Source organism: Vulpes vulpes, chromosome X, assembly GCF_048418805.1.
Source record: "Vulpes vulpes isolate BD-2025 chromosome X, VulVul3, whole genome shotgun sequence".
NCBI lineage: Eukaryota > Metazoa > Chordata > Mammalia > Carnivora > Canidae > Vulpes > Vulpes vulpes.
Window position 1 is genome coordinate 97,898,862 of NC_132796.1, and position 58,197 is coordinate 97,957,058.

At 43.4% G+C, this 58,197-nt stretch overlaps 1 protein-coding gene and 1 long non-coding RNA gene across 4 annotated transcripts; both read left to right on the forward strand.

Annotated features, from left to right (window-relative positions):
- The first annotated feature begins 29,333 nt into the window (after positions 1–29,333).
- UTP14A (UTP14A small subunit processome component) lies at positions 29,334–47,618 on the forward strand. Of its 3 annotated transcripts, none has more exons than XM_026018123.2 (15): positions 29,334–29,545; positions 30,547–30,622; positions 31,824–31,894; positions 32,862–32,926; positions 34,314–34,456; positions 34,754–34,909; positions 39,085–39,204; positions 39,299–39,393; positions 39,993–40,116; positions 40,199–40,276; positions 40,750–41,140; positions 43,325–43,731; positions 44,494–44,687; positions 44,813–44,912; positions 47,177–47,618. In XM_026018123.2, the coding sequence occupies exons 1-15, from the start codon at positions 29,520–29,522 to the stop codon at positions 47,447–47,449; spliced, it is 2,319 nt and encodes a 772-aa protein (XP_025873908.1). In that variant the 5' UTR covers positions 29,334–29,519; the 3' UTR covers positions 47,450–47,618. The 3 variants fall into 3 exon arrangements, 2 of the variants coding, with proteins under 2 accessions (XP_025873908.1, XP_072600914.1); XR_011998298.1 differs by having other exon boundaries at positions 29,418–29,545; positions 44,494–44,595; XM_072744813.1 differs by having other exon boundaries at positions 29,418–29,545; positions 44,494–44,599.
- A 3,025-nt stretch (positions 47,619–50,643) lies between these two features.
- On the forward strand, positions 50,644–55,637 carry LOC140596196 (uncharacterized). The gene is made up of 3 exons (XR_011998221.1): positions 50,644–50,725; positions 53,856–54,017; positions 54,551–55,637. It is a non-coding gene; the product is annotated as an uncharacterized lncRNA (long non-coding RNA).
- Positions 55,638–58,197: the final 2,560 nt, after the last annotated feature.

The following is a 58,197-nucleotide window of genomic DNA, read 5'->3' on the forward strand; positions in this document are numbered from 1 at the left end:
CTGAAGATTGTCATCATTATACCTGCTTTAAATAATCTCTCTATGATATGCTTTGATAAGTAACATTGCTATTTCATTTGGTTTCTGGTCAGCTGTAATCTAAAAATGTGAACTTGGGGTGCCTGGGTGGCTCAGTCAGTTAGGCATCTGACTCTTGATCTCAGCTCAGGTCTTTTTTTAAAAATATTTTTTAATATTTTTTATTTATTTATGATAGTCAGAGAGAGAGGCAGAGACATAGGCAGAGGGAGAAGCAGGCTCCATGCACCGGGAGCCCGACGTGGGACTCGATCCCGGGTCTCCAGGATCACGCCCTGGGCTAAAGGCAAGTGCCAAACCGTTGCGCCACCCAGGGATCCCTCAGCTCAGGTCTTGATCTCAGAGTTGGGAGCTCAAGCCCGGCTTGGAGCCAACTTAAAATAAATAAATAAATAAAAATAAAAATGTGAGTCCAAAAAATAAATAATAACTTTCAAAACCTGAGTTCACCAAAATTTTTTCTATTTTAGTCTATATCATGCTCATTTTTTAGCCCAAAGTTTAAACAAAGTGGTAAATCAATGGCATTTAAAATCTGACTTGATAAAAATAAAGAAGTAAAAATTAAAAAGAATAAATTTTGACTTGAAGTATCACAGTATTGAGGAAATAGACTTCAATCAGGAATCAGCTTGGTTATAGTCCCTACTTTGCCATGAACTTGGGAGATATGGGGAAAGTCCCTTTACCTCATCAATTTCCTGCATCTGTAAAATGACTGAGGCAAACTATGTTACTTCTAAGGTTTCTTACCATTCTAGAAAATCAATATGTATTCAACTACAAGGTACTGCCACTTAGCACATGGTGAATTAAGTCATGTTTGTGACGTTTATTAGTTTATAGAAATGACCTTATTTTTTTAACCAAACTTGGCAAATGTCCACAATACTCAAGTCTAGAAGTGGAGATAGAATGAGGATAGGAGAGAGTTCTTTTTTTTTTTTTTAGGAGAGAGTTCTTTTAGAAAATTGATTAAGTTCTCGGGGCACCTGGGTGGCTCAGTACGTTAAGCTTCTGCCTTCGGCTCAAAGTCATGATCCCGGAGTCCTGGGATTGAGCCTCACATTGGGCTCTCTACTCAATGGGAGCCTGCTTCCTTCTCTACCTCTCACCCCACTCATGCTCTCTCTCTCTCTCTCTCCTCGCTCTCTCTCTCTCCTCGCTCTCTCAAATAAATAAATATAAATTGAAAAAATTAAAGAATAAAATAGGGAGGAGGGGCAAGATGGCGGAAGAGTAGGGTCTCCAGGGATCCCTGGGTGGTGCAGCGGTTTGGCTCCTGCCTTTGGCCCAGGGCGCGATCCTGGAGACCCGGGATCGAATCCCACGTCGGGCTCCCGGTGCATGGAGCCTGCTTCTCCCTCTGCCTGTGTCTCTGCCTCTCTCTCTCTCTCTCTGTGACTATCATAAATAAATTTAAAAAAAAAGAGTAGGGTCCCCAAATCACCTGTCCCCACCAAATTACCTAGATAACCTTCAAATCATCCTGAAAATCTACGAATTCGGCCTGAGATTTAAAGAGAGAACAGCTGGAATGCTACAGTGAGAAGAGTTCGCACTTCTATCAAGGTAGGAAGACGGGGAAAAAAGAAATAAAGACACAAAAGGCCTCCAAGGGGGAGGGGCCCCGCGAGGAGCCGGGCTGAGGCCGGGGCGAGTGTCCCCAGGACAGGAGACCTCCGTCCCAGAGAAGCAGGAGCTGCACCAACCTTCCCGGGCCGGAAAGGCCTCGCGGGGACTTAGAGCAGGACCCCAGGAGGGCGGGGATGCCCTCGGGCTCCCTGGGACCTAACAGGCACCTGCCCCCGGGGGAGAGCGCGCGGAGCTCCCTAAGGGCTGCAGCGCACACGGCTGGACCGGGGAACAGCTCGGAGGGGCTCGGGCGGCGGCTCCGCGGAGGGGGCTGCGCGGCCCGAGAGCAGCTCGGAGGGCTCGGGCAGAGGAAGAGGCTCCGTGCGGAGGGGGCTGGGCGGCTCCGGGAGCAGCTCGGAGGGGCTCGGGGGGCGGCTCCGTGGAGGGGGCTGTGTGGCCCCGAGCGCGAATCCAACAGCGCAGGCCCTGGAGCACAGGGCACCGGGACACAGCCCAGGATCCGGCCTCCCCCCGGGACAGGCAGAGACCAGGAGGGCCCAGGACCGCAAGGACGCTCCTGCCCCGAGCTGAGCAGATCAGCGGCCCCGCCCCCGGAACCCCCAGGCCCCTGAGACAGAGAGCTCCGTAGTTACTGCGGGAGCTGAATCCAGGGCTCCAGACCTGGCTGCCGCCACTGCGGTTGTTCTTCCTGGGGCCTCACGGGGTAAACACCCCCCACTGAGCCCTGCACCAGGCAGGGGGCAGAGCAGCTCCCCCAAGTGCTAACACCTGAAAATCAGCACAACAGGCAGACAAGTTCCAGGGGAAGTCAAGGGACTTAAAGTACACAGAATCAGAAGATACTCCCCCGTGTTTTTTTTTTTTTTTTTTGCTTTTTGATTTGTTTGCTTCCCCCACCCCTTTTTATTCCCTTTCTTTTTCTTTCTCTTTTTCTTCTCTTTTTTTCTTCCTTTTCTCTTTTTTCTTTTTCTCTTTTCTTTCCTTCTTTCTCTCCTCTCTTTTTCTCCTTTTCCCAATACAACTTGTTTTTGGCCACCCTGTACTGAGCAAAATGACTAGAAGGAAAACCTCACCTCAAAAGAAAGAATCAGAAACAGTCCTCTCTCCCACAGAGTTACAAAATCTGGATTACAATTCAATGTCAGAAAGCCAATTCAGAAGCACTATTATACAGCTACTGGTGGCTCTAGAAAAAAGCAAAAAGGACTCAAGAGACTTCATGACTGCAGAATTTAGATCCAATCAGGCAGAAATTAAAAATCAATTGAATGAGATGCAATCCAAACTAGAAGTCCTAACGATGAGGGTTAACGGGGTGGAAGAACGAGTGAGTGACATAGAAAACAAGTTGATGGCAAAGAGGGAAACTGAGGAAAAAAAGAGACAAGCAATTAAAAGACCATGAAGATAGATTAAGGGAAATAAACGACAGCCTGAGGAAGAAAAACCTACGTTTAATTGGGGTTCCCGAGGGTGCCTAAAGGGCCAGAGGGCCAGAATATGTATTTGAACATATCATAGCTGAAAACTTTCCTAATCTGGGAAGGGAAACAGGCATTCAGATCCAGGAAATAGAGAGATCCCCCCCTAAAATCAATAAAAACCATTCAACACCTCGACATCTAATAGTTAAGGTTGCAAATTCCAAAGATAAAGAGAAGATCCTTAAAGCAGCAAGAGACAAGAAATCCCTGACCTTTATGGGGAGGAGTATTAGGGGAACAGCAGACCTCTCCACAGAGACCTGGCAGGCCAGAAAGGGCTGGCAGGATATATTCAGGGTCCTAAATGAGAAGAACATGCAACCAAGAATACTTTATCCAGCAAGGCTCTCATTCAGAATGGAAGGAGAGATAAAGAGCTTCCAATACAGGCAGGAACCGAAAGAACATGTGACCTCCAAACCAGCTCTGCAAGAAATTTTAAGGGGGACTCTTAAAATTCCCCTTTAAGAAGAAGTTCAGTGGAACAATCCACAAAAACAAGGACTGAATAGATATCATGATGACATTAAATTCATATCTTTCAATAGTAACTCTGAACGTGAACGGGCTTAATGACCCCATCAAAAGGCGCAGGGTTTCAGACTGGATAAAAAAGCAGGACCCATCTATTTGCTGTCTACAAGAGACTCATTTTAGACAGAAGGACACCTACAGCCTGAAAATAAAAGGTTGGAGAACCATTTACCATTCGAATGGTCCTCAAAAGAAAGCAGAGGTAGCCATCCTCATATCAGATAAACTAAAATTTACCCCGAAGACTGTAGTGAGAGATGAAGAGGGACACTATATCATACTTAAAGGATCTATCCAACAAGAGGACTTAACAATCCTCAATATATATGCCCTGAATGTGGGAGCTCCCAAATATTTAAATTAATTAACAACCAAAGTGAAGAAATACTTAGATAATAATACACTTATACTTGGTGACTTCAATCTAGCTCTTTCTATACTAGATAGGTCTTCTAAGCACAACATCTCCAAAGAAATGAGAGCTTTAAATGATACACTGGACCAGATGGATTTCACAGATATCTACAGAACTTTACATCCAAACTCAACTGAATACACATTCTTCTCAAGTGCACATGGAACTTTCTCCAGAATAGACCACATACTGGGTCACAAATCGGGTCTGAACAGATACCAAAAGATTGGGATCGTCCCCTGCATATTCTCAGACAATAATGCCTTGAAATTAGAACTAAATCACAACAAGAAGTTTGGAAGGACCTCAAACACGTGGAGGTTAAGGACCATCCTGCTAAAAGATGAAAGGGTCAACCAGGAAATTAAGGAAGAATTAAAAAGATTCATGGAAACTAATGAGAATGAAGATACAACCGTTCAAAATCTTTGGGATGCAGCAAAAGCAGTCCTAAGGGGGAAATACATCGCAATACAAGCATCCATTCAAAAACTGGAAAGAACTCAAATACAAAAGCTAACCTTACACATAAAGGAGCTAGAGAAAAAACAGCAAATAGATCCTACACCCAGCAGAAGAAGAGAGTTAATAAAGATTCGAGCAGAACTCAATGAAATCGAGACCAGAAGAACTGTGTAACAGATCAACAAAACCAGGAGTTGGTTCTTTGAAAGAATTAATAAGATAGATAAACCATTAGCCAGCCTTATTAAAAAGAAGAGAGAGAAGACTCAAATTAATAAAATCATGAATGAGAAAGGAGAGATCACTACCAACACCAAGGAAATACAAACGATTTTAAAAACATACTATAAACAGCTATACACCAATAAATTAGACAATCTAGAAGAAATTGACACATTCCTGGAAAGCCACAAACTACCAAAACTGGAACAGGAAGAAATAGAAAACTGAACAGGCCAATACCAGGGAGGAAATTGAAGCAGTCATCAAAAACCTCCCAAGACACAAAAGTCCAGGGCCAGATGGCTTCCCAGGGGAATTCTATCAAACGTTTAAAGAACAAACCATACCTATTCTACTAAAGCTGTTTGGAAAGATAGAAAGAGATGGAGTACTTCCAAATTCGTTCTATGAGGCCAGCATCACCTTAATTCCAAAACCAGACAAAGACCCCACCAAAAAGGAGAATTACAGATCAATATCCCTGATGAACATGGATGCAAAAATTCTCAACAAGATACTAGCCAATAGGATCCAACAATACATTAAGAAGATTATTCACCATGACCAAGTAGGATTTATCCCCGGGACACAAGGCTGGTTCAACCCTCGTAAAACAATCAATGTGATTCATTATATCAGCAAGAGAGAAACCAAGAACCATATGATCCTCTCATTAGATGCAGAGAAAGCATTTCACAAAATACAGCATCCATTCCTGATCAAAACTCTTCAGAGTGTAGGGATAGAGGGAACGTTCCTCAACATCTTAAAAGCCATCTACGAAAAGCCCACAGCAAATATCATTCTCAATGGGGAAGCACTGGGAGCCTTTCCCCTAAGATCAGGAACAAGACAGGGATCCACTCTCACCACTGTTATTCAACATAGTACTGGAAGTCCTAGCCTCAGCAATCAGACAACAAAAAGACATTAAAGGCATTCGAATTGGGAAAGAAGTCAAACTCTCCCTCTTCACCGATGACATGATACTCTACATAGAAAACCCAAAAGCCTCCACCCCACGATTGCTAGAACTCATACAGCAATTTGGTAGCGTGGCAGGATACAAAATCAATGCCCAGAAATCAGTGGCATTTCTATACACTAACAATGAGACTGAAGAAAGAGAAATTAAGGAGTCAATCCCATTTACAATTGCACCCAAAAGCATAAGATACCTAGGAATAAGCCTAACCAAAGAGGTAAAGGCTCTATACCCTATAAACTCTAGAACACTTCTGAAAGAAATTGAGGAAGACACAAAGAGATGGAAAAATATTCCATGCTCATGGATTGGCAGAATTAATATTGTGAAAATGTCAATGTTCAGGGCAATTTACACGTTTAATGCAATCCCTATCAAAATACCATGGACTTTCTTCAGAGAGTTACAACAAATTATTTTAAGGTTTGTGTGGAATCAGAAAAGACCCCAAATAGCCAGGGGAATTTTAAAAAAGAAAACCATAGCTGGGGGCATCACAATGCCATATTTCAGGTTGTACTACAAAGCTGTGGTCATCAAGACAGTGTGGTACTGGCACAAAAACAGACAAATAGATCAATGGAACAGAATAGAGAACCCAGAAGTGGACCCTGAAATGTATGGTCAACTAATATTCGATAAAGGAGGAAAGACTATCCATTGGAAGAAAGACAGTCTCTTCAATAAATGGTGCTGGGAAAATTGGACATCCATATGCAGAAGAATGAAACTAGACCACTCTCTTTCACCATACACAAAGATAAAGTCAAAATGGATGAAAGATCTAAATGTGAGACAAGATTCCATCAAAATCCTAGAGGAGAACACAGGCAACACCCTTTTTGAACTCGGCCACAGTAACTTCTTGCAAGATACATCCACGTTGGCAAAAGAAACAAAAGCAAAAATGAACTATTGGGACTTCATCAAGATAAGAAGCTTTTGCACAGCAAAGGATACAGTCAACAAAACTAAAAGATAACCTACAGAATGGGAGAAGATATTTGCAAATGACGTATCAGATAAAGGGCTAGTTTCCAAGATCTATAAAGAACTTCTTAAACTCAACACCAATGAAACAAACAATCCAATCATGAAATGGGCAAAAGACATGAAGAGAAATCTCACAGAGGAAGACATGGACATGGCCAACATGCACATGAGAACATGCTCTGCATCACTTGCCATCAGGGAAATACAAATCAAAACCACAATGAGATACCACCTCACACCAGTGAGAATGGGGAACATTAACAAGGCAGGAAACCACAAATGTTGGAGAGGATGCGGAGAAAAGGGAACCCTCTTACACTGTTGGTGGGAATGTGAACTGGTGCAGCCACTCTGGAAAACTGTGTGGAAGTTCCTCAAAGAGTGAAAAATAGACCTGCCCTACGACCCAGCAATTGCACTGTTGGGGATTTACCCCAAAGATACAGATGCAATGAAACACCGGGAGACCTGCACCCCAATGTTTATAGCAGCAATGTCCACAATAGCCAAACTGTGGAAGGAGCCTCGGTGTCCATCGAAAGATGAATGGATAAAGAAGATGTGGTTTATGTATACAATGGAATATTACTCAGCCATTAGAAACGACAAATACCCACCATTTGCTTCAACGTGGATGGAACTGGAGGGTATTATGCTGAGTGAAGTAAGTCAATTGGAGAAGGACAAACATTATATGTTCTCATTCATTTGGGGAATATAAATAATAGTGAAAGGGAATATAAGGGAAGGGAGAAGAAGTGTGTGGGAAATATCAGAAAGGGAGACAGAACATCAAGACTCCTAATCCTGGGAAATGAACTAGGGGTGGTGGAAGGGGAGGAGGGTGGAGGGTGGGGGTAAATGGGTGACAGGCACTGAGGGGGGCACTTGACGGGATGAGCACTGGGTGTTATTCTGTATGTTGGTAAATTGGACACCAATAAAAAATAAATTTATTAAAAAAGAGAATAAAATAACTTCCCCTTAAAAAAGGAAAATTTATTAAACTCTCCTATTCATTCATATTTCGACTATTTTTGTAACCATCACATAGGTCTTCAATACACACATAATTTATTTGCTCAACTTCATAAGTGCATTTAAATTCCCAGAAATCATCCAATAGTACAGTTTTTAGTTAATGGTGTTCTCACCTTGTATCTGTCACTAAAACCTAAAATCTATTCAGTATCACCAGTAATGAATACCAAATGCATTTCTAAAGCTATCTCTATAGTTATTCACTTTCTTTAAGGAGAATGCATAAATTCCATATAGCCAAATAATTCTTTTATAGGACTACAAAATGTAGTGCAGTGAAATATAAAGTCACTTCCTATAAATCACTCTACATTGGAGCTGTTTGGAAATATTTTCTCATATTCTTAATTAAGCTAACTATAGATATTGGATACTATGGCCCATATTATCAAATATTAGATTTTAATGTTTTACACTACCTTTCTTAGTATTAGCAACAAATTGATAATCTTAATATTAGTAATAAATATAATCAGAGATCATCACTGAAGAATAACATAAGGTTTTTTTCTATCTTATAGAGGTAGGCCATTGCAGGGATTGAATTGAAGAACATTTAAAATTATCTCAATTATTGTGATGGCCTATTAATTACCACGGGGATCTCTCACATTTAAGTGTTAGTTCTGCAGGGGCTTCTTTAGAATACTTTCCAGATATCAAAATATGTCTGTCTTAAACACAGTGATAGAATGTTGATAGGGTAGTGAAACGGGAGACTTTTGAAGATCTGTGTTCTTATATCAGTTTTGCCACTTCTAAGCTTCTGACTCTAAGTAAATCACCTTTTATTGCCTCACTTTCATTATATAGAGAGCTGGGAATATTTACCCTAACTACCACCTTGAGATTGCTGTACAGATCAAGGGTTATTTACAAAACATTTATTTATTTACTTCTTTATACTTTATTTCCCTCTGAAGGGGTGCAACTGAATTTAGAGGCATAAAAGCAGCATCCACAACATAGAAAATGAAAATAAAAGTTAAATAGTTTTGCAAGGATTTGTGACTAAGAAAAACTCTAGCTTTAAGCTTTCTAACAGCCAGCACAAAGAAGGAATGAGTTACAGAGCTCTCATTATTTTTGCAGATGGAATACACAAGTAGTGAAAAGGTTTTCCCTTGTTCCCTATTTCTAAGGTCTGAATATAATTTGTCATGCAAGGTTTTAAAAGAAAGTGCAATTATTTATTGCAATATTCAGAGCAAAGATGAGAGTTTGGGATCCTTCTTTGTTTAATATTGAAATACTAATATTGAAATATTAATATCAGTAATTTTTAAGTTTAGAATTTGTAAAACAAAAAAGTGATAAAATAATATTTAGTATATTTCAAATTTTTAAATGTCTAAATGCATTACAAAATATCAAGAAATACCATTTCAAACACAGATGTTGCTATAATCAAAAAGACAGGTAACAAGTATTAAGGATGTGGAGAAATAGGAACCCTCACACACCACTGATAAGGATGTACAATGGCACAGACGTTTTGGAAAACAGTTTGGCAGTTCCTCAAAAGATTAAACACAGAGTTATCATATGACTCAGAATTCCACCCCTACGGATATACCCAAGAGAAATTAAAGCCTATGTCCACATAAAACCTTGTACATGAATGATTATATCAACATTATTCATAATAGCCAAAAAGTGGAGGCAACCCAAATGTCCATCAACTGATAAATGGATAAACAAAGCGTAGTATATCCAAACAATGGCATATTATTCATCCATAAAAAGAAATGAAGTACTGGGCAGCCCTGGTGGCGCAGTGGTTTAGCACCGCCTCCAGCCCAGGGCGTGATCCTGGAGACGCTAGATCGAGTCCCGCATCAGGCTGTCTGCATGGAGCCTGCTTCTCCCTCTGCCTATGTCTCTGCCTCTCTCTCTCTCTCTGTGTCTCTATGAATAAATAAATAAAATCTTTTTTAAAAATGAAGTACTGATATATACTCTGACATGGATGAACTTTGAATATAAGTGAGAAGGCAGTCACAAAATACCATATATGGCATAATTCCATTTATATAAAATGTCCAGAGGAGACAAATCCATAGAGTCAGAAAATAGATTAGTAGTGCCTGGGGCTGGTGGAGCCAGAGGGAGTGTAGGTGATGGGGATGTGACTGCAAAGGGTACAGGGTTTCTTTTGGGGGTGATAAAAATGTTCTAAAGTTGATGGCACAATTCTGTAAGTATACTAAAAACCATTTAACACTTTAAGTGAGTTAATCGTATATGATTTATATCTCAATAATGCTGTTATTAAAAAATTATCTTATACCCACCAAAATAACCTTTAAAAAGAATGAAGGCGGGATCCCTGGGTGGCTCAGCGGTTTAGCGCCTGCCTTCCACCCCTGGCGTGATCCTGGAGTCCCGGGATCCAGTCCCGCGTCGGGCTCCCTGCATGGAGCCTGCTTCTCCCTCTGCCTGTGTCTCTGCTTCTGCGTGTATGTGTGTGTGTGTGTGTGTGTGTGTGTGTGTGTGTGTGTGTGTGTCTCATGAATAAATAAATAAAATCTTTAAAAAAAATAAAGAATGAAGGCCCCACAGAAAAAGACATTCCCAGTGCAGGGGGAGAAGCCCAGGAGAACTAATTACTATCAGATCTGCCTTACAAGAAATTAAAAAAAAAAAAAAAAGGAGTTCATCAGGCTGAAGAGAAATTGTAACTTGAATCCACACAAAGAAATAGAGCATCAATAAAGGTAATTACATAGGAAAACATAAAATACAATGTAAACATATTTTTCTTACTTCTCACAACTGATTTAAAAGCCATCTGCATAAAACAATAATTATTAAAATATTGGCAGGTTTAGAATATATAAAGGTGTAACAAATATGATAATAGCACAAAGGAAGAGAGAGGAAAGGGAGCAATATTAAAGCATTTCTGTACGCTACCGGAAATAAGTTAGGATTAATGTGAAGTATATTGTTTTTGGTTTAAAATGTATATTGTAATCCCCAGATCGACCACTAAGAAAATAATTCAACAAATAGAGTCAATAAAGGGAAATAAGATGGCACACTAGAAAACATCTATTTAATGCAAAAGTAGGCAGTAAGGAAGAAATCAAGAAGAAAAAGTACATGAGACATAGGAAATAGCAAAATGGCAGTTAAAATTACATTTATATTATAATCAATAATTATATGAAATATAAATGAAATAAGCATTAAAATAAAAATAGATGATCAGATAGATTTAAAAAGGGGACCTGGGGTGCCCGGGTGGCTCAATCAGTTAAGCATTCGACTCTCAATTTCAGCTCAGTTCTTGATCTTAGGGTCATGAGTTCAGGCCCCACACTGGGCTCCATGCTGGGCTGGGAATTCACTTTAAAAAGGGACCTAACTGTATGCTGTCTAGAAGAGACACTTTAGATTCAAGGCACAGATAGTTTGAAAGGATGGAAAATGATATACTGTGCAAACTGTAAGTAACCATAAGAGAGCTGGAACAGCTATCCCAACCCATTAGTCTGCTATTGCTGTGTAACAAATGGTCACAAATTTAGCAGCTTGGAAGAATAACCATTTATTAGTTTACAGTTCTGCAGGTCATAAGACCAGGCAAGTTCTCTGCTTAAGGACTCAAAAAGCAAAAATCAAGGTATTGGACAGGCTGGCTTCTTATCTAGAATCCCTAGGGAATAATCTGCTTCTAAACTAACTAACTAAAGCATCTGTTTCCAAGTTCAAAGACTCTGTTTCCAAGTTCATGTTGTTAGCAGAAATTCCATTCCTGGCAGCCATAAAATTAAGGTCCCCATTTCCTTGATACGTTGTCCCTACTATCTTTAAGCAAGCAATAGAATTTCAAATTCTTCTTGTGCATTGAATCTTTGTCAACTTAATTCAGCACCAGCCAGGAAAAAAAAAGTCTTAAAGGGTTCGCCTGATTAGGTCAGGCCTACCTAGACAATCTTTGTATAAGATTAACTGACTTGGGGCTTTTCAAATATTTTTTTTATGTTTTAAGCAACCTCTATGTCTGATGTGGGGCTTTAATTCACTACCCCAAGATCAAGAGTTGCATGCTCTACTGAATGAGCCAGCCAGACACCCCTGACTTGGGGCTTTGATTACATTTGGAAAATTGATCATTTCTTAACAATATACAGATTAGTATCTCAATGAATAAGAAGGGAACAAGAATCTTGTGGGGTCATCTTTAGAATACTGCCTACCACAAGTAATAAATAACAGATAAAATAGACTTTAACACAAATAATGTTAAAGGAAAAAATTACAGTTTATTGTGATAAAGAGACTTAGCAATTATAAATACACACCTAACAAAGGAGTTCCAACATAAATGATACAAAAACTGACAGAACTGAAGGGAGAAGTCTCTAATATCTTACTCTCAATAATTAATAGAACAAGCAGCAATGTCCACAATAGCCAAAGTACAGAAAGATCCCAGATGTCCATTGACAGATGAATGGATAAAGAAGATGATGTAGTGTAGGGACGCCTGGGGTTGAGTGTCTGCCTTTGGCTTAGGGTGTGATCCCAGAGTTCCAGGATCAAGTCCCAATCGGGCTTCCTGCATGGAGCCTGCTTCTCTCTCTGCCTGTCTCTGCCTCTCTCTGTGTGTCTCTCATGAATAAATAAATAAAATCTTAAAAAAAAAAGATGTGGTATACACGCACACACACACACACACACTGGAATATTACTTAGCCCTCAAAAATGAAATCTTACCATTTGCAACTATGTAGATGGAACTAGAGAGTATTGTGCTAAGCAAAATAAGTCAATCAGAGAAAGAATTATCATAGGATTTCACTCATACGTGAAATTTAAGAAACAAAACAGATGATCATAGGGGAAAGGAGGGAAAAATGAAATAAGACAAAACCAGAGAGGGAAACAAACCATAAGAGACTCTTAACTCTAGGAAACAAATTGAGGGTTGCTAGAAGGAGGTGGCTGGGGGAAACTGAGTGATGGGCACTAAGGAGGGCTCTTGATGTAATAAGCACTAGGTGTTATATGCAATTGATGAATCACTAAACTCTACCTCTGAAACCAATAATATACTATATGTTAATTAATTGAATTTAAATTAAAAATGTAAAAATAATTAATAGGACAATTAGAGAAAAAAATCAGCAAGGATAAAGAAGACCTGAATAACACTGCAAAAAAATTTAATCTAAATGATATCTATAGGACATTCCACCACCACCAACAGAATACACAATTTTTTTTTCAAATATACATTGAACATCCCACATTGTTTATGTTTGTGCCCTATGATAGGCCATTAGATAAGCTACAATAGATTTAAAAGGATTGAAATTTTAAAAAATAATTGAAATCATGCAATGTATATATCTGACCACAATGGCATTAGAAATCAACAATAGAAGGAAATTTAGGAAATCCAGAAATATTTATAAATTAAACAATATATTTCTTTTCTTAATATTTTTATTTTATTTTTATTTATTCATGACAGACACACAGAGAGAGAGAGAGGCAGAGACACAGGCAGAGGGAGAAGCAGGCCCCATGCAGGGAGCCCGACGTGGGACTCGATCCTAGGTCTCCAGGATCACACCCCAGGCCGAAGGTGGCACTAAACCACTGGGCCACTGGGGCTGCCCTAAACAATATATTTCTAATAACCCATAGGTAAAAGAATAAATCACAAGGGTAATTAAAACGAAATTTGAGGGACACCTAGGTTGCTCAGTGGTTGAGCATCTATCTGCCTTTGGCTCAGGTCTTGATCTCGGGGGTCCTGGGATCAAGTGCTGCAACAGGCTCCCTGCATCTTCTCCCTCTGTCTATGTCTCTGCCTCTGTGCCTCTGTCTCTGCCTCTGTGTGTGTGTGTGTGTGTGTCTCTCATGAATAAATAAAATCTTTAAAAATAATTTTAAAATAAAAATAAATTTGAACTGAATGAAAACCAAATCACAATGTGTTACAATGTGTAAGATAGAGCTAAAGCAGTGCTTGGAGGGAAAACTATAGCTTGAAATTATAGGAGAAAAGAAGGAAGATCTCAAATAAATAACCTCAGTTTTTGCCTTAAGAATCTAGAGAAAGTAGAGCAAACTGAGCCCAAGGCAAACATTAGATGGAAATAATAGAATTTACAAAGTAAATGTAAGAAGAAATAGAAAGAGAAAAAATACATGAGATACAGAAAACAGCAAAATGGCAGTTATAAATAAATTTATGTTATCAATAATTATATTAAATGTAAATGAAATAAGCAGTACAATAAAAATAGATGATCAGACTAAATTTATTTTTTTAAAGATTTTGTTTATTCATGAGAGACATAGAGAGAGAGGCAGAGACAGGGAGAGGGAGAAGCAGGCTCTCTACAGGGAGCCCGATGTGACACTGGATCCCAGGACCAAGATCATACCCTGAAAAAAAAAAAAAAGGATCACACCCTGAGCCAAAGGCAGACGCTCAACCACTGAGCCACCCAGGCCTCCCTGATCAGACTAAATTTAAAAACGGGATGGGGCGGGGGGGGGGGGCTGGATGGCTCAAATGGTTAAGCATCCAACTCTTGATTTCAACTCAGGTCATGATCTTGGGGTCATGCTCATGACCCCGCTCAGCAGGTAGTTTGCTGGAGCTTCTATCTCTTCCTCTCCTTCTTCCCTTCCCCCTGCTCTCTCTTCCTGTCTAGAAAAAATAAATCTGTTTTAAAAAATAAATCATATTGGGATGCCTGGATGGCTCAGTGGTGGAGTGTCTGCCTTCCACTCAGGGCATGATCCCCGGGTCCTGGGATCGAGTCCTACATTGGGCTCCCTATGAGGAGTCTGCTTCTCCCTCTGCCTATGTCTCTGCCTCTCTGTGTCTCTCATGAATAAATAAAATATTTAAAAATAAAAAAAAATAGGGGATCCCTGGGTTGCTCAGCGGTTTGGCGCTTGCCTTTGGCCCAGGGCGCGATCCTGGAGTCCCAGGATCGGGTCCCGCCTTGGGCTCCCAGCATGGAGCCTGCTTCTCCCTCTGCCTGTGTCTCTGCCTCTCACTCTCTCTCTCTATCATGGATAAATAAATAAATCTTTTAAAAAAATTTTTAAAGATCATATTAAGAAAACTTTAAGGTGCCGATAATAGAGGTTTTCAGGAGAAGGGCTTAAGTTGTCCCAAATAAGCATAGACATTTTATTATGGGAGTAAGAAGGAGGAACACAAGTAAAGGCATGAATCCTTATAGGTCAGCCCATAATTAGGTTTCTTATTTATATGCTAACATCTAAGAGAATGGATTTGAAACTTTGGAGGTCTTTAACAATATCTTGGTGGAGTTGTAAAGTGTGTTAGAAATAGGCTCGCGTTAAGGTGGCAGGTCTGGCAATTATGTCGTTGGAGGGTATGAACTGGAAAGTCTATGTAAAGATTAGTCGTATTTGTGTGTAATTAAAGGGAAGGAGTGGTTGTGGTGGTCATGGTCAGAGATACAAGGCAGGAGATTGTGATGGATAGCTGGAAGAGAGTAGTAGAAGGCACTTTGGAGTGAGTAGTCCTCTCCCTAGGAGGTCGAGGGGTTGACTCATATGAGGCAGGTGTTTCCTGGGGAAAGCAATGATCTCCATTACTTTTTAGAACAATGCAGACAGTAGTAACCTCTACCAGATTTCCCTTTAGACATGGGAGTATAGGAGTGTATTTTTTTTAGCAAAGGACAAAAAGTATGGCAGGATCATGAGCTCTGCAGACAATGAGCTTAGGAACATAATAGGATCCCTAGTATCAGAGGAAGAAAAGCAAAAATGTTCTGTGTCCATTTTGTGCATTAGGAGAGACAGTTCATGTGCACTGTTTGAGTGGAGGTCTTGGCACCTAGGGTGAAGTTATCTCCAGCACAGGGAGTGAAGTCATCTGCAGTGGTGATGTCTTGCACTAAGGTGGTGTTGTCTGAGGTGCTGTCAACTCCAGTGGTAAGTTCCTGAGCCAGGGCAACGTCATCTAGGGAATTTGGGTATCCTTTTTAAGGCGATACCTACTCAGGTTGATGTGGGTCTTAGCATTTGCCATGTTTGGTTGAAACAATGGCTTACTTGGAGAGTTGGGCCTCCAGATTATAAACAAGTGAAAAAGTATTCAGACTTGTGATAAGACTACAATCACCAGAACGGCGTGTAGCTACAATTAAATAATTTGAGGTAAAAGTTTAGGTTCAAGTAGGTCATAGATCACATGAGCAGCTGCCCTGCCTATGGGAAAATCTATATTTAACAGGTCCTAGGAGAATATGCATGTTTGATCTGGCTTCCAGCTCTTATGGGATGGAGCAAGAGCAAAAATCTATAAAGATTGGTTAAGGCCCAGGGTAAGATAGAAACTCATAGAGACTGAAATTTGAAAAGAAGTTTCTTGAGAAGACCATTATGTCTCTTAAACAGGCTACTTGGAACCTACTAGGGACATGGAAGTTCTATTGAGAGTCTTTTCCAAGAGCCAAGAATTGTATATTTTGAGGAATTAAATGTATACCTTTGTTACTATTATTATTTCTAACCCCCAAAGTAATGAGTGTCTTGGCAAGGCCTTACATTTAGAGGACAAGTCCTTCCATATTTTGGGTATCCATGAGGCAAGAGATTCCCAGAGTTCTTTAACCTGAAAGAGACCATTTTAAGGCAATGGTCATCAGTTGACAATAAATGTAAAGATGGTACCATTTGTTGGCTAGGGAATCCTGTGTTAAGATGACTACCTGAAGTTTGGCTAAGTGTGTTGTTTTTTTTGGATCCCATCCTTTATATAGAATATCCCGGCTAAAGGATGGGAAGCAGCAACATTTCACTTAACTCAATCATGTATGACAGCAGTGCCACTGGCATAGTCTATGAACTCTATTGTTGATCACTCAGTTAATCCCTGGGGGTTTCTGAGGTATCCAAGTGTCCAGAGGAGAACTGACTTCTAGAACCTTGGCATCTGGCAAAGGACTGAAGACAGGAAAAGCTATCCCTCTTGCGAGTAGAATATGTCAGAGGGCTCAGATGTGGTTGCATCTTATTTTGTTTTTTGTTTTTGTTTTGTTTTTTAGATTTTATTTATTTATTTGAGAGAGAGAGAGCAAGAAAGCACGCAGGGAGGAAAGGCAGGGGAAAGAGAGAGAGGGGAAGAGGGAGAAGCAGGCCCCCCACTGAGCCAGGAGCCCAATGTGGGGGTGATCCCAGGACCCTGGGATCATGATTTGAGCCAAAGGCAGATGCTTACTCAACTGAGCCACCCAGGCACCCCTGTTGCATCCTATTTTAAGAAGGCCTCTGTAGCTGTGCCCAGTTTGTGGAGTGCTGTTTCCATGACTCGAAGGACACTGGGCAGCGGAGTATGTAGGATCAAGGCTCAGAATCTATGAAAGCCTCTATTTTCAGGAAAGCCCAGTAAATAGCAAGTCATTTTTGTTGTTGTTTGTTTTAATGGTGTATAGTGTAAGATTTGAGGGAGGCAGTTTCTTGCACCTGAAGCCCTTGGTCAACTCACAGCCAGCCATCAGAAGCAGCCCAGACTCCAGCAGGTATGAAAAGTCACCGCCAAAGTGCTTTTGGTGAAGGAGCTGGGTTGTGGTCGGGGTGGGGGGGGGATGGTGTGGAAAAGTAACTGACAAGAAGGTTGGTGGATTTTAATTTGGGAACAAAATTTGTAAATGAGGAATAATTGTCATCAGAACCCAAGATGGACAAAAAGATCTTGGATTGGTATGCCTTTAGTGAGTATGTTTAATGAATCTCCTTGGAGGAGAGTTATCAATGTAATGTCATACCTGTGTTCCTATAGGAAGGTGGATGTAGTTAAGATCTTGTCTGTAAAGACTGCATAATGGTGTATCGGTTGAGGTGCACCATAGGTAGCTTGGAGGTAGATTGTGTCCCTTCAGAGGTAAATGAAAACTGCAGTTGAGAGGCTGCTGAAATAGATACTGAACAGAAAATGGTAGCCAAATCTATAAAAGCAAAATATTTACCAGTTGCTCACTGAACAAAATCAGTAATTTAATAATATTGGATGTCTGATGTGGGGGGCCTTGATGGATGGGACCACAGCATAAAGATCATAGCGATCTACCATGAGGACTACCTGCAAACACACAAGTTTTTTTTTTTTAATTTTCTTTATATATAGGAACAGGCAAAATTGGACTGTCAAGAAGAGGCAGTGAAGATAATCACCTCTTTATTAATTAGGTTTTATATAGTGAGTTTTAATCCTCGATTCCCCCCGTTTTAACTTATATTGGGCTAGGTTAACTATTTTAACTGGGAGGTCTATGGAGTCCCATTTCATTAAGCCAATTTGTAAGTCTCAAAGACCTACTTTATTTTTTTAAGATTTTATTTATTTATTTGAGAGAGAGAGAGAGAGAGAGAGAGAGAGAGAGGTAGCAAGAGAGACACAAGCAGGGGGGAGGGGAAGAAGGAGAGGGAGAAACAGGCTCCTGGAAGAACAGGAAGCCCTATGTGGGGCTCAATTCCAGGACCCTGGAATCACAACCTGAGCTGAAGGTAGCCACTTAACTGAGCCACCTTTAAAGACCTACTTTAATTTTAATTTACTACTTATTGTGTCAGAGCATGTATGTTCAAATGGAATATTTTAGGTCAATGGGTATTATAATTTTGATAACTTAGGCAAGGCTGTAATTAGAGTGAGGCAAACCAATTTTTTTCTTCACTTTATATTTAGTTATCTTCTTAAGATTATAGTGGACACAATGCTTAAGTTTAGTGGGATTCCAAGACACAGCTATAATTTGAGCCCCATCTTGATTCAGTCCATAAAAGTCTTATCAATTGATGTATTTCAGCAAATGTTAAAGTTAAATTAGAACAAAGGTTGTAGAGGCACAATAGCCAATCAGCAGTCTTTCTATCATTTAGTTATATAAATTCTTTAGTATATAAATTTTGGATTTCCAACTGGATCAATTTGGGGCTTTGTTTTAATTTAGTTATATATATATTTCATATATGCATATATATAATTAATCTATTATATATTAATATTAAAATCTTATATATGTACACATAATTACTTAATTACATTTAATTTTCTCCCCTTATATCTTGAAGTTTGTTTTAAAATCAGTAGGTAATTTAGGGCTGGGGCGATTGGGAGGCTCAGTCGGTTTAAACACCCAACTCATGATTTCAGCCCAGATCATGATCTCAGGGTTGTAAGACTGAGTCTCACATCTGGTTCCCTGCTGGGCATGGAGTCTGCTTGAGAGTCTCTCTCTCCCTCTCCCTCTGCCTCGCACCCCTGCCTTTTCTCTTTCAATAAATAAATACATCTTTAAAATAAAATAGGGGCACCTGGGTGGCTCAGCAGTTGAGCATCTGTCTTCGACTCAGGTCGTGATCTTGGAGTCCTGGGATCGAGTCCCACATCAGGCTCTCTGCAGGGAGCCTGCTTCTCCCTCTGCCTCTGTCTCTTCCTTTCTCCTCTCTCTGTGTGTCTCTCATGAATAAATAAATAAGACAGAGAGCCTGATGTGGGACTCGATCCCAGGACCATGGGATCACACCCTGAGCTGAATGCAGATGCTCAACAGCTGAGCCACTTAGGTGCCCAAATAAAAATATTTTTAAATTAAATTAAATTAATAAGTAATCTAGGGCTAGCATTATGTTTGTTAGACCTGCATTTGCTTAGTACATAAGGTTTAAAGTTCCTCCTTTCCCCCTTGAGCTTATATCTGCCTAAAACTGCAGTCTTTTCCCCCCTCTGTTTTAGGCTTGCAGCCACCTGAATCCATAGTCTTTAGTTTTTGTCTCCAGTTGATAAGAGGGAAAGAGGGGAGAGAAAAGGGACCTCAAGCCCATAAGCAACCTCTTATTGGCACCATCCTTGTCCCCATTAAGCTTTTTCCTTTTAAAATGGCCTGTGTGCCTAGGTAGCTAAACTCCCTCCCCCCTTTTTTCTTTTGGAACCTAGGTATGTCAAACCAGGGAAATCAGATTTGGCCCAGTGGACCAAGCTGTCCAAGGTAAGTTGATAACTAGTGAATTGGCAACCACCAACCAAGACTTCAGCATCTGAGACTAAATGAGGAATGCCATGAAATGCTCATGCCTTCAAGGTCCTCTTTGTTTTAGCTGGAAGGTCATGGCAGTATTCAGCAGATATATCATGAAGCAGTGGCATCCAGAGTGCCAGCATGCCAAAAGCTAGCCATGCCTTTGCCAGTAGTGCTCAATGTTTGGTAAAGCTAGTCAGTAAGCCAAGAGCAGTCTGGAACCAAGCCCCCTACATAGCTTACTGTACCAAATTGTTCTATGTCCAGGTCTTAATTTATAAAGATGACTGTGTGATAAAGGAGGGATAGGTTTAGGCCACTGACTTAATTGGGATTTCTGTGGGAAAGGTGAGACAGGGTAGCATAAACAGTTTAGGATTGGCTAGTGTGAATAATTTTGGCAGGCTCTAAACTACAGGGATGGTCTCTAGTTGCCTGATACTTGACCCCAGGATGACAAAGGCAAAGGAATATTGCCTCTTGTTTCTAGAGGAACTGCAAGTAACATTAAACTTTTCTTTCAATGGCATTTATCTCTCCATGTTGCCACTAAGTAACATTTATCAATTAAGACCCGGGCATAGAACAACTTCACACCCATTAGGATAGCTATTAGGAAGGAAGGAAGGGGGATCCCTGGGTGGTGCAGCGGTTTAGCACCTGCCTTTGGCCCAGGGCGCGATCCTGGAGACCCGGGATTGAATCCCACGTCGGGCTCCCGGTGCATGGAGCCTGCTTCTCCATCTGCCTATGTCCCTGCCTCTCCCTCTCTCTCTCTCTCTGTGACTATCATAAATAAATAAATAAATAAATAAATAAATAAATAAATAAATAAATAAATAAAAAGAAGGAAGGAAGGAAGGAAGGAAGGACAAAGAGTATTAGAAAGGATGTAGGGAAATTGGAATGCTTGTGCATTGCTGCTGAGAATGTAAACTGGTGCAGCTGCCGCAGAAAATGATACAGCAATTCCTCAAAAAATTAAAAATTAAAGGTAGAATTACCGTATAATCCACCAATTCCACTTCTGTGTATATGCCAAAAAGAATTGAAAGCAGGGACTCCAACAGATACTTGTACACCAATGTTCACAGCAGCATTATTCACAATAGTCAAAAGGTGGTGCAGTGGCCTGAATGTCTGTTTATAGGCTACTAAGTCTGTGCCATTTTGTTACAGCAGCCCAAATGGACTAAGACAGGTGGCAACAACCCAAGTGCCCAATAACAGATGAATGGATAAACAAAATATGGTATATATATACGCAATGGAACATTATTCAGTCATATAAAGAAGGAAATTTTGACACATGCTACAATATAGATAAACCATGAAAGACATTCTGCTAAGTGGAAATAAACCAGTCACAAAGAGACAAGTATATGAGTCCACTTATATGAGGTACCTAGAGTAGTCAAAATTAGAGACAGCAACTATAATAGTGGTTGTCAGGGGCTGGGAGGAGGAAAAGCAGGGAGTTATTGTTTAACAGATAAAGAGTTTCAGTTTGGGAAAATGATACAGTTCTGGAGGTTGCCGCAGGTAATGAATGTGCAGCAATGTAAATGTATTTTATGCCACTGAAATGTACACTTAAAAATGGCTTAAATGATAAATTTTATGTTGTGTATATTTTAACATAATTTAAAAATTCTCAACGAAGTCAGAATAGAGGGTAAATTTCTCAAACTGATAACAGACATGAGAAGTCCATAGCTCACATCATAGCATTATCATAGTATCAACGGTGAGAGAGTGAATGCTCCCCCCTTTGATTGGAAACAAATCAAGGATGCCCACTCTTGCCACTTGAATTAAGCACAAAACTGGAGATTATTAAACCAGTGCAATCAGGAAAGGAAAAGAAATGAAAAGCATCCAGATTGGGAAGGAGAAAGTAAAACTGGCTTTTTTGAGAGATGACAATCACCAGTATAAAAAGTCAGATGAAATCCACAAAAAAACTACTAGTCTGATAAGTGAGTTTGGCAAGAATGTGAGATAGAAGATCAATATAAAAATAAATTGTATTTCTATATACTAGCAATGAAAAACTGAAAATGAAATGAAAATAATTCTATTCACAATAGCATCAAAGAGAATAAAACACTTAAAAATAAGTTTAGCCAAAAAGTGTAAAACATACACAAAAGACTATAAAAATTGCTGAGGGGAATTAAAGATCTATATAAATGGAGAAAAATTCCATATCATGAACTGATTCTATAAATTAAATGAGATCCCTATAAAAATTCTAGCATTTTTTTTGTAGAAATTAACAAGCTGAAAAAAAAGAAATTAACCAGCTAATCCTAAAATGTATATGGAGGGCAGCCCTGGTGGCGCAGCAGTTTGGCGCTGCCTGCAGCCTGGGGTGTGATCCTAGAGACCCGGGATTGGGTCCCGCGTCGGGCTCCCTGCATGGAGCCTGCTTCTCCCTCTGCCTGTGTCTCTGCCTCTCTCCCTGTGTGTGTCTATGAATAAATAAATAAAATCTTTAAAAATAATAATAATAATAAAATGTATATGGAAATGCAAAGGATCCAAAATAACAGAATAACTTTGAAAGAGAGTCAATAGGAGAATTTTAGCCTCCATATTTCAAAACTCCCTATAAAGTCAGTTATTGAGACAGTGTGATACTAATAGGAAGATAGAAATATAGATCAATGCAACAGAATGGAGATTCCAAAATGAACCCTTAGGGTCAACGGATTTCTGACAAGGTGCCAAACCATTCAATTTGGAAATGACAGTTCTTTCAACAAATACTGCTAGGACAATTGGATATCCATAAGCAAAAGATACATTTAGACCTTTATCTCACACCACACACAAAAAGTGAACTCGAAATGGATCAGAGTCGAAGTAATAGTTAAAACTACAAAACTTTTAGAATTAAACACAAAAAAAAAATCTTTGTAACTTTGAGATTTATTTCCTTGTGGTCATATGACTGAGTGCCATGCCAGTTTGACCTATCAACCAACTAAACAATTGACATTTCTACAACACTCCAACCAACAATAGAATACACATATAGGGGTGCCTGGATGGTTCAGTCAGTTAAGCCTCTGCCTTCAGCTCAGGTCATGATCCCAGGATCCTGGGATGGAGCTCCACATCGAGCCCCCTGTTCAGCAGTAAATTTGCTTCTCTCCCTCCATCACACTCTCCCTCTGTATGCTGATTTGCTCTCGATCTCTCTCTCAAATAAATTAATAAATAAATCTTTAAAAAAGAATATACATGTATTTCAAATGCACATAGAACATTTACCTGTATATACTTTATTTTGAGCCATAAAACAAATCTCAATGTATTTATTGTAAGAAATTTACATTATAAAAAGTATGTTCTCTAATTACAATTAAACTAGAAGCCAATAACAGAAAGAATATTTGGAAACCAAACAGCACATTGCTAAATAACCCAGGAAAGCAAAGAAGAAATCAAATGGAAAATTATAAAAATTTTTGAACTGGAAGATAATTTTAAAACAGAATATGAAAATTTGTGAGATGTTGAGAAAGCAGCACTTGAAGGAGATTTATAACACTAAATGTCTATATTAGAAAAAGAAGAAAGATTTCCAATCAGTAAACTCTGGTCTCCAGCCCCTCTCCCCTCCTTGATGTAAGGGCAGGGGCCTGACATTAATCATGGTTGGTTCCCTGGCAACTAGCCCCCACCCTTAGGGTACTTAGGGGCTTTGAGAAGTCACCTCATTAATATAAACTCAGGTGTGATGAAAAGGGCTCCTTAAGAATGATAAAAACCACTTCTATCACTCAGAAAATTCCAAGGGTGTTGGGAGCTTTTGGCCAAGATCCAGGGGCAAAGCCAAATATATTTCCTATTATATCACAGAGGGTGATTGCTAAAGATGGTACAAGGTTTGTTTTTGGGGTGACAAAACTTCTAAAATTTATTGTGGCGGTGTTGGCACAACTATGTGAGTATACTAAGAACTACCAAATTGTACACTTAAAAAAACAAAAAAAGAAGAAACTATTGATATACACAATAATCTGAATGAATTTCCAGTGCAAAAATCCAATCCCAAGAAGTTGCATCCTGTATGATTCTACTTATAGAACATTCTTGAAATGACAGAATTATAGAAATGGAGAGATTAGTGGTTGCCAAGGGTTAAGGAGGCTGTGATGGGAGGGAAGCGGATGTGCTAAAAAAGGGCAATATGACTGATCCTTGCCCTGAAGGAATTTTTCTGTGTCTTGACTGTATCTCAGTATTAATATCCTGGTTGTAATATTGTATTAGAGTTTTGTAAGATGTTACCAATAGGGTAAACTAGGTAAAAGATACATAGCATCTCTGTATTTTTTCTTACAATTTGTATGCAAACCTACAATTATCTCAAAATTAAAAGTTTAATAAAATGCTTAATTAAAATGGCACAATGAAGGTAAAAGCACTTCATCTGTTCAGGCCACTATAATGAAAATACCACAGATTGGATGGCTTATAAACAATAGAAATTTATTTCTCACAGTTTTGGAGGCTAGTAGTGCAAGATCAAGTTGCCAGCCTGACTGGATGAAAGCCCTCTTCCTGATTCATAGCCAGTGCCTTCTTGCTGTAGCCTCACATGGCAGAAGGGGCAAAGGAACTCTCTAAGTCTCTTATAAAGTCATTTAACTCATTCATGAAAGCCCTACCCTCAAGACCTAATTACCTCTAAACTGCCCCACTTCTTAATACCATCACCTTGGAGATGAGAATTTCAACATACAAACTCACACCATAGCAAGCATCCTACAAATTCTAAAATTATGTACAGGCACACTTTGTTTTTATTGTGCTTCACTTTATCGCACTTGGCATATATTATATTCTTACAGATTGAAAGTTTGAGGCATCCCTGTGTTGGGCAAGTCTATTGGCATTGTTTTTCCAATAGCATCTGCTCACTTAATATCTCTGTGTCACATTTTGGAAATTCATGGCAGTATTTCAAACTTTTTCATTATTGTTATTTGTTATGGTGATCAGTGACTGATGGTTTCTTGAGATGGAAACTATTCCTGAGGAAGACGCTGTGAAGATTGTTGATATTACAACAAATGATTTAGAACATTACATCAACTTAACTGATAAAGCAGGGGCAGAGTTTGAGAGGATTGACTCCAATTTTGAAAGTTCTGCTGTGAATAAAATGCTATCAAACAGCATCATATGCTACAGAGAAATCATTTATGAAAGTCAATCGATGCAGAAAATTTCACTGTTCTCTTATTTTGGGAAACCACCATAGCCACCCCAACCTTCATCAACCACCACCCTGATCAATTAGCAACCATCAACATCAAGGCAAGACCCTTAACCAGCAAAAAGCTTATGACTCACTGAAAGCTCAGATGATGTTTTAGCACAAAGTGGTTTTTTTTTTAAAGATTTTATTTATTTATTCATGAGAGACACAGAGAGAGAGAGAGAGGCAGAGACACAGGCAGAGGGAGAAGCAGGCTCCATGCAGGGAGCCTGACATGGGACTCGATCCCGGATCTCCAGGATCACGCCCTAGACTGAAGGTGGCACTAAACCACTGAGCCACCGGGGCTGCCCATGGCACAAAGTGTTTTTTAATTAAGGCATTTACATTTTTAGATATAATGCTATCTGTATGCTTAATAAACTAAAGTATAGTGTGAAAACTTATATGCACTGAGAAACCAAAAAATTCATTTGATTCACTTTGTTGCAGTATTCAGCTTATTGCAGTGGTCAGGAACCGGATCCACAATATCTCTGCCTGTACAAATAATTATTACTATACATCTTTTATGAGAATGAATAGCATGGAACTATTATGGCTTTATTTAATCATGAATTTAAAAAACACTGAATCCCTTATTATTGTTCAAGGACTAGGTTCGATGCTGCAGAGTATGCAACATCATAAATTTATAGTAAAATCACAGTTGTTACTATTTGCAAGTTTTGGCTGAGCCTGGGTCTTCTTTGTGAAATGTTTAATCAGTTAATATATAAACATTAGGGATAAAACTATATTTACTGATAATCACTAATGGCTATAGTTGAAATCAAAGGCCCTTAGCTAATTATCTTTCACAACTCTTATAGCCAATTACATACTTACTATCTGTACTTAGGTACCTTGCTTTCAAACCACAAAAGTACTCAAATGAACTTTGGGTCTCACTCCCCAGATCTGTTTCCTTCATCGTTATTAGTCTTCTACATATTTTTTAAGATTTTATTTATTTATTTGAGAGAGAGACAGAGACAGAGACAGGGATAGTGACAGAGAGCATGAGCAAGGAGAGGAAGAAGCAGGCTCCCCACCGAGCCAAGAGCCAGACTCAGGGCTTGATTCCAGGACTCTGGGATCATGACCTGAGCCAAAGGCAGATGCTTAACAGACGGAGCCACCCAGGCACCCATAGATTCTACATCTTAACAAACAGCCTACTGTACTTGCAAACCAGTAATGTAAGCATAATCTTTCTCTTTCCCTTACCCCCCACATTCCTCTGGTGGGTCCATCAATGACTCTATCTCCAAAGCCACCACCCTATTGCAAGCCATCACCATCTCCTGCTGTACTACACAATAGCAGCTTCCCGACTGGCCTCTCTGCTTCCACTTGTGCCCCCACCCCTGCCAATGCATTCTCTGCACAACAGTCCAAGTGATTTTAGTAAAATCTCTACTATGTCACTCTCCTATATAACCTCTACATAACAAATTGTGAAGTAAAATCCAAATTCTATTATGGCCTATAAGACCCTACAAGACCTGAATCCTGCCCATCTCTCCATCCATCTGTTATATTTACCTTCTCGCTCACCACCATTCAGCCACACAGGCCTTTCAGTTGCTAGAATATAGCAAACTCTTCCTAGACCAGAGCGTCCAAGTATACACCATTTCCGTTGCCCAGAACACTTCCCCTTTCTCCGCAGTGCTGTTTCCTTCTCCTTTAGGTCTCAGCTGAAACGGCTGCTGTTTCATAATTCTATGTAAGAGAGAAATGGGGCATCAATCTGGTTAGAGCTGGAGAAGGGGAGTACCTAGGGAACTTGCCTCAAAGCTGCATTTGCATAGCAAACACACTGTCTTTACTTAGATTAAGTATAGATCAATAAAAAATGTCAATGTTTTCTTATAATGCTTTTATTCGTACTTTTTATAAGATTAAGAGAACATCATCTGTCCACAAAAATATAATTTGGAGTGTCTTGGGGGAAGCAGCAAGCAATTCCAAAGAGGTTGGAGAGGTAGGCAAAGACTAGAGATTTTTTAAATTTTATCTTGAAGGTGATGAGGGTCTATTTGCATCTTTCTGGTAGGGGTATGACATGATCAGACTTACAGGATTGGATGAGGAGAGACTAAAGACTGAAAAGACAGTACAAAATTCTTATTATAGCTAACATTTATTGAGCATTTAATGTGTGACAGATATCATTCTAAGAGCTTTCCATTTATTTTGGTGCTTTATGTATATGAATTCATTTAGTCCTTGTAACTACCCAATGTACTATCATACCCATTTTAAAGGTGAGGAAATAAAGGCACAGGGAAATGATTCACTCAATACAAAGCTAGTAAGTAGCAGAGATAAGATTCAAACCCAGAGAGTCCAGTTCACAAGTCATGCTGTTTATCGATATTCTATAATGCTCCCCTTCACTATAACAGTTTATGGCAATACGACAAGCTTGAAATTGCAAGGGTCTGATGGATGATGATGGAAAGCTGGGGAGATGCTCAAGAGAGATTTGGGAAGTAAAACCAACAATGTGAAGACGAAAGGTAACTGGGTGACTCAGTTGGTTAAGGGGCCTACTATTTCAGCTCAGGTCATGATCTCAAGAGTTGTGAAATTGAGCCCCATGTCATGCTCCACACTTGGCAGGGAGTCACTTGAGATTCTCCCCCTCTCCTTCTCCCTCTGCTCCTCCCCCTGCTTGTGTGCTCTCTCTAAAATATGTAAATCTTAAAAAAAAAAAAAAACGAGGAGCAACTCTGAAGCATAAGGTAGAGAAGAATCAAGGATAATTCTCAGACTTCTGACTTGCCTAACTAGTAATTTGGTGTCAGTCATAGAGATGAAAAATACAGAACTCTGGTAGAAAAGATAGAAGTTATTGGACAAATCATGTTTGATGTGCCTGTAGAACAAAAAAGACTGCCAAGAGGCAATCAGAAATACTAGTCTGGAACTCTTGAAAAAGATCGGAGTTAAATATAGCAGAGTTTGGATTTCTCATGCAAGTGTTAAAGGCCTAAGAAGACCATGTGGAAGGGCACCTGGCTGGTTCAGTCAATGGAGCACATGAGTCTTTATCTCCAGGTGGTGAGTTCAAGCCCCATGTTGGATTTAGAGATCACTAAAAATAAATAAATAAATAAATAAATAAATAAATAAATAAATAAATAAATAAATAAATAATAAATAAATAAAAGAAAGAAAAAGAAAGAAAGAAAGAAAGAAAGAAAGAAAGAAAGAAAGAAAGAAAGAAAGAAAGAAAAGAGAAGAGCTTGTGGAGTAGACAAACAGGCTGCGAACAGAGCCTGGGGAACATCATCATTTAGAGAGTACAGAAAAAGTATCCAGCAGAGAGGACTGAAAAAGATGGCCATAAAGCTAAGATGCCAGGAGAGAGTGGTGTCATGCAAGCCCAGAATGGAGTTCCGACAATGAAAAAATCATCTGTAATCCCACTAGAAAGTCAATCTATAAGCCATGGAACGTGTCTGTTTTGCGCACTAATGTCCCCATATGTCTAGAGGCCTGGCACACAGTAAATGGTCAAAAACATTTCCTGAATATGAATAAGAAAACAAACTAACCGTACCAAATACCACACAAAGTTCTGGAAAGACAGAGTGAGAAATAACCATTTTATTTTAGCAACTGAGGGTGTCACTGAGGATCTTGTTTGGAGCAGTTTCAGTGGAACAGTGGGGCAAAAGCAAAACGGAAATAGCTTAAAACAGATGGCACGAACGTTTTCGTACTTTTCTACTTTTTAATTTAAAAAAACATTCTTAACAGTTGATGGGAGGTGAGGAAGTTGCAGCCACCAACAGAGGCCCATTCTTGGATGAACCTTTGTTCCCTAGGGAAGGAGGAACTTGGTGCTGCAATTACAAGGGGGCACAAGACGCAAGGAGATTTTTCCTTTGGAGCGGGGGAAACTTGCTTTGTTCACTGCCACATCTCGGGGGCCTAGCACAACGCTGGCCACTTCTCCGGTATTCAAAAAAACCTTGAGCTGGCCCTGGCCGGCGGCAGACTCGCAGGACGCTGTGGAACACGGACGGTCGCCGGAGCCTCTCCTTTCGGATCAGGCAGGGACAACGAAAGCTCGGCCACTCCGGGACAGCGCGGTGCCCTCGCCCTAAGCTCAACCCACCTCGGGCCGCGCGGAAACCACGAGCCGGGAGCGCGAACACCGACGCTCCGCAGAGAAGATGGGAGTAGGGGCGGGGTGGGAGGACAAAGCTCCGCCCGCCGACAGGCTTTAAATTCCAGTCTCCCAGTGTCCCACAGGCCCCTCCAGAGGAGTCTCCAGTTTCTCGCACGCCCTGGGGCGGAGCGGAAGTGACGCGACACGCAGCGCGTGATTGGCGGAAGCAGAAATTGCTTTGCGGCCGGCACGGAAATTGCTTTCCTTTCGGCTTCCGCTCCTGGCCCATGTGTGAGACAGGCTGCTGAGATGAGCGCGGTCCGGGCTGCGGAAAGGTGAGGGATAAAGATCGGAGCGGGAGGTCTGGGTCTCGTTTGGGGCCGGGTCTGGAAGCTGCCTTTTAACAGACGACAGTTGTTCCTCCTCCAAGACCTCATCATTCATTACAATTTCCGCGATAACATCCTCGAAAAGTCCTTTTCATTTAATTTCATTCACTTTCTCCTTTCCCCAGCTTTTTGGCCTCATCCCTGTTGGTTCTGATGTGGCCTCACCCTTTTCCAGCTAATTTGTTGCACTTTCCTCATCACGTGACTCCTTTTTCTGCTGCTGCCGAGGCACGTTGCCACTCTGCGCAGGGAGTGCCTGCGTTATAAATTCCCCTTATCTTGATTGGAGTCATTCGTGACATTTTCTCCTCTGAAGTTTCATCCCCGCCCCCCAACAAGCGAGCTAAATATAATCCGTTTAGTAATGGTTGCCTTGTAAAGATTGGTACATACTGTTGTGTAATAGCAGAGTCTATAATTTGGTTCAGGGTACCAGTTAGGCATCCACTTTGCTGAGGAAACCCCAGGAAAAATGGTGTACTTAGCTGCTTTCATCCAATTAACCCTTTCCCCATTGTTGGGAACAAGTAATCAACATGTCACTTTTGAGTAAGCTGCACCTATAAAGGTGTCTTCCTTTATAAGGTGGAGGATGCTTAGAAATATTAATGGCTAAACTGCTTTGCCTCAAGGGCCAGCAACAGTGCCTTCTTGTCACCTTAACCCAGAGTCTGACATGTTTACAGCCTCCCGGAGGTCAGTGGAAAATGCAGTACCAATCACTGAAGGTTAGCTCTTTTTCACTCCATACAGTTGTATAGGGGTGTCACCACCCACTTCCCACCCCTTGGGGTTGATGCCTGACTTAAGTCTAAATTTAACATCTTGACAAATTTCTAAAATACCCATTCTGCTTGGTTCGTACCTCTTCCAGGGAAAAGGGCCATTCTTTGCTATAATAGAAGTTATTCCAATTGATAATAATTCTCTTTTGCCTCCTTTAACAGCCTTCTGGCTTTAAGCCGACAGGAAGAATTAGAGGATTTACCCAAAGACTACCCCTTGAGTCCCAGTGAAGACGAGGTGGGTGACAACTGCTAAACTGCCTTCTCCATTTCCCCTTAGGTTAGACAGCTCGTGGCTAGACAGAAAAATGGTGGCAACATTGTTTATATTTGCTCAGATCTTGCAAAGAGATTACAAATAGTTATATAATGTTTCATGTATAAGATACTGCATTAAGTGCTATGGAAATTTGAAGACTGTATAAGATACATTGTTTTCAAGTTGCCCAAGTATAGCTGAGTATGTAAGACCAAAACATGGGGTCTTCATTTTATGATTTCCCTGTTTCCCAAGTTTGGATTTTTGTAGCATTATTTAATTACAAATCTTCTTCAATTTAAGATGGCATTACATCCTGATAAACCCATCATAAATTGAAAATATTTTAAGTTAAAAATGCATTTAATGCACCTAACTGCTGAACATCATAGCTTAGCCTATCCTACCTCAAACTTGCTCTGAACACTTACATTAGCCTAAAATTGGACAGAATCATCTAACACAATGTCTACTTTATAATAAAGTGGAGAATATCTTGTGTAATTTATTGACTACTGTATTGAAAAGAAAAAATAGAATGGTTGTTGTGTGGGTACAAAATGGTTCTAAGCGTATCAGTTATTTACCTTTATGATGCATGTGGTTGACCAGGAGCTGCAGCTCACTGCCAGTGGCCAGCATCACAAGAATCCTATCCCATGTTGCTAGCCCGGGAAAAGATCAAATTCACATTTGAAATATAGTTTCTACTGAACGTGTGTCACCATCATAAATTCAAAAATATTAAGTCAGACCATCATAAGTAATGGCTTGTCTGTATCTGACTGAAATATACATCTACATAATTAAGCTGGCTCTCCAACAGATGCTATAGGAATGCCAACTCTATTCTCTTGACAAAACTACTTATTGTGGGGGTTTTTTTAATGGCAGTATTTCTGTGTCAGATCATGCTATATATTCTATACTGAAACATTCTCATAGCACTTTTCTTCTTGAGACTGATTAAGACAGAGACATGACATTAGCCACAGATCATCAGACACTGTGGTTCTTAATAATGAAGAAGTTTGGCTTTTGAAGCAGTTCTTTGTTTGAGCTTGAATGCCTGCACACTAGACCTCACCTGATTCCCCAGTCATCCACTCACCAAAAGAACAAGAGATTTCCATGCTCCTTTCCCTTATCATCCTGATGGTTTTTCCTTTTCTATGTCTAGGGGGACATTGATGGAGAGAGAAAGCATCAAAAGCTTCTGGAAGCAATCAGTTCCCTTGATGGAAAGAATAGGTAACATTCCCATCCATTTGGACAGGTTATAACTAGCTGATTCCATGAGACAAATCTGCAACTAACACTTATTGAGTGCCAGGGCCCCTGGCTGGTCAGCTGTTAGAGCGTCTGACACTTGGTTTTGGTTCAGTTTTGGCTCAGGTCGTGATCTCAGGGTCCTGGGATCCAGCTGATCGGGCTCTGCACTTAGCACAGAGTTTGCTTGTCCCTCTCCCAACCCCCACTTGCTGTGCTCCTACCGCATGTGCGCATGTGCGTGCGTCATATCTCTCTTTCTCTAATAAAGAAATAAAAATCTTTAAATAAAATCTTTAAAAATAAACATTTATCACGTGCCTAAGATAATGAAGACACAAGTGTCAGCATCATTATTAAGATCACATACTTCAGAGACAGACTCTATAGGCAAATTTTTAACCTTTCTGCACCTCAATTTCAACTAGAAAATAAGATTAATAACATTACCTACCTCAGAGGGTCATCATGACATTTAAATGAGTTAATAAACATGAAGATGTTAAACTAATGCCCAGCATATAGTAAGCATTATGTAATTGTTAGCGATTATTGTGTTAGAGGCCTTTGTGTGTTTGAATTCTTCATCCATACTTAGTCTTTTGAAGCATTGACTAGGAACTTATCCCCATTAGAGGAGTTGATTGCCTTGCTCCAAAGTCATTCTGCTCGTAAGTGGCAGATCCAGGAATGTTTGGATCCAGCAAGTCCAATACCTTTTCCACTATGCCTACCTCATATTGCCTTGTGTTTTTGAGTGACTGAGTCTACATTAAGAGATGGCTAGAAAACCAAGCCCAGGTTAGGAACAGATTTCCTGGTTTCTTTGTGACAAAACCTGATTCTAGAAGAGCAGTACATTAAACCAAAGCCTTGTTTGAAAAGAGAAGTGTTGGTTCCCTAGCAAAATGTGTTCGTTCCTACTATATTCTGCTTTGCCTAATTTCAGGTGGAAATTGGCTGAGAGATCTGAAGCTAGTTTGAAGGTATCCGAGTTCAATGTCACTTCTGAAGGTAAGTTAACAAAGGAAGCCATCTGTGTGTGGAGCTTGTGGAGTTAAAAGCATAATGATCACTTCACATTCAACTGTTTTCAATGTGGTTAATGGATCCTACCATAAATACTTATATGAGTGGTCAAAGAAAGTCAGATGCCCTTGAGTTTTTTTTTCCATTTCTAGAAAAAAGCCTTAAAGGTCATAGTCAAGATCTTCTACTGATGAGCTGCTTCTAGGGTACAGGGACATGGATGAAGACTGCTGCCTCTCACTAGCTTAATCACATCCGTGCTTTCATTTCTATTTCAGTTCTTACAGAGTTTGGACAGGCAGATAATCTGCTGGAGCTCAGAGAAGTCAAGTTACTTACTCAGGGGCCTTCGCCTAGTACAATGCTTCTCAACCTGTTTTATTCCCCCAAGAAGTCTTTTTAGACTGTTTTTCATTACCTCCCCCCACCCTGACACACACACATACTCCCACTCCTACAAGCCAGGAAATCAGATACCGGGGAATAAGTTTTTTGTTGGATTGGGTTGAGCTTTGGAGGAACACAGAACTTGGGAACATTGAAGATTTTTTTCACCACTCCCCCCACCTCCAGAACCAATTTTCATCCCTTGTGGGCAACTGATATCACCCTACTGGGAATACATGATCTAGGAAATTGCAGAGTTGGAATTTTAGGCTGATAGGAAGTCTGGATGCCATATCTTTTTCACCATATTCACAATTTAGGCAGCTTGAATGAGTTAAATGGTTCTAATAACCATTAATGTAACCCCTCAGAACAAATAATAATGTATTCAAGCTTATTCATTCAACAGATACTTATTCTATTTCTACTATGTCAGTTTCAGGGCAGTTTAGATACTGGGGCTACAGTGATGTCTGTGAGAAAGGCTTCATGGGGTCTAACATTCTTAGGGAAGATCAAGGTGGGAGACAATAAGGATTAAAACATGGTGATGCAGTAAAGTGACTAAGTGGCTGCTTTAGTTTGGCTGGGCCATGTCCTTTGGAATGATGTAATTCCAAGTATAAAGGTAGAGCCACTGGAGGATTTTCAGCAGGATCCTCATGCTGTGACTTACAGTTTCAAAATACCACTTTGGCTGCCTGTGAAGAATGAAGTGCAGTGAGGCAAAAGTGGAAGCAGAAGGACCAAGAAAAAAACAAGTGACTTTTTAAAATAAATAATAATTTTCTCCTCTTTGCTACCCTCCAACACATTTGGGAATGTAGGAAGGTGGTGTCATTGTGGCTGGCGGTTAAAGTAAGAGAATTATTCCTTCTTCCCTGCACATCTGCCTATCTGATTTTATACTGAGGCGTCTCCCAATGTTATATTGATATTTTTGCCTCATTTCTCAGTCTGACCAGAAAGTTTGGCCTTTCTGCAGGATCAGGAGAAAAGTTAGTCCTTTCAGATCTACTTGGGCCTGTTAAAACTTCATCTTCATTGGCTGCTGTGAAAAAGCAACTGAATAGAGTCAGATCAAAGAAGACTTTGGAGTTACCCCTCAACAATGAAGAGGTTGAGCGGGTGAGTTATAGAGAAAGTGGTCTGTTAAGGGGAAGAAATCAGACTAACAAGGAAAAATAGGGTAAGAAGGGAAGAGGGGGAGCTGGGAACTGGGGGCGGGGAGGGGGGATCCCATGGATTGCCAGGGAAAAGATTAAAATACTTCTTGGGGGAAGTGCATCCTGAGAAGTAAGCAAGAGCTACTCTAACATCCTGACTCTTAGGCTGAGAAACATTGGCACCTGATTCCCTGCAGATCCTCTGAGTTCAGTGCTTAATTTCGTGGCTCTTTCCTTTCGTATACTTTGCCTGCTTCAGATCCACAGAGAAGTGGCATTCAATAAAACCTCACAAGCCCTCTCCAAATGGGATCCCATCATCCTGAAGAACCGGCAGGCAGAGCAGCTGGTTTTTCCCCTGGAGAAGGAGCAGTCTGCCTTTGCTCCCATTGAACATGTGCTCAGTGGCTGGAAGGTGAGTGCAACACCAAGAAACTGCACCTTGGCAGGTGAGATTGATGTGATTGGACCTGGTAAGCTAAAACCCCAGCTGCAGTCTTTAATGTAGCAGTCTAGCAAGGGGGAGAGGGGATAGTGGGACTCATGGTCAGTCGTGCCATTGCCAGCATTGCTCTGTAGTCACCCTTCTTCTGCTGGTAGCACACAGTACATGGTTCTTTCCATGTTTTTGTGTGAAAGCATCTGATTGCCCATAGAGAGGGAACACAGTGATGTTTTCTGTTTCACACCCGTTTTTAAAAAGCTTTTAAACCTGCATTCTGATCTGGGGAAAATCAGGAACTCAGCAGCATGAATGAGCCTTAGTAGGACTACATATGAGCTAGAGAACCAATGTTTGCTTGTAAAGGACTACCACATTAAAATATAATGTATCCATGGGTAATGACTAGAAGTTTAGTAAGTAACTCCATACGACTCTGAGCTGCAGAAAATAAAAAAGTTATCTTAGGGCTGGGTCATCCAAACACTGATCCCTGGCAAATATTTCATTCGTCTGAAGCAAAAAGGATCATTGTAAGTACGACAGATGTAAAGTTACCAGCTCTTCTTTACTAAGAGATCATACTTTCCATTTTAATAGTGTTGAAATAGCTTTTCTTTTATGAAACTATGGATAGATGCCTTCTTTATGCTTTTTCTCTGCTTTCTACAAATCCAGAAATAATAATGTTCTACGTGTCGGGAAGTTGAGCTAACACTAATCAAGTAAACATGGCTTGCTGCCATAGCTAGACATTGAGCAAGTCATTGCTTTTTTTTCGGGGATAAGCTCTGTTTTGGATATTGTTGTTGAAGTCATTACCAGTCTCTTTCTAGGATGCTTCCTTTTCCACATGAAAAAGAGATCAGGTTTAAAGTATGGCTGCAGGATGGAAGGGAGACTTTAGGAAAAAAAGTTAAGAGGTAATATAATTTGTAGGATTCAAAAATTAAAAAAAAAAATACATAGCTAAAAGTCTGATCCCTGCCCCTGTCCCCCCAATCTGCTCATTTTTACCACCATACTCACTCAGAAATAACCACTTTTGTAAGTTTTTGTTGTTGTTAATATAAAGATATAATTGCTATATTTGTGTTTACCTCATTTTTTTTATTAAAGAGTAGTAATATGCTACTACACATCATTCTGCACTTTGCTTTTCCCAAATGATAGTGTAATCTTGGAGATAGCTGGAAAATGCCTAGTTGGTTATTAAACATGAGATGGTAGAGGAGGAGGGTTGCATTAAGAATGGTAAAACCTCAAAAAAAAAAAAGGGTAGTACAACCTCTACTCTCCAGGAACTCCCTGCATAAGACAGAGTGGAGGGCCCCCCAATCCAGATGCTATACATGAATCCACTGTAGCATTTATTCTAAGATTCATTTTTGAGAAATCAGGCCAGTATGGTACAGAGCAATAAAGAAATGCTTAGTTCAGGGCATGCTTTCTGATTAGCAACTAAGTTCTCTTCTTACAACTTCAAAAGTACCAAGGACTGGAGATTAAGAATCCAAAAAGTATGCACTATAGTTTTAGCCCAGATTCCTAAAATTCCATTTTACTCCAAGAAGATTTAAATGGTATAATGCATAAGAAAGCATTTGTAAACTGCAAAGTGCTAGAAATGATGTAAGGTTACTTCCCACCCTACACTAGCCATTACCCAAAGTGTTCTTCTCAAAACCCTAGTTTCTCAATATGCCCTCAAAAAAGCGGGGTTCCATTGCTAGAAATGTTGCATGCCCCTGCTGGAGATTGGCAGTTCATAATAGACACTAGCATTTTAAAGGCTATGAGAAGACAATAAAGAAACCTCTTTGACTTCTTCTAACCCAGAGTGCACAAACGAAAATCAAATAAATTTAACTTTAAACCTTAAAATAATAAAGTAAACTTTGTTAGTTGATGAGGAACACACTTTAGGAAGAGCTGGTCTTTGCTGCTGCCTCCGTTCTCTCATCTTCTTTCCCTACTACCCTATTGAGTCTTCTCTCAGCGGGCATTAGTGAGAGGCCTCTGAATCACCAAATTCCAAGCCCTCTGAGGCTTTAGCCTTTTGGGTCCTATTGACACATCACATTGGTTAAAAAACAAAACAACAAAAACTCTCCCCCCCCTTGGTTTCTGTGATAACATACTTCTGGGGTTTTTTTTTTTTGTTGTTGTTGTTTTTAATCTATCTAACTTTTCCTTAGTTTTTATTCTCTGTAAATTCGTGGCTGTTGGCTATCACCCATAGATACTACAGATCACTCTCAACACCTTCTTCTGAGCTCCACTCTCATATTCCATAGGACCAGTAGGCCTCGCCTGGTCTTTCATAGGCACCTTAAACTTCACACACAGCAAAGTAGGCTTGGCATTTCCTTCCCCAGACTCCCAAACCCTGAACCACCACCATCATTCTGTAACTGAGTCAATAGCAGAACTCCCTACCCTGGTCCCTTATGTTGGAAACCTCAACCATCTGAATCATCTTCCTCTTCCCCTTCCTCCTCCTTCCCCCCACCCTTAATTGCTGCTCCTCCCCAGCCCACATAGTGGGCTACTCCTGTGCACTTTCTCCTTAATAGCTCTCAGAAACCGGTTCCTCTTCTCATTTCCATTGTCACCTGTCATTTGACACTTTATATATAACCCCTTACACGATCGCCATAATTTTCTTTCTGAAACACAAAACCGATTGTCACTCTCCTGCTTCAAATCCTTCAAAAGGCTCTCCACTTATAGAATAAGAGAAGCACCTAGCATTTTAGCTATACTGGACAACACATTTTCCTTTATATATCTCTCCTGTCCATATATCTGTTTTTATTTACACTCATCTCCATTTGCTACCACCACCCCCTGCCCTTACAGAATTGTACTTAATGGCTCAGAGCCACTCAAAAAATCCTTCCCCAAGCCTAACCCACCTCCTAATCAAAATTCATTGTTCACTTCCTTTGTTATCGCTCCTGTGGACTAACACGTGACCCATTATGTTGCCAGTGGTACATGTGTCTTTTCCCTCTGAATGGCTATGAGCTCTATGAGGACAGGAACGATCTTAATCAATTGTGTATTCCTAGCACCCTGCACAAGTGCCTGGAATGTAGCTGCAATCAATAAATGTTTGTAAATTGAATTGGAGGAAGATTACAACATTGTAATATAAATCATTTTGTAGCCTGTGATTGATCACTACTGCAAATACTAAAAATGGAAGAACATTACACCTTTATCATTCACTAGAATAGGCTTATGGTTAAATCAATAGTACCATGTAACATGTGATGATGTGTGTTTATGCATCTGTCCAGATATTTGTAAGTTTAATACCGACCATGATGTATATGGCTGTTAAAGAAAACCACATGTAATACATGTGTGAGGTTTGAAACAGGCTCTGTAGCCTAGGGCTATCTTTGCGCCTTGCCAACCAAAGTGAACCATGGCATGATCAGCCTGATTATTTTAACCATCTACATGGTATCAATTGAGCAGTAACAGCATCTTTTGTTAACATGTGAAGTAAGTGGTTCAGTCCATTCATTTCATATATATAGACTACCTAGCATGCAAAGTTCACTGGAAAATAAGGGACTGGAACCAAAGATAGAAAATGACTAGAGTTAAATTTGAACTGTCAGGAAGCTAAGACTTAACTTTCCCTCTCTTCTAGAAATGTTCTTTAAAGGAGGCTTAAATGAGTCTTAGATTCCTTGCTATACAGTTAATACACATAGATACTTCAAATATACATAATACAGGAACCATTTTGTTTTACCACTATCAAAACTGACCATTTGGTACTGCTGTTCCTCCATCCTGCCAGCATTTACCTAAAGGACATCCTGCTTTGATATTTAAGAGAATGGTATTCTGTTTTACATATTTTGGTAATCTGAACAGAGTGATCACCTCAGTAATATTAGAGAGTAGCTTTGGAATCCCCTTGCTGAAGTTGTCTTAAATCGGAAGAAAATGAGGTTTTATCTACACTGCTGAACAGTAACACTGGAACCCTTTCTCTTGCTGTAACAGCCGATCCTTTCCAGTTTGTGATTCCCATTATAGTGTCATAAAGCAGATGGCCATAAGATTGTACACAGCGAGGCTAGGAGCATGGATTAAGACTTAGAATGTTCTATTGCCTCCTTAAGGCAAGAACTCCTCTGGAGCACGAAGTTTTTAACATCCTCCATAAGAACAAGCAGCCAGTGACAGACCCTTTATTGACTCCCGTGGAAAAGGCCTCTCTCAAAGCCATGAGCCTGGAAGAGGTAAGTGTAACATGCCCTTTGATACACCCAGACATGCTCTGTTCCAGTATTTGCCCTCAAGCCCAGGAGTCACTGTGAATGTCATTCATTGTAGGCTAAGATGCGCCGAGCGGAGCTTCAGAGGGCTCGGGCCCTGCAGTCCTACTATGAGGCCAGGGCTCGAAGAGAAAAGAAAATCAAGAGCAAAAAGTAAGGAGGCCCCTACTGAAGTGGCCACGGGTGCTCTGGAAGAAAGTGATCTGGCTAATCATGAGTCCATAGGAAAGCCTTTGACGTAGCAACTGGGGTCATGTGGAAGAGGTCCCAAATAGGAGTGACTAGCTTTTTTTTTTTTCTCAGTCCAACCTCATAGTTTTGCCTGCTTCGGTAGTGCCCTCTCCTCTGGCTTTGGCTTTCAGTCTTGGTTTTGCTAAAAAGAGGACTGTTCAATTACTTTCTCTCCCTTCCAGGACATCACGGAATGGTTCTGCAGAATGAGCTCTGAATTCTACAGCTGTTGAGGCCAGTAGGGCTTCCTTCCTGCCTTTTTGCCTCTTTGGAACTTCTTCTACTCTTGCCTTGCGCTCTAGAAGCAGAGGGGACTCTTTGCTCTGCAGAGGTGTGCCCCTGGGGGCTGCAGGGACGGAGAGGCTTGCCAGTCTTCTCAGGTCCCAAACTGGTTCCCTATAGTCAGCCAGCTCTGTGATGTCCATTCTAGCCCCTGCATAGGGAAACCCCTTGGGGAGCGGGAACACCTTTTGTGTGTGGCGCCCATGTTTTAGCTAAATCTCTGCCCTCTCACCCTGTAGGTATCACAAGGTCCTGAAGAAAGAAAAGGCCAAGAAAGCCCTAAAAGACTTTGAGAAGCTGCAGAAGGTCAATCCTACCGCAGCACTGGAAGAACTGGAAAAAATCGAAAAGGCCAGAATGATGGTGAGGCTGCCTCTCACCCCCACCCCTTGAACCAGCTTTCCCCAAAAAGTGGTAAGGAGCTCACTCTACCCTTTTTTTCCAGGAGCGAATGAGCCTTAAGCACCAGAACAGTGGGAAATGGGCCAAGGCAAAGGCAATTATGGCCAAATATGACCTGGAGGTAAGAGATCATCGGGGTGAGAGAAGAGATGGAATTGGAGGACAGAAAGGAAAATCAGTCCATAAGGATGCTAGCAGAAGCAGAGTTGGGGAAAAGCCCTGAGGAAGAATGGAAAACCAGGATTCTAAAAAGGCATCAGAAAATCTCTAAGGCAGAGAGGAAAAGAACCAGGAACAAGGTGGAAAAGGAGAGATGAAAGGGAAACAGCATTGAAGGCAAGTCCAGTTAAAGGGGAGAGGAGTTTTTTTTTTTCCTACCTTGTTTCACATGTTCATTTCCTTGAGGACAAAGAATTTGTCTCCCATTTTATTCCATAGCTGTTAATGCAGTGATATAGTGCAATTTAAACAGTAGGCACCAGTAAGAAATACTTAAAATCAAATTGAGAGGAGGCAGCTTTACGAAATGAACCAGGAAAGGTGTCATTGCAGTCACTAATGACAAGGCGCTTGTGCTGTGACTCCTTCCTCCAGGCTCGCCAGGCTATGCAGGAACAATTGGCCAGGAACAAAGAGCTGACGCAGAAGCTACAGACAGCCTCTGACAGTGAGGAAGAGAAGGGGAGTGTGGAAGAAGAGGGTGAACTCCTTGTCCCCGATACAGTGAATGAGATTCAGAGGGATGCCGATGGGCCAAACCCCTGGATGCTCAGGAATCCCTTCAATGGCCCAAAAGAGGCCAAAGTCCAGGACGCTGAGCAACTTCTGGAGCCTGTGGCCCATGAGGCTTCTGAAAGTAAGGAAGAAGAAAGACCAGGGGCCGAAGAAGACATCTTGTTAAATACGTTTGAGGAAAGGCGAGCACTTAGAAAAAAGTCTGGGCTCAGCCAGGATGCCGAGCCTTTGAGGAAACAAGAGTCAGAAGGTGAGTTGTGGTGGGCTGGATAGGAGACCTGCCTGGTGCCAGTGCCGTGGACGGGCTGAGGCAGGAAAACCATCCACACACACATACTGCAGTGTGGCTAGGCTCAAGGGCCATGGGTCCCTGAAGAGAAGACTGATTTCATAATACCCATCTTGGAAGGCATTACTATGTGGTCATCAAAAGACAGAAGTGCACCACCCTTGAAGTAAGGGCAGGAGTTGACTTGACTGGTGCCCACAAAGTGGAGAGAACTGCGCTCCCACCCACAAACATGGATGGGTTTTGAGGCATTATGAAATTTCGAATCACTGCTGCAGTTTTCAGTTTTGTTGATAAAGCAGGAATGGCATTTTCAGCACTTCGTGATGTCAGTTGATAGATGTTGGGGGGGGGGGTGGACTTTCTCAACGGGAACAAATGACTCCACAAGCTACATGGCAAATTAGAATTGTCACCCCATGCTCAGAGTCGATTTGTATATTATATTTTCTGTTATCTTTTTTTTTAATTTTTTTATTTTTTTTTAAATTTATTTATGATAGTCACACAGAGAGAGAGAGAGAGAGAGGGGCAGAGACACAGGCAGAGGGAGAAGCAGGCTCCATGCACCGGGATCCCGACGTGGAACTCGATCCCGGGTCTCCAGGATCGCGCCCTGGGCCAAAGGCAGGCGCCAAACCGCTGCGCCACCCAGGGATCCCTATTTTCTGTTACCTTAAAGAGATTTTATATTAACAACCTTAGCACCCTTGAGATGGGTCAGAAGGCTCCCACTCTGGGGAGAAAGTCTGCTTAGGAAACTACATTCAGAAATCGTTTGGCTATCTGGACAGATTCCTTGGGTCTGATTTTATGTCCTATAATAATAATGCATTCAGATGGAAAGAATCTGTTTTTCTGTGAAAAAAATATTTGGAAAGAGCTGTAGCTTAGCATGTATCATAGGACCTTTGCTTAGGGTTCTCAGCTGGAGAGTGCTGAGATCAATAGTTACAAGCAGTCACTTCCAGGAGGACTTTGGGAAACAGCACTGCAGGCCGAGATTGTGGGTCCGTCTCTAAATGACCCCAGGACATCAACCGTATCCTGTTGAGCTTCTCAAAAGCGGGTCATCTTGCTAAATGTGTAGAGCAGTTGGTTGTGGTATGAAAGGTAGATTTGGATTTCTTTAGATGATAAGTTAATAGAATGTTCCCAAACCTTCAGGCAAATAGTCCTAAAATAGTGGAAAATTGTGGACTCCAAATAAAATGAGCAAGGACCTTGATCCTTGCAGAATAAACATACAAGTGTCCAAAGGGCAGACTTAAGTAGCTTCTTAGAGTGGCTTCAAGCCACAGCTAGGGAGCAGGATGAACTTGGGAATGGAGGCAACTCGAGTCAAATGAAGAAGAGTTTTTTTTAAAGATTTTATTTATTTATTCATGAGAGATACACACACAGAGAGAGAGAGAGAGAGGCAGAGGAAGAAGCAGGCTTCATGCAGGAGCCCAACGTGGGACTCCATCCCAGGTCTCCAGGATCACGCCCTGGGCTGCAGGCGGCGCTAAACCGCTGAGCCACCCGGGCTGCCCAGAGCCACCCGGGCTGCCCTGAAGAAGAGTTTAGAAGTGTGTCACTGCCATATTTCCCTCAGGACTCTCCGAGCCTGGTGGTATTTGCTCAGATGTTGCCGGTGACTAAAAAATGCCAAGTGACCTGCCTTGGCCACAGCAGATGATGAGATGCTGCTTTTGGATAAAACAGTGCTGGATTTGGTTTGGACAAATAGGAAACGACAACATAAATGACAGATAATAAATTAGAATTACGTTGCATTCAGAGGCTACCTGTAAAAATGGCTTTTTAAAAATTTGGAACTTGAGGCCATCTCTCCAAGTGAGGTTTACTGCAAGGGGAATTAAGCCACAGTTCCAGTTATGCCATGAGTCACTTAAATAGCTGGGAATAGGACCCAGGACATCTGCTTCCCAACATGCTTCTTTTAACTACTAAACTCTTGTTGCTTGCTTCATGATAGGCAATGATTAGTGAACTCTCCAAGAGATATAGCAAATGGAATCCTCTCTTCCCTCTAGTGCCCGGTCCCATGAATGGGAGCATGTAATGCTCCTTGTCGAGTGTGCTCATTGGTAAGGCAACTTCTAGCCTCCTTTACTTGACAGCTTTCATTTCTTCCCCTAGATTCTAGCAGCCAGGAGGTGCTGTCTGAACTGAGGGCACTGTCTCAGAAACTCAACAAAGCAAACCAGCAATCTGGGAAGCAGAACATGACTTCACTGAGGACAGTTCTGCCAGTCCAGAGAGAGGAACCTACCGAGGCAGAAGAGGAGCCCCTGTTGATGCAGAGGCCAGAGAGAGCACACACTATGGAGGAGCTAGAGGAGCTGGGGAAAGAAGGATGTTTTCAAAATAAGGAGGTCCCCAGGCCTGTGGTAGAAGGGCAGCAGTTGGAGAGGAACCCACATAATCTGCCTGGTGCTCCCAAGGAAAAGAAAAGGAAGGAGCAAATGATTGATCTACAGAACCTCCTAACCACAAAATCTCCTTCTGTGAAGTCTTTGGCAGTACCCACAACAGTAGAGGAGTTGGTGAGCAGAGCCAGGGGTGTGGGCCATTGTGGGGGATCAGAGCTGGTGCAGAAAATGCCCTTCTTGCCCAAGGAGTAGAATCTGTGGAGTTTTGTTATGCCGGGGGCACATGTCAGTAGTTGAAAGGTCCGGAATAGTATGGAGCCAGGCTGGCCCCCATGACCATTAATAGATGCAAATATGTGAGTGCTGCCGACACTCCCACATCTTAAATCCAGAGCCACCAAACCCTCCCTGGGGTGACTCTAAACCTCCTTCAGAGGAAAGCGGGAGGCACTCAAAGCTCTGGCCAGATCCCAGGCAGGACAACTCAAAGGTGAGTCATTAAGCTGTTGCCAAGGTTGTGCTCCATTCACTGGGATCTGAAACGATTAGAGACTGCCCGATTAAGTAATTGAAACTGCTTGAATGAGGGGCTCTGGCACCTGTCTTTACAGGGATGTAGGCCAGAGGGCACCCACATTCTGTCCAGGCCACTTGAAGATCCTCCTCCTACACAGGCCATTCCTTCCTCCGCGCTGCAGCTTCCTTACTGGAAGTTTAAAAATTGTGTCATATGATAATGAGTTAGGGATATTTACCCTAGAGAAAAGAAAATTGGAGCATGATTGGCTACCAGTTCATTTATATTGCCAGACCATCATTGTTCAGAGCTTTCCCCCTAGGGGGCGCTAAAACGTCACAACCCAAAAATTCTAGCTTTCTCGCCAGGGACCTTGGCTCTTAAGGCAAGCAGTAGCTCTCACTCTCGTTTCTTCCCAGGAAGCTGAAGAGGAGAGACATCAAAAGCAGATGATAAAGGAAGCTTTTGCTGGGGATGATGTCATCAGAGACTTCTTGAAAGAGAAGAGGGAAGCTGTGGAGGCGAGTAAGCCAAAGGACGTGGACCTGACTCTGCCTGGCTGGGGCGAGTGGGGTGGTGTGGGCCTGAAGCCCAGTGCCAAGAAGAGACGCCGGTAAGAACAGGGAAGAAAGCCTGTCAGAAGTGCACCAGGTTCTCCCACCTCACCCTCTTGCGTCTTCCCTGCCCTTTTGATTAAGTCCTTAATGCTCTTAGACGTCCTGTTGTTCTGCTTTCCAGGTTTCTCATTAAAGCCCCGGAGGGTCCTCCAAGAAAAGACAAGAATTTGCCAAATGTGATTATCAATGAGAAGCGAAATGTCCATGCAGCAGCTCATCAGGTGAGGGAGAGAGAAACTCTTTGCTGCCTAGCTCCCTTGCTTAAGAGGAATATTCTAGTGCTGTGTGGTCAAAGAAGGATGTGTGATCTTGACCACAGAATCAAAGCTGTTCTCTTTTTCACTGACTGGCTCTGAGATGAATAATTCCAGGTCAATTCTGGTGTTTTAATTTCTGAATTGGAAGAGGTTGAGGATTAAAGGAAAATCTTGACAACGATAGTGGAGCCCCAAATCTGAGTTTTCAGCTAGCACCCCAGATGATTCTGATGCAGATGGGTCTCACCAAACTAAGAGTTACTGTTCTTCAGGCTTGTATTCATAGTCAAGATAACATTGAGAGGCTATGGGTTTAAGCTGCATCTTAAGAAAAATGAAGACAAAGTGGTACTCATTCAGGATAGCAAGTGGAATTAAAATTGTGTACTATGACAAGCCAGGGATGTTTACCTAAGAGAGAAGCAAACTGGAGCATGATCATGGTCTTCGAGTATATTAAAGGCTGTTGTGTGGAGTGCAGTCACATAAAGTAGCAGTTAGAGGAAAATCAGGAAGTTCAGTGCATGGAGAAACCTGGGATGCCTGGCTGGCTCAGTCCGTAAAGCACGTGGCTCTTGATCTCAGAGTCCTGAGTTCAAACTCCACATTGGGCATGGAGCCTACTTAAGAAAAAAAAACAGGAAAAACTTTCTGCTGGTCCACGGGAGAATGGGTTCCCCTGGGGATATGAGCCTGTGTAGAGGAGACTCGGGAATGAGACTGGCTGGACTCAATGATTTCTGTGTTCCTGTTCCCTTCAATTCTGAAAGTCTGTGACCCTGAGATCTGTCCCCAGCCTATTTAATACTGAAATGAGTTGTAGTTTTTCTTCTGAAAAAGAGGGGGAACTATTTAGTAGGTATAAAGAAGAAGTGAGAAATGATCACTTCAGTAATACTCTATCGATCTTATTTTGTGAACCAGTCCCTGCAGAAATTGAATTGTAACCACTGTTCATCCCAGTTGCAGATCTATAACCACAAAATAGGTGATGATCAAGCAGTTACAGAATAAAAGAGAGAGAAAAAGGGTGCTTCACCGGGATAGGAAGGGCAGTGTGGACCTCAGTAAAATCGGGAGCTTTGCCTTTTTAGAAAAAAATACAGTCACAGTAAACTGACAGTTTTCCAAGAATCTCCCTGATTTTTTTTCATCTTTTTAATAAGCTATAGACTGCAGGTCCCAGGATGCAATAGAAAAAAGTATGGTTCGAGCTGAAGGAAAAAAGAAAAGCCCCTCCCAAGACTATTTTGCCCAGGTGTTTTGTTCTCTCACTTTACGTGACATGTGCAAATTAGCCAGCAACCCCACCCAATAAGACATAAGACATTCCCTTAACCTGAAGAGAATCTGTGTCCTTCACTACCACCAGGACCACCCGGCAGTACTCCGCTTCTCTTGAGCATTCCACTGAGTATCTCCAGAGACTACTGATTGTAACTTCCTGATTTTCCTGCTTATGTTGTTTTTCCCCTCTTCTTCAGCCTTCCGGTCAAGTGTTTAAAGGTGATTTAAATGTCTGAAGGTAGTACTAGGCAAGGAAAGGAGCCCTGGGTTCTGTTCTCCCTTACTGTTCATTAATTTACCTGGGTAAATCCCTTCCCCTCTCTAAGCAAGATTCTGGGGCCAAGGGAGATGACCTTTTCCATTAGCTAGGGCCTTCCAGCTCTGACATTCTGTGATGCCAAAAGAGGATGAAGCTAACTAAGCATCACAGCCCAGTGAGGTTCACCATTTTGGGTTCTTTAAAACGTCAGTCCTGTGTATCAAAGAGGAAAAAGCAAGGTTGATTGAGAGCTCCAAGAAGGTAGGAGGGTCACAACATTCACAGGGATCGATAAATGCCCAGATGTTTCTTGCAGTCTCACAGTACTGGATAGGAAGACCCACTTAGAGTTATAGCAGCCCTGGAGCTACTATAGTGTTCCTGTACTACAGGGGCAGTGTCAGGGTGGGTTTTCAATTCCTAGATTGTTGGGTAAGCCTCGGGGATGGGGGGGCTGTCTCATCCCTGTTAGATGTCTTCCAATCCCAGATGTCCCCAAGCACATTGGAACTTCTAAGGTTAGACTGGGGGTACTGGGATTCCTTGACCTCTCTGTAGCTTCATTCACTGCAGCCACGTAGAACTGTGGCTTATGCACTCAACTACCAACCAGTTGCCATTCGAGTTTACCAACTGCACCCCAGGCCTGACTCCTGACAAGTCCCTCTGCCTTCCTTTCCAGGTGCGAGTGCTTCCATATCCGTTCACCCACCATCAGCAATTTGAAAGGACCATCCAGACCCCTATAGGATCTACGTGGAACACACAGAGGGCCTTCCAAAAGCTGACTACACCCAGGGTTGTCACCAAGCCAGGTCACATCATTAAGCCTATAAAAGCAGAGGATGTGGGCTACCGGTCTTCCTCAAGGTCGGACCTCTCTGTTGTACAGAGGAATCCAAAACAACTCTCCACACGTCACAAAAAACAGCTGAAGAAAAACTCTGTAAATTGAGTTGCTAGAGGAGTGACTGACATCTTGGTGCCCAGAACTAGGAACCCCGACTGCTCCTCCACTGGCCCGGATTTACTCCAAGCTGCAGGATCAATTTGCAGGCTGGCTTAGCACATTGTGAGTGTAGTTAAGCCACATTTTAGAAATAAATGCATTTTTATCTATTTAACTGGAGTGTATCCTGTGTTGTCACAAGTCAGACAGGACATCTTTGGGTGCTCCCCATTGCATTTCTCCAGTCACACTTGTCAGGGAAACCTCACTTTCTCACCTAAGTTTATGTAGTTAGTCCTAAATTAGAGAGATGTTACCATAGCCTATGATCTTAAATACATATCAGGCATGATCCACTAGAATAAATTTGAAGAGTCAAGGATAATGACTAAATACCATATACTCTTAACCTCTGAACCTAAAAACAGCATGCACACACACTGCAAGTGGATTGTGCCCTGGGCTGGTCCTCAGCAGGTGCTGAAGCTAGCTTGAGCTCTAGTCCAGCCACTACTGTTGTCATGTGTGAGCCTCAGAGCTTGCAGGGGTTGTGGTCTGGCATAGTTGGCACTTTTCTCATTCTTAAGACAGTTTTTACCTTTACCTTACAGATGAGGTAGCTGAACTTCCAGAAGTAAAGTTCTGTTTTCTTTCCTTCCTAACTCAGGACCAGCATCTCATTCCAACTGCTTTATGGCAGTTCACAGGTGCTTCTCAGCTCTGAAGAATCTGCCTGTCTTTGATTGACATATATATGGAAAGAGTCCCCCTTCCCCCCCCCCCCAACGGAGATTTCTAACAAGGAATTGGAGAAACTTGCTAAGATTCCAAGAGGACATAACCACTATTGTATGACAACCCCCTGCCTTGGAGGTTGGACTCCTTGGCCCTTTTAGACCAAGATGTGAGTTCATTTTGTCTACACCTCTGAGAATTTGATGGGAGTTATGAACCCTCACCAGAGAAATGCACAAACATGCACACCATTTTACATACAGTTAGAGGAACTTTACAGACATTAGGGATTCCTGGGCCCAAAGCTCTACAACTCGACGGAGTTTTCTTCTGCAATCCTCCCCCAAAGCGGTATAGCCCAGGTTTTCCAGCACACCACTCGCCAGATCAGTTCCAAAATGTTTAGAGCTAGCTAGGTAACTTAGTCTCAATGCCGTTATTTTATAGGCCAAAGAACACAGAGTAGAGTGATATATCTAGTGCTACACATTAATGACTGAGTAGACACTAGGAACCGAGACTAACTCCGAAGCCAATAGCCACACCATAAATTTCTATGAAATTCCTAGTGGTAGCTGTGGGCCCTTAATACCATTGCTTATCTTCTCAAAAGCCAGCCTGGGGCTGGGAAGGGAAATGAATATGTTGATCGGGTTTGGAGCCCAGGGTGTATTTTTTTAAGTTTTCCATTGGTTAGAGATTATCCTCCATCCACTTGCTGGTTGACACTTTAGCCAGTGGGGGGGGACCCGGGCACACTCCTGCCTCTGTTTAAGAGACCATAACCTTATCTTCACTCTTGCGCACAAAGCTGCCACCCTTGTCTCACCCACCCCCCAAATTGAAGCGCCCAATCAAGTGCCCCCAGGAAACGACCAATCCTCATCTACTTTCCCGGGACCCTCCTCAGTTCCTTGTGCACCCCGCAGCCCAGGAGTGATGCAAGCGACCCCATCCTTCAAAGGGGAGGGCAGGCGCTGGAACGTGCTATAAACGACGCCCACTCCCAGCCTCTCAAGCCCCCAAACGGATTCGATTGTTGTTTCGTGGAGCTTTTTTTTTTCTTTTCTTCCTCCGAACCTCCGAAGTGTTCTCCCTTCCCATTGGTCAAAGCTGCCCCTTGACGCCACCCTGGCCTTGCTCTCTGATTGGTCCATTCTGGATGTGCCCAAGCCTTTTTCCCAGGGTGTGGCGCCCCCCCCGCCCCCAACAGGGTTCTGACCCCTGGCTCCTCCCTCCCCCCCCAAGCCCCCCTCTCTGTTCCGAATGGTACCGCCCTGGCTCGGCTCCCCTATGGCCCAGGCCGCTGCCCTTAGGGCCCCCGGACGGGGCGGGGCACGCTGGGGACGGGCAGAGGGCGGTGGTGGCGCCTTCCTGCCGAGCCCGAGGCCGCCCCCGCCACCCTCCTCTAGCCCTCGTAGGTCCCACTTTCCCCTGGGCAGTTTTCGTCCTGCCTTGGGAGCCCCGTCCCGTCTGTGCGGGCCTCCAGTGTGGTCTTTTGGTCATCCCGATCAGCAGTGTTAAATCCCTGCCCTCTGCGCTCCACGCACGCCCATCCGCCTCCACCCTCGGGTTCGCGCAGCACTCCCTTTCCCCGAGTCTGCTCACCCTTCTCCCGAGCCTGCCATAGCCCCGGCCCCCCTTCCTCGAGGACTGTCCATCCCCAGGATCCCCCTCCCTGCGTGTGGCCGTTCCTCCCAACGGCCTCCCCTTCGTGGCCTCCCCTCCCCTCCGTGGCCAGCGTGGTGGAGCACTCCCGGCCCACCCCCCCTTTCTCCGTACCCCCGCACTCCCTTCTTATGTTGTCCCTTCACGTCCCTAAGTCCCTCCCACACCATGGCCCCCCCACACTCATACCCCTCCCTCGGAGGCGTCCCCCAGCGCCCCTCCCCTATCCCCGCTTGTCTATGCCCCTCCCACCCACCCCGTCCTTTTGTCTCCTCTTTGGTCTCTAAGTCCCCCGCCCCTCCCTCACTCCCGCCCTCGCTCCCCGCGAGCACGCTCTTATCTTCCCCAGGTCCCAGCGCCCCGCCCCCTGGCCGCGCCCCGCCGGCCCCCTCCTTCTCGCGGCCCCATCTCCGCCCTCCGCGCTCCGCCCTCCCCCCCGCAGCTCCGGCCCGCCAGCCGGCAGTCCTCCCGGGTTCCCTGCTCGCTCCTCCCGCCGCCGCCGCCACCACCACCGCCACCGCCGCCGCTCCCCGACCCACCCTTCCCGGGCTGGTGGCTCGCGCTCCCGCTCGCTCCCCCCCACCCCCCGCACACGCGCTCCCTCCGCCCCGCCTCGCTCGCTCCCTCGCTCGCTCAGGCCGTGCGGTGGCACGGCCGGGAGCTGCACGCAGCCCGCCCTCGGGGGAGCCTCGGCGCCCTGGGGCCAGGGGCACCTCACGGGCAGGGACACGACCCCGGAGCGCGAACCCCGGCCAGGTCGCCCCTGCCCAGCCCAGCGTGGCCCGCGGAAGCCGCCCGGCTGCAGGCGCCCGTCGGAAGTGTTGGGGCGACGGGCGGGCCGCGGCGCCTCCCGCAGCCCAGGCCTCGCTGGAGCACCCGGTGAGACGCCGCGACCCCGGACCTCCGGGATGGTTTTACACGAGCCTCCTCCCGGCTCCCTCCCCAAATCTGTGTCACCAGAATGCGACACGAGGGTAGAGGAACGGCGGGGGGGTGGGGGGAGTGGCTGTCCCGAAAATTCCGCGAGAGACCTCACTCAGCGGCGGACCGAGAGGCCGGGCGGGGCGAGGGCGTGTGACACGACAGGCCACCCAGGCAGAGGCCGAGCGCCTCGCCCCCACCCACCCACCCCCGCGACCGATCCGGCCCGGGTCTCCCCCCACCACGCCGCACAGAGCGATGTTGCCTCTGGCCCTTTGTACTGACCCGCGTGGAGAACTGGCAAAAACCCCTCCATCCGGGTTTTGGGGACGCGGCTCAAGTGGACAGAAAACCCAGCCATGTGCCCATAGATACTTCAAAAAAATACCTGTTCCTTGATGCCCAAGTTGACCATGTTTCCTCTCCTGAACCTCTTCTAAGTCCTCGCTTAGTCTTAGGTATTTAGCCACCAGACTAGAAGCTCTTTGAAGGGGGCCCTGTTAGTCACTGTGGTTCAATCAATGGATCCCTTGTGACTGGCAGACAAGTGTATGTGTTAACCACTGGCCTTTGGGATCTGTGTCATTATTGTGTGCCTTAAGGTTGTAAACTTGGGAGGGCCAGGACGGGGTAGGGATTATTAGCTCGTGTCAGGCACAGCATGATGCCCAAAGAGATGGGCCATGAATGTTTTTTGACTGATGAAGCTAATTATGCAGGAGGCAGATGCTTACCTCCTCCTGATCCCCAGAGCTCCCAGTTCCAGAACTGGATGTCCTGAGTGAGGAAGAAACTAAGGAGCTGCCTTAGCTCATTCCCACTCTGAGGCTAATTTGCTGGGGCCAGATCCCCTCGCACTCACTATCAGGACACATTGGGTGATGTGACTTTCCAGTACTGGGAGTGGGTTTGCACGGAGTCATAAACTCTCCACTGTAACTTCCATCACTTTGCAACTGGATCTGGAAGGAAGGAAGTAGCCAGTTTTTTTCTCAGTGTGAAGCAAACAGGTCCCATATATGGATCAAACCTGTAGTTCTTCATCCATTTACCCTAAGGCCAAGCTAAACCCCAATCTATCAGAGGCAGAAGGCTACAAACAACTGGACACCAGCAAGAGCAGTTAACTCCAGGGAAGGAGGGACAGTGCAAGTGCAAGACTCACTCTGGACTTTGCAGTGGCTCATTTGTAACCTGGTTGCTTTAGAGTCATTCCAGCTCCCTGCCCACTTCACACCCTGTTCCCAGGCAGACAGGTCCTCTCTGTCTCTACTCAGCCCTTACACCATCTTCACCCAAGCCAGCCTGCTCTAAATGGACATGGTCAGTGATCCAAGCAGAAACTGAAACAGTAACAATTGGACAGTGTCAAGAGACTCGGGCAGAGATGCCTCGGAGCGCCCGGCCTCCTCCTCTGCCTTGGCACAGATGTTCTTATTGTCCTGGAAAGAAATAGGAAATACCCTCCCCAAGCATGAAAGGGGGGGTGCTCCAGGGCATAGCCCCCAAGAACAGAGTTGCCCGCCCAGCCCAGCCTTTCTGCCTCCTAATTATTCAGAATAGGACTGTCACCATTCCTCTTCCTCATCCTAGCCAAGGCTGGATCCCTGGGCCATTTGTCCCCCTCACAAGGAAATTAAGGGGAGTGGGACTAGAGCTGCATGAAAAGATTACTAAAATCTGGGTAGTTCTCTTTAGGGACCGTTAGCACATCAAAATACATATTTGGAAAATGCTCACAATTAACACTGGGAGCAAAACAGTAAACACAGTGTCACTTTGCCAGGCTCAACAGTTTTGTTTTGTTTTGTTTTGTTTAAATGCTAATGGCCTCAAATGGGGAGCAGCATCCATCAGTTAAATAAACAAGCCATTAGACTGAGACTAGAAGTGTCAACACATGACTAATCTACTAATTGTGAGCTGGTGAGGAACAAGGCAGCAAAGCATGCTGGAGACTGTGGAGTGAGCAGCTAAAACACACAGTATGTGGGCTTAGAGCTGGTAAGATCCGAGTTTGAGTCCTGCCTCTACACAGTTGATAGCTGTGTGGCCTTCTGTTTCTTATTCTGTACAATGGGGACACTCGCAGGCCTGTTGGGGGGATGAACTGCTATACTACAAGTCAAGTTCTTGCTACTGAGCCTGCCACATTGTAAGTGTTCGATGCCTATTAGCCATTATTGATAACAAAAAGTACCTAGCAAGTGGTAGGCATTCAATACAGATGGAAATGAAATGACTTATGGTTGCTAGGTATTAGCCACAAAAGGTGAATGTAGATCCCTAGTGAGGACCCCTGGTGTCCCCACACCCTCCCAAACACAACTGGCAAAGGGATGCTTTGGGTTGGTGAATTCCAGCTTCTTAAGGCTATCCCTGTCACCTGTGTGCAATTAGTTCCAGCCCTTAAGGATCAATGTCCTGTCCCAGGGTTGCTGGATTCTGGGGCATTCTCTCCTGACACCTGCCTAAGAAGCTTGGGTTAAGCTGGCACTTGCAGGTGAAGACCAGCCTGGCAGCATCCTGGACATCCTTCCCCAGTCTGCCAGACCTGTCCTGTAAAGAGTATTCTGGGCTGTTTTTGACTGCCTCTCTCCTGTTGTGTGTGTAGACAGGTGGGAATCACAGTACTGAGAGGGGCCAGAGTGAAGATGAAGGAGGGTGGAGAGGGGTACACAGGACAACCAAGAGAGATAACCCTGACCTAGACAAAGTTGTTGGTCTTTGCTTCCTTGCCCCACCCTCTACTTTTGAAGCCACTGTCTTCCCCATCACCTGCTGAGAAGGTCATCCTCGGCCAAATGAAGTCTCCCTCTTCACTTAGCAGCCCTGTTCTCCACTGACACTCCCCTCTCCTCTTATCCCTTCCAGTTCAGAGTCTTGCTCTCCACCTGAAAGATTGGTAAGTTCTAGTTTAGATAAGCTTCTCCGCACAGGTAAAGAGTGAAGTAGACAGTGGCTTAACATGCCACCTCCTCCCTGGGTCTTGTAGCTGCGTAGTGGCCTTTTTAACTTGAAAAAAAAATCCTCAAGGTGCCTAGAAAAGAATGAAAACAGACCATGGGACTTTCTGGGCCTTCCACAGGCTGAGGTGGCTTGGGCGGAAGAAAACTTTCACCCTTCACTGTCCATCATGCTCTGTTCTGCCTGCTTGTACGTCCTGCCTTGAACTCAGGCCCCCAAGCAGACTACCCAGGCAGTCTGCTCTGCAGTTCTACATCTGGAGGACCCCCACCCCAGCAACCAGGTGAGTTCTCAAGCTCCATTCTCCATCATCTGCATCTCCCAGTGGAGCCCTGAAACAGGCCCCTTCCTGGTTCTGCACTTAACCAGGAAAGAGCAGGTTAACTTGATCAGTTAAGCCCTCTCCACACCTGCTTATTGACTGCTAAGGAGTTAAAATGTGTTCTCCCTCCTGCCACACCCAACTGGACTGCAGTCCTCAAAGCCTACCAGTCACGTTCTGTTCCAAAGTCTGTGCTGCTGGCACCTGTTCTCTGAGCCTGGACCACTATAACCAGCCCCCCCCCCCCTTCTCTGCAAATCAAATTCCCTTTCTCAAAGGACAGGCTGAACTGCCCCTGCCTCCAGGAAGTGGCCCACCGTGCAGCAGGTGAGGTCACTTTTCCCTCCAGCAGGGGTACAGGGTACCTCCTAGTCCTGTTTGAGGGCATCCTTGCACATTCTTCCTGACATAAAAATTAGTTGCTGGCTTGCTTCTCTCCTATGAGATAAAGTAACCTTCTCCTGGACAAGAAATGCCTCTGCTTCCTTTTATAGTTTGGATCTCCAAGCTACACAAAGAAAAGGATCATCCAGCTGAAACCCCATCACCTGGATTCCACAGCTGTCAAGATTTTGCCACACTTCTGCTTCATGTTTGTGCCCCACACACACACAAATGGTCCCTGTACTGCCTGGCACAGCACTTTCAAGGGGGCTGGGACCTGTTGGGAAATGGGAATCCAGGTTTGCAGGGCAAGCTCTGGGACTGACAGGGGCTGGAAGAATGGGCAACTATTATAAAAAGTTGTCCCTGCTCAAGTACCTGTTTTGAACCGGGCGCTTTACAGTTTATCTCATTGCACCCTCACCCCAACCTTATAGGGTAGGTACTGTGACCCCCATTTTACAGATGAGGAAATGAGGCTCAGGGAGGTGAAGGGTCCCCCCCAGACGGGCAGTGACAGAGCTGGGATTTGAATCCAAGTCCTGTGCCACTCTCACTGTGCCCTGCAGCCTCCCTCAAAGGGTGCCAAACGGGCTGCCACCTGCTCTGCTTCAGTTTTACAGAGTACAAGACATGCTTTGTGTGTGCCCTTACAGAGTAGTATGCGTGCACACACGCACGCACACCCACGCAGCGAGCCGCATGTTCACAGTAGGATTGTAAAATAATACACTGAGTTTTATCTGTGGGATCTGTCTGCTCATTTTAGAAGTCACCCTTTAGACCTGCAAGCATGGAGGGGGGAGTGTGAGGGGACAGAGGGCTGAGCCCTGTGTGTGTGTGTGTGTGTGTGTGTGTGTGTGTGTGTTGCCCAGGAGTTGAGGGAATTTAGGAAGCCTCCCCCACAGTCTCAGTCTCCTGGGACTGTCCTTCTCAAAAGGGAAACAAAGTCTCTTTCCTGCTCCCACCAGTACAGTACATTCTCTTCAGATCTCCACAATGACCTTGCAACCAGCACCCTCCTCTTCAGCCCTGCTGCCTCCCTCAACAAACATTGCTCTTTGCAGCCTTTGTTCTTTTACACAACCCCCCACCCCACATGGATGGCTTCACGGTGTTCCTCCAGCCTGGGCTATCCTCCCCCACCATTCTCCAAAACTAAATTCTCCAAGTCAAGCTTCAATACTCACCTCCTCCCAGAAGCCTTCCCTGATTCTGCATGTCTCTCATCAACATTTTCATCTGGTCTGTTTTTTTCTTTTTTTTCTTTTTCACCCGAATCTTGATGCTCTGCTCTTCTGCCTTGTTCTCTAGTTGTTTCTTGTAAGCTGTTTCCTTGACCACACTTTAAGCCCTGTGAGCTCACAGTTTCAGCTACAGAGAAATAAAGGAAAGTCTTTCAAGAAAGACACGTGGTCAGCTTCCTTTTTCTTCCCATGGTCCTCTTGCTTCCTCCATGTTGTTGCTTGGGTTTCCAGCTTTGCAGCCACTGGCATGTTCTCTACAAAGATCATGAGGTGTAAAGGAGATCCACGTGTTTACCTTGATCTCTCCTTTTTATTTTTTTCCTTCTTCTCTTTCATTTGCTCAGGTGGGTAGAGGGCTAACTGGGGTCCGAAAAGCCTTAAGCCACAGCAAATTCACCCTGAAGCTACTCTCTAACTTTGCAGGTCGTTTTTCCTAAGCATTTGTGGGAGGAAAAGCAAAATCTATTGGGCATGTTAATGCCTGCAACATTACCTCCCACTTCCCTCCCCTATATCTACTTCACCTCCCCCAGCTCCATTTCCTTACCCCCTTCCTGCAAAAAAAAAAAAAAAGAAAAGAAAAAAAAACACCCCACAAACAAAACAAAACAAAAACAACCTCTGCTACACACACAATTACAGCTAGAAAGACACAGCCCACTTTCCAGATTTCAGGAGCTCTGAGCAGGAAAGTGTTGGGAGGACAGGGTCCTGCAGACCCTGAAATGGGGCCACATCATGCCACCAAAGGAATTCTTTCCACTTAGCAAATTGCTGGGCATTGAGGGATCACCTTAATCTCTGAGCAGTGACAGTTGGGATAGGTCTCCCCTGCCAGGCCAGGGAGGATTGAGAGGCAAAGGTTGAGCTCCCTTCCCCCCCAATTTAAGCTGGGGGAGGGAGCAGGGGCGCAGAGTCCTGGCCCTTAGAAAGGTCTAAGCTAAATGCCCAGCCTTCCAGTGCCTGTCAGCAAAGGCACCAAAATTAACTGTAACTCTCTTACAGTTACCTCTGCTTCCCTCCCAGCTGAGCCTGGAACTAGAGATGCTGCAAGAATGTACCCAATTCTGCCTTGTGCATTCTTCTCTATTCCCAAGGTTATGCTGCCCATTGTACAGAAGGGCGGGGCTGGAGACTGAGGCACCGAGGGAGACGCGACTGGTCAAATTATCTCGTAGCAAGGGAAATTCCTTGCTAGCTTTGGCGACCTCTTTATCCCCGGGGGAGTCCCTGTCACCTCCGCTAGGGTTCCCAGCATCGAGGAGTTTTGGCAGAGCTTCTGGAAATGGAGGTGAAGAGGGGATGGTCCATTCCTTTCTGTCACTCGAGTTCCTTTAACCAGGCGTTACGGATCGCATCTTCTTTTCCCTCGATCTTTTCTGGCGCTCCTCCAGCAGCTCTCAACACTCCCCGCCCCTGGGCCCCGCCCCTGTTTCCCAAAGGCCTTTCAAGAACCGCCCCGTGCAGGGCCACTCCCTCCCCCGGGCTAACTTGAAGACCCAGGGGAAGGCTCTGGGCCTTCCTCTGCTGATCCAGCCTGTGGAGAGCCCCGATAGCCACATGGGCTAGCGAGAGAGCTGTTCTTAAGAGAAGCCAGACTCTCCCCAAGTGAGAAGCTAGCTCTGAGCATCCGCCCTTGGAGCCATGGACTTGCCCTTGCCCTTCTAGTTAAAAGGTCCCTGCACCTGCCTCTGCCTGCCTATAAGAAAGTGCCTCCCTTGACCTTTCAGGGGAGGAGGCTGTACAGATTTACATATATCCTGCGCGTCCCCCTTTGGAACATACAGATTTGGAGGATGGAAGATGGGGGGATGGGAGGGAGAAAAGGCTCCTTGTACAATGGAGATGTGTAGAATTCAGGCTCTGGCCAAGGTTGGGGAGATTGGCCCGTGTGTGGAGTTAGGGTGTCCGTGGGTGCCTGGATTAACCAGGAGAGGATTCAGCCTGTGGTCAGGGTTAGAACCAGGATTAGAAGTCAGGGCAATTGTCTCATCTTTGAGGCATCCTATTCAAGAATGTCCAGTCCCTGTCAGGAACTGGGTTTAACTGGGATCCCTTGTTCTAAGAGGCAGTGACAGGTCCCTAGAGTGGGCCTGGTGTCAAGCAAGTCACTTCCCCTCTTTGATCCTCAACTGCTTCATCTCAACAATTGAGGAATCAGTTTTAATCTCTAAGGTTCTATCTAGTTCTGAGAATGCACTACTTTGGGTCTGAGGGAATATTAAAAAAGCTGTTCTATTGATCTTGTAATGTTAAAAATAAGACAACATAAGGGAAAAGAATCTGAAAACATGCAAAGTACCAAAAAGAAATGAAATGCTGCTTTTCCTCCACTAAAAATATTATCAAAGTATCACATGTTCATTGTAGTCATTCTTAAAATACAGGAAACTATAAAGATCATAAAAATCACTTGTAATCCCACCACATAACTTACCATCATTAACATTCCAGTATTTTATTTATATTTATTATATATATTTAAGATTTTATTTATTTATTCATGAAAG

Bases quoted from the DNA above. Each gene is read 5' to 3' on its own strand.
- UTP14A (XM_026018123.2), top strand. From the start codon at position 29,520: ATGAGCGCGGTCCGGGCTGCGGAAAG. The intron at 31,895-32,861 runs GTAACATTCCCA...GCCTAATTTCAG, and splicing joins TCCCTTGATGGAAAGAATAG to GTGGAAATTGGCTGAGAGAT. The intron at 34,910-39,084 runs GTGAGTGCAACA...TGCCTCCTTAAG, and splicing joins ATGTGCTCAGTGGCTGGAAG to GCAAGAACTCCTCTGGAGCA.